At 38.2% G+C, this 71,514-nt stretch overlaps 1 protein-coding gene across 4 annotated transcripts; it reads left to right on the forward strand.

Annotated features, from left to right (window-relative positions):
• The first annotated feature begins 3,862 nt into the window (after positions 1–3,862).
• On the forward strand, positions 3,863–56,453 carry akap7 (A-kinase anchoring protein 7). Of its 4 annotated transcripts, XR_016086204.1 has the most exons (9): positions 3,863–4,661; positions 5,912–6,058; positions 6,958–7,100; positions 9,505–9,641; positions 10,211–10,371; positions 12,030–12,142; positions 14,756–14,903; positions 51,144–51,444; positions 52,172–52,301. XR_016086204.1 is itself a non-coding variant. In XM_088907992.1 (8 exons), the coding sequence occupies exons 1-8, from the start codon at positions 4,523–4,525 to the stop codon at positions 51,326–51,328; spliced, it is 1,173 nt and encodes a 390-aa protein (XP_088764118.1). In that variant the 5' UTR covers positions 3,863–4,522; the 3' UTR covers positions 51,329–56,453. The 4 variants fall into 4 exon arrangements, 3 of the variants coding, with proteins under 3 accessions (XP_088764118.1, XP_088764130.1, XP_088764138.1); XM_088907992.1 differs by having other exon boundaries at positions 51,144–56,453; XM_088908004.1 differs by lacking the exon at positions 51,144–51,444 and having other exon boundaries at positions 52,172–56,453.
• The last annotated feature ends 15,061 nt before the right edge of the window (positions 56,454–71,514 follow it).

Raw genomic sequence — 71,514 nt, forward strand, 5'->3', positions numbered from 1 at the left:
TGGAAGGAAATGCTCTAATGATAACTTGCAAAAGATGTCTTGCAATCATGACTCTTTTGAGTTCTTATTTACAGACTGGACCATTCTAACAGCATACTAGCTTCAGCAAACCCTGGCAAACTAACCTGGGCACCCCTCATTTACCATTACGTAAGCCTGCCCAATCTGGGGGTCAGCCTGTCAGCTCAAATTAAACCTGCCCTGAACTCTCCTCTCCTGTGTGATCACTCTCTAACCTGTAAAGCACCAAACGTTGATCTGTGGTTACCAGGTAAAGAAATCTGCACAGACAAATCTCTATACAATCACCCCAAGAGAAAAGTCAGGCCTCATGTACACCTTCTTTTATAGCCCTGTGGAGGTGATAGAACATTACAACGTACTAGCTTTCAAAACTTTAATTTGACATGCCATTAATTTCCCAGAATGTACAGGGATACTGTGAAAGGAGGCTGTTTGGTGGAATGTTTTGTAGAACAAACCAGAAGACACAAGTGGAATGGACATGGAAGTGCATTTAAAAACAAGAACAGGAGGCACTTCTTTTCTTTAAGGGTTGTGGGAGTCTGGAACAAGTTACTCTGTCGTGTTGGTGAAGCTCATACCCTGACCTCTCTCTAGAAACCTACAATGCCAGAGTGATTGAGTCTCTGAGCAACTCAAATCTGTTTAATTTGTATTAAAACATAAGAAATAAATGACACAGCAAACTGATTCAAGCACCCTGGCATGTTGGCTTTTGCTTCTACTTCACGGGTCTTGGGTCCTGGGTTTGATTCTGGCCTTGGGTGCTTTCAGGGTGGAGTCTGCGTGTTCTCCTGGAGGCTGTGTAGAGTGGCTTTCTGCCATGTGCTCTGATTTCCTCCTACAGTCCAAAGACATGGTATTTAGATTAATTTATAACCAGCCATGCTATTGGAAGCCGATACTACAGTATCTCCTATCTCAAGAAATGGCTGCTCATGAGCCAAATGACTTTGTTTATATCTCCCTTATGTTCTTATGTATTAACTGATCTGTCTGTGCATTTCAGTTACAGAAAAGAATGAGTTGCACATAATGTAGATGTGTTATGATAGGTGTGTTCATTTTCTACTTGAGTAAGGCTTTGTTTGCTAGATAGCAGATATTGTGGCCAATAATTTGCCTTTGTTTACCTTTAAACAAACATTAGCAACCTTTTGTTTTGACTGAGAGAAGACTGCTAGATTAGTTTGTAAGTCAGTGTCACAGGAGAAGATGAAAAGCTGTTGATTGTACGCAGGGAGGATGAAAGTATTTAAGCAGCTGCTGTGGGGAAACAGCACAACTAATACTAAGAGGGAGAACAAAGACGGAAAGAAAAATGCCAGGTGACAAGCATTTTGTATGTGAGTAAGAGTATATTTATGCACTGCAGTTTCTAATGTCCAAAATACATCTCCCTGCATTTAGTATACCATACATTTACTACTTCAAAAATAGTGTTTAAACCAGACATCTGCAGCTTGAGTGACATGTGGAGTATCCTGGAGGAACCCCAACAGCCAGTACTACTTGTGTGATAATTGCCACAATATCCAGTTGGAAAAATGTTAATACACTGCAGACGTAAGTAAATAAACTAAAAGGGATCTAAAAGATTGAATAACTGACTAAACTAACAGTCAGTTTTACCCTGGATTGATTCATTGGTTAATGACCCAGTAGTGTCTTTCCAATTGCACTTAAGGAAACAAGAGGCTGCTCAAGACAGGGTAGTAGTCACGCACTAAAGAATTGCTCATGCACTGCATAGCCACATGAAGTATGAGAAAACTGAACACAGTAATTACAGATCAATAGGTCTGACTTCTGTTATGTGCAAGGTTTGCAGATAATACCAAATAAGCAAATACTGTAGAAGCAGCTCATAAAATTCACAGGGATTTAGATAAAATTCAAGACTGGGCAAACACTTGGCAGATGGAGCTTAATGCAGACAAGTGCAGGGGTTTGCATAAACACAAACTATAAATACCAAGTGGGAAACACTGAGACAGAAGGGGCTATTGATGAAACAGACTTAGGTGTTATGTTGACAAATATTTGACATATTCTAGAAAATATGGGAAAGCAATTGTAAAGGCAGACAAAATATTAGAACACAAAACTAGTATTATTCTAATTAAGGAATGTTATGTTAAAATGGAAAACACAAAGTAAGACTAGTAAGACCTCATCTAGAATATTGAGTACTGCTCTAGAATGAGTCCAGGAGAAACCTGATACATTCCTGGAATTTAGTGAATTTTCTGCACTGACAGGCTGAAGAAACTGAACTTTTTTAGTCTTGAACAGAGACGATTATAACTATTCAAAATCCTAAAAAGCATTTGCAAAGCCAACCCAAAAGACTTAATCACAATGAACATTAAATTATTAACCATGGGACACAAGTGGAATCTATGTAAAAGTACATTTAACCCCAAGAACAGGAGGCTCTTCTTTACACAAAGGGTTGTAGGAGTATGGGACAATCAACCTAGACATGTTGCTAAAGCCAGTACCTTGTCTCCCTTCAAGTAATCACTGGATGAGATGTTTCAGTTAACTACTCATTACCAAACAGGCTAAATTGGCCAAATGGCTTCCTCTCGTTTGTAACTCACTTAAATTTGGCAACCTACTGAAGCTAAGCAGGTGGATGGGAGACCTCCTGGGAAAACTAAGGCTGCTGCTGAAAGAGGTATTAGAGGGGCCAGGAGGGGGCGCTCACCCTGCAGTCTGTGTGGGTTCTAGTGCCCCAGTATAGTGACGGGGACACTATACCGTAAAATCCTTCAGATGAGATGTAAAACCGAGGTCCTAACTCTCTGTGGTCATTAAAAATCCCAGGGCATTTCTCGAAAAGAGTAGGGGTGTTACCCCGGTCTCCTGGCCAAATTTCCCATTGGCCTTTACCAATCATGGTCGCCTAATAATCCTCATCTATGAACTGGCTTCATCACTCTGCTCTCCTTACCACTGATAGCTGGTGTGTGGGGAGCGTTCTGGTGCACTATGGCTGCTGCCGCATCATCCAGGTGGGGCTGCACACTGGTGGTGGTGGAGGAGAGTCCCCATTACCTGTAAAGCACTTTGAGTGGAGTGTCCAGAGAAGCACTATGTAATAGTAATTATTATTTATTATTTTATTTTATTATTTAATTTGTTTAGACCTCATTTGGTAGTTCTGTTGTGTAGCCTTGTAGGTCAAAGACCAGTGTACTCACTCCCGTAATGTGTACTCACTCCTGCTCTGGAGAAATTATAGTGCATACTAAACAAGGCATCTTTAACCTTAGTACTGAGATGCCCCAGTTTAGGAAGCTTAAAGTTTGCCTTAATTTACAAATGACTGAGAAACCTGAAAAAACTCAGTGCATCATATTATTTGTTCAACCAAGGAACCTGGTCCTCAATCACCAAAACTATCCAGATTTGTGTTTCAAGTAACCTCTGTATGTAATTTACTTTATCATCTGCTTAATTGTTCACAGTTGTTTCCTTAAAACTGATGGTTACCTTTCAGACCTACTGGAATGGAGATCCTCGGGAAGAGGGTTGGAGACCCCAGCATGAAACTGATAAAAAAAGTGCAATTTCTTGCTAGTCTTTGGACGTTACATCAATGTACTCATTGATGTGAGTAAATAGTTACTTTAATCAAGTACCAGTAAAGATATTTTCTAGAAACAGCTATTCGCGTAATGCATCTCCGTGAAGTAGTTGACAAAATTAGACCTTCTCAAACTAACGCGTTCGAGCCTTTTTGAGCCAGTGGAGTATCCGTACCTATGGGGCTACAAGCACCAGAGCAACGCGTCTCTTTGCCACCAGCAAAGTGTTGGTTAACTGAGTGTCGTTGTTTGTGTCAACTTTGCAGCTGACGTTTGCTTTTACTTTTTTTTTAACGCCAGCTGAAGTGTCCCATTTACAGAGCTCGCTTTATTGAATTACCGAGCTAGGAAAGAGAAGGCAAACACTAATGTGTCCGTCGCTGGATAAAGAAGTGTTTCTAAGGACCACTGAATATGTTATTTTCGCTTTGAGGCACGATATAGATAATAAATGCACCATTTGAGACTGGGGGTTGCTCACTTGCCTCGTTTCAGTTTCGTCCCGGTGCGTTGTAAGGTTGGTTTGTTTGGACATGCACGTTTGGTAGGACCGAATAAACAAACTATTCAAGTTGCAGACTCGCTGTATTGTGGCAGGTTGTTGCGCCACGATCAGAGACCTGTTCGCAACACAAATGGCCCTTTCTTTTCTTTCCGTGTTTTCGGTGGAACAGAAGAAACCCCAATAACGTGCGAGAGCAGTGCCGACGTGCCCCTCTTAAAAAAAAGTTTTACGGGAATGCGGCGCTTTCGCAAACTCTGAACTTCATGAACCAGCAGCTTCGCGAAATTCAACACGGCTTTTCCACTGGTTGCCTCAGACACAGGCAGCCCTCCATAACCTACAACCCTTGGCTGTCTCCCAGACTCGGGTTTTACATGCTGTCGACCTGGTGGCTGGCATGGAAGATGACAAAACGGACCTGGTGCTGTCTGCCATCCCAGGTGTGGTGTTGAACCTGCGCCCCGCAGAGGACCTGTTGCGGCCCGACGCGAAGATAACGGGAGCTCTGGAAACTGCAGAGAAAAGATGCTTTTCGGGTAAGTCAAGGTGGAAGGCGAGTTTTTTTAGACGTTTTTGACAACCCTAGTAGTCTGTTTTAATGTACTGTAGTACTTACTACTTTTTTTCTTGTAAAACTCCCCTGTCAAAAGTGTTTCCTATCACTACAGTATTTGCATGGACTAAGATCACAGATTTACAGTATACTAGCAAACATTTGGATTCTATAACGGACTTATCTGAATATATAAGATGTATATTCCCTTTTGCTTCGCTATCTGAATTTATCATCCCTGTTAAAAGAAAAAAAAACAGAAACAGAAGTACGTTTTAATGATCTGTACCCAAATGAATGTTGGCTGGTTTTTCTGATTATATGTGCGAAAATGTGGCTAACACATCAGTCAAACTGCATTTCCTTTCATTACTGTGATGCACAGCGATTTGCTTGTTTGCTCTGCTATAAGAGGCGGAATCTGAAGTTTGCTTTCAGAAGTCTCAGCAGTGAGGGATTGTAACGATCATATTGTTTTTTTGTGCAAGATGTCCACACCAGATATTACGATAATATAATAGATTATGGCACTTATAATGCAGATTTTATCAGATGCTTAAAAAAACTTTTATCTATTATACACTTGTACGGAAAGCCATTATAAACATAGACATTATTTCTTTGAAAGACTAGCTATGTAGCTTCTAAATAAACAAGTAAAATACATTTTTTATATATTTATAAAATAAATGTTTTTCTTGCCGTCCATCAAGTTATGAGAGAATTTGTTTTCAAGTTGCTCATGCTTCATTAGATGGATCAATGTCACAGTGTCTCAGCTGATGTATCACGAAAGGTGATATATAAAATAATGGAACAATAATAGGTTTATTCCCGGCTGAAAAGAGAAGAAGGAAAACAGAATGTTTCAGCTTGGAGCCTTCTTCAGGTGTGTGGCTCACCTGAGCATGGAGGCTACGCATGCTGGCGCAGCTACCCACCTGAACGATATAAAATAAAGGTTGTTGTTAAGGCTGTAATAAAATGGGTTTGTAATACAAATTTCATGCCATTTGAAAAGATGAATATTTTTGTAGCCTTTTTTAATTGACGGTCTTACTGGGGTAAAAGAGTACCAAGCATTTCACACCCTCCTATTGCATGTGGGGAAAAAAACACAAGATTGTATCCTCAGCCCAGGAGTCTGTTGGACTGAAGTGGACATTTCATTTTCAAACTAAAACTTTGCCGACCTGTCTCCTGTTTTCTAATGTCAATAACTTGGCTTTTCAGAAAATGAAAATGTGCAGAAGGAGAAAAAGAAGAGGAAAAGACCCAAAATAAAAGGCAGAAAGCAGAAAGCAAAGGCATCTGATTGCTCGAACACTCTGTTGGCTGAGCTTCCCTTTGCCAACACAGAAATAAGCAAGGAGTTTGGCAGTAAGTGAGCTATTTCATCTGCAGCATGGACCTCCCGGTATTCAGGGGTCTGGAATGTTAACTGAAGAAATAGAAACATGTATCCCAGAAGCTGGCAATGAAGGTCAAACCTTTTAACACATCGACTCCATTTAAGATGTTCCATCAGTTGTGTGTATTTAAACTTATTGTTTTGATTAGGGTCAATTCTAAGACCGATTTTACATTGACACTTTTTTTTTTAATTTCGATCTTACTTTAATTGAGAAGAGAGTGTTTTGAAAGCTGGCAAATCCTATTCAATCCGGGAGGAGGCGAGCATTTCATTGCGGTCTACTTGCGACTTGACAGTTCTCACAAACACACTCTTTATCGTGAAATCTGAAGGAGCGCTGTCAGCATGGCTGGTAATGGGGGATTATGTTCAGTTGCCCGGTGAAAGTGGCAAGGAACTTCCTAGCACCACAGCTGTTGTCAAGTTGAATTCCAGCTGCCCAGCGCAAGTGCATAATGCATGTGTTTGTGTGGTTTATTTGAAAGGGGGTGGAGCAGTATGTACTGTAAGTAAAAATGCCTCGGAGTGCACATCAGAGTAGACCTTTTAAAATACACACGTGCTCCAAAACGCTCTCAATGTTTTTCTTGTAATGGTACGTTTTTATGAACTTTCAGTGGTGCCTTTTTCTTTCTGAGGAAATTTGTGTGTTATTCCACTGATTCTCCCTGCAAAACACTGGGAGAAAATTGTCACTTTGCATTGTACTGTAGTTTTTCTTAAGTAGGTGGGGTTATTACTTTGGAGATTGATCCGGCATTAATAAATCAGAAATGGATAATGAGCATTACCTTTTAAGAATGTATTTTATAACTTAAAAGTCATATCATGTAATTTACACTTTTCATTTTTGTATTTGCCTTAGTCACCTCCTCAGAAAAGGGACCAAAGAAAAAACGAAAGAGAAAAATTGCACGGGAGAGTGAAGAGGATGCAGATGAAAAGAAGAAACAGAGAAAAGATCAACGCCCAAACTACTTTGTGTCTGTTCCTATTACAAGCCCTAAGGTATGATGCAGCAGTAAAGATGGTTAGGAGTTATGAAAGCCTCTATCTCTGCTGGTGTCACCCTCTTTGTTTCTATGAGCAAATTAGCCAAAGCTGTAATCCTGTCCCTCCTATGTGACCAAGCTCTGATATCAAGTGATTTAACAGCAGCTTCTGTAGGTTTTTAGTTTACCCCTTAGACTCTGAAAGTCTCACTGGACAGAAACATATCTTACATTTGGGGTTGTACAGGCTATTGAACTGGCACCACTGTAAAAGAAATAGATTACTGGTAAAGAACCATTTTTAGTTTTTGTAGTTGATGATGTGCACTGATGAATTGTACATAGAGAGCATGCTAAGAGATTTCCTGTGTATTTACTGTAGTAAACAGCAAGCTGTTGCTTTTCCCTATATGTCTCAAAAGAGCATGTGCTGGTGTTATTCAAAAAATAATAGAGCACAGCTCATTGTAAGTGATGTTCTGCAAAAATAAAAATTGAATGGAGGCAACACTTGTAAACTGGCCAGATAAAACATAACCCACAGCAATGCAACTGTAATTTCTCTGAGCATTAAAATTAGATTGTGAAGATCCCAGGACTGAAGACATTTTAAACAATTATTGTATTTGTAGCTCTGGATGATTAACTCTTTAAGCTGGATCTGCTTGACTAGATGTTGCTTAGAGGCAGGGTGTCTCTCTATGCTAAATGGAAAATGGCCATAATGTTTTCAATTAGGGAAGGTATAGCTAGGGCTACCAAAATTAATATGTATGGTAGTATAGTATACTACAAAATGTACTGTACCATAAAGCTTTCTTCTGTCTTGGTGTTCCTTTCTTACATGTGGTTTCAAAGCAACACAAAAGCTTTGTTAAGTGACAGTTTTGTTAGACTAAATTTTGCAAAAGCTACAGAACTTTATGGTTATTTTTTTGGTAGTGAAGTTAGTATTTATGCAGTTTCAACTATAACATGACAAAAGTTATACATGGAATTCATGTAATTATATGTAGGCATTTTATTTGGCCATTTCTAAAAGCACTCTGCATAAAATGTTATTGAACTTCTTTTTTATTCATTTCGTAAGGTAAAACACAGTACCCAAAATAAATATGCATTATTTTTTGTTATTGGTTTTGAGTAACCTGGATTAGGTCTTGGTAACATAGGTTTAAGGATTGGTATTTGTCAGTACAACTGGGTGATTGTAGGCTTTTAGCTTTGGTTACTTTGGATACTTAATTATTTGTGAAATTACACAGGAACAGGTCAATATGTCTGCATTTTGTTTTGTATATGACTTGAAAACCAAGGGAATGCACAGACAGCTGGTTTTGAAAGCTAGCAAAACTTTCTTAAAAGAAAAAAATGATGTCATGCTGACAATAGCTACAAAACACAATATAAAAAATTAAAAATATGAATATAGTGGAATTCTGATTTTTTCTCTGTGAGCTTTATGTTGGGTGTATCCCCTTGCTTTTGATTGATTGAACAGGGTTTGTTTTGTTTTTATATGTTCCTGGATTTGGTGAAAGGTCATTTACTGCAGAGACTTTCTGCTATGAATTTATCTGACTTACATGTACTTCATTCTTGAAGTTCAACTCTCTATCTTAACATTTTAAATCATATTAACTGACTATGGTTTATAATGTTTGATAATTTTTGTTTTGTTCTTAATGGCATGTTTTTTTGTAGTTGATGAGGGAAAATCAAAGTGAGTTCAGCATATTTTTACAGTCCTAGAGAAATAAATCACAAACAGTAAATATCTATTTGATAGCAAATAGCCTTCTTTGTTTTATAAATGCACCTGAGCTAGTGTTGCCAGTTTCGCATTGAATTTGTTCTTGTTTACGTTAAGATCTAACTAAATTGTCGCTGTGGTGGAGTTGCATTTCCTGTGTAACTTGCTGTTTGTCAAAGGAACAGTTTAAAACATGAATCAATTCCGCTGACAGGTGGATACGTTTCAAACACACAAGCAGCGCCTGCTAAAATTTCTGAGCTTGGTTTTGAAGCACCAGTTGTGGTTGTTTTTGTTTGCAGCATAGAAAGTGCATTAAGAGTAAAAGTTAATCTGTTCTATCTTGTGTCAGCAAGTCTTTCCTCCTTCTCTTGAGCTATTGAACATATCAATCAGTCTTTTTTTCGAGTACTTAAAGTGTATAAAATGATAAGGTATTTTTTCTTTTTGTTTCATTATCATTTTCAAGCAGTTTCAAAACTGCAAAGTGGCAGCTTTCATTTTGTAGGTGAAAATATTATAGTTGCATTTTTTTAATATTTCAGGGCACTTGACTTTTTTACAGTACATGTTTATTTTGCTACTGAGAAAATGTACTTGTATGAGAGATTATAAAATAATGTAGTATTCTTCAAGTGTCTGACCTTTGAAGTGTTGTGCGTTTCAGATAAAAGGGGGGATTGAAGCTGTTCAGGACATCATTGTCCAGAAGGATCACAGACTGTCTAAAGCAATGATTCCTGTTGGCAGTCTTCACATTACTCTGCTTGTGACCCACTTAGGCACTGAAGAAGAAGTAAACATGTAAGTATATGTGAGGCATCTTTAAAGTTTCAGACTAAGTGAAATAAGCATGCCAAATGAAACTTTAATTTTGCCTTGTTGTAGATGTGTGTCATAGCAGCAAATACAGTACAGTCATTTGCAGTCTCTTAATTGGTTTCATTACTCTGAATAAAGGATGTTATGTGAGAAAGTTACAATACTGTGCTAATCTCTAAATAAAGAAATAGTTTTCACCAGAAAGTTCTGTCAGTCAGCTCAAGCTTTTCTGTTAATGAGGAATCGGAAACAGAATTGGGCTGCAAGAAGGAGCTGGTACATTTTCATTTTCTATAGTTTATGCTGTGCAGTTTCCAGTTAACACGTCACCTATCAAAATTAAGCTATCGATTAAGCTAAATCTAATTCATATCCACAGCTGCACAGTGGTAGTCAATGTGAAAGGTTTTGAGTTTTTCTAAACTAACTTCATTTACACCCCAGTTTTCTTCAAAATATTTTAGAAGGCTCTTCTGTGATTATATATAGAGTTGTTTTCCATCTGTGACATATTTGGAAGAAGTGTAGATAACTGGTTCCTCTGCCAACAGGGCAGTTTGTGCGCTGACTGAGCTGAAGGATGTGCTCCGTGACCTGCTTCAGCGCAAGGAGCTGGTGCTGCCTTTCGCTGGGATCGGGCACTTCAGAAGTGAGGTTGCTTTTGTGCAGCTGGCAGAAGGAGACCATGTGACGACACTAAGAGATCTTGCAGGTGTGCCGAGATCAACTATTCCTTCTAGTGCCGTTTGAGAAGAAGTAATAAATTGGAACTAAAAAAAATGTTTCTAAGTCTGTGTTCCCTGAGTAGGTAAACCGCTGCATTTGATTAAATCACTTGTAGTTTTTTGGACATTTTATACCACAGATCATCTAAAATGTTCTGCCAGTGTGGTAGATTGTGAAAGGTTCCACTTCAGCCCAGATGTTCATATTACGCAATAAGAAATAAGATTGTGATGATATTATAATTCTAAGAACAATAAACAGTCTGCTTGTAAGCATTATTTTTGTTCAGACTCACTATATAATATGTATCATATAATTGTATATATGATACTTGGTCAAATGTGGTAACATAGTAAAACTGCTCAAGTATCATAACGTGTTAGGCTCCTAGCGTGTACAGTGAAGTATGATTTCATATTTAAAAAAGTTATGTGCAATACTACATGGCAGTCAACAGAAATGTGCTTTCTACAGATGAAAACAACAACTCCTCAAATCTCACAGCTGTCAGCCCAATATCATCCAAAGAGTTCCCAGGGAATGAATGTACCAGAGAACCCACGTATGCTTGAGATGGCACTTGTAAAGGAGATCACAAACTCCGAGAAAGAAATAACCCATTAAAAGGATGGAGATTCAGACATTCAAGATCATTGAGGGCTTTGACAAACCACAGATCACACTTGCCACATCTTTAGACACATCAGAACAGAACAGGACCAGGTTAGGAAAGCAGTGGCTTACAGGATGTTGAAAACTCACTGCATGTTACTTGCAAATGTCCCCTTATCGAAGAAAAAAGCCTTCATAGTTTATAGTCCTTTGCTTAGTTTTATCTTATTGCAAAACTGCACCACTGGAAAAACGTTTGTTGCAGTTGATTCCCATCATGAATTAAGGACAAGCTGTTTGCATTCCCATGACTTTGGAAGCCAAATGGAGGTTAAAAAGCAGATACAGTAGCTCTTTATCTGTTAGACTTAAGTCCAATCCTAATATTATAGTAAGAGTTGTGTTTTAAATGATGGAATTTTAAAGAACGATTTCCTCGTTTGATAATGTTTCAGGAGACTTCAGTTGTCTGGGATGTCTTCCTCATCCTTTCTCCCATACTCTGCATTTGGAGTCGTCGTTGTTCCACGGTGCATGGTTTTTCAAGTCGACCATCAGGCTTACTCTAAAACAATCCCACCGATTAAAACAGATGGGATATGTGGCCATTTTAAATGACTGTTTTTAAGTTAGCCAATTTAGTAAGATAACATTCCATTGTAATATGTGGCATAGTGTTTCTTAGATTTATTAGCTGAGGCAACGTACTCAATTTAGGTTTTAACACAATTTTTTATGTCATGTTGTAAATTTAGTAAAGGACCCACGACGGCCTCATGCCGGTGAATGTGAAATGAAGCATCCCTACTGTATATCCTGCCAGTGTGATGCTCTGTTTGCCTGTTAATGTTGTCAGATGGTACTCTGCCCTGCATTAGAGCCGCCTCTCCCTGCCTGCCTTTCCTCAGGCTATTGATTATCTTCTTCTTTTACATGGAGCAAATGGAGTTTCGTTGTTATTGCAGCGCAAAGCACAAAATGACGCTGGGTATCTGGTTATCATCCCCTGTCTCTGCATTCTTCTCGCCACAGAGGCAGTGAGGAAGGCGTTTGAAGAAAAGGGCATTTTGGCTGGAGACAGTAGGGCTTTCAAGCCACACCTGACCTTCATGAAGCTCTCAAGGTCTCCAAAGCTACGCCATCAGGTGAGATCATCTTTTCTATTGCACACAAACAGACAAGTTTATAAAGAGGTGCAGTGTGAAGCCATTCTGTATGTTTCTGATCCAGCCTCCTGATCATAATCCTTTTTTTCTTGAGGGACTGATTAAAAAAACAACAAACATTTTTTTCGGTAAGATGATTCTGTACTTGCTATGAAACCGAGGTGAACCAGTTTAGTTTTGTGCAGCTCATGGATTTTATAAAACAAAAAACAGGAGAGACGAGACCAGAGTTCTGAAATACTGGATAGCAGGATTTGGAAAAGTCACTGTGTGTGGTACTTGCAAATTAGCCCTTTTTTGTGTGCGGTGTTTGTGATTAGGTCTGGTTCAGGAAATATGGAGAGAATGGAAATCACAGTACCAAACGATATGAGTCAATCAAGTCACAAAATGCCTAATTATCATTGCTGAGAGAGCAAGAGTCTATGCATGGGGGCGAAGGGTTTCATCACTGTTTTTTGGATGAATTGCTTATACAGAACATGCTTGTAGTCCTGCCTTGTGCTGTGTGCTTCTGGGATAGGTTCTGGGTTGATGCAGCCCTTCGTAGGAATAATCAGCTTTCTGCTAACTGATGGGTGGAATGGGTGGAATTACTTTCAAAGCAGTGTCAGCTGCTTCTCCCGACTGCATCTAAGAGTGTGGCAAAGCAGAAAACAGTTGTCTGTTAAATCATTTAGGTTTGTAACTTCATTTTAGTAATGCTATAAATTAGTTTCAAGGCAGTAAGAATTTAAGAGGTCAACAGCTGTAAGGGATGCAGTAAAAAGGTGTGCATGAAGATACATGTTTAAAATGCTGACATTGCGAGGTTGCTGATTGTAGCTGTGAGTTGAAACCAAAAGCTCTGTGCAATTCATTTTCCTGCAGAAGTCAGAGGAGAGCTTCTGTAGGACTATATTGCCTTGTCAAGTCACATAAGCTGCTTTTGAGAGGGATTCATTGAGGCCTCAAACCATGGAGTATGCTCAGGCCAGCCAAGTAAAACAACTGAAGTGCTGTTGGGGCATCATCAGGGGAGGGATTTATATAGGTTTAAGAGCAAACACACAAAAGATCATTTAGAATATGACAGTTCTTTAATATCAAAACGAGTGTTTTGCAGTGCTGTCTTGATGGTGTGTTGGAGGTGCCTGCAGGCTGTCAGCATCAGGCTTCGCTGTTGTTAGAGGGTTTTTACAGCATCTCGTTCTTCTGATTCTTCCTCCCTTTCTTTGCCATTTCTGTTGCTTTTCATTTTTACTCTAATAAGTAGTTTCTGCGATCATAATCATGTTATACGGAAATAAATTTCACAACATGCGTATTTTTTAAAGTGTGACATTACCTCACGACAAAAGCGAAAGTCTTAATTTTGTATATATGTACGGTTACACTTTGACAGTTTTTGATGGTGTTCCAGGTAAGCACAATTCATTATGTTGCTGTAAATTGGGTTTACAACACCTGTGAAAAGTGTTGTGATGATCATTTACATTTTCCTCAGAGTTCTGATATAGTTGCCGAAAAAATAATATTGCAGAATTCTTTACACTTGGAGTTATTTGCCAGTATAATGACAAAATGTTTGCCATTTTCATCTTCATTCCATTGCATTTAATACTCGTATACAGTACTAGAAGTATTTAATAAGTATATATAAGCTCCTATTTAGCCGGGATGAATTAATTACTATGTTTTTGCATATGACTGTGTTGAGTTCACTAGTTTACGGTCAGTAGGTGGATCATTTTTGTTTGGTCTGTTTTGCTGGTTATACAGAATTTGCATGGGAGTTATGTACTTTCCACTACAGTTCTTCCTCTTTACATTTGGCACGAGTTGGGGTGCTGACGTGCTGAGGAGGTGAAACTGTTTTCCTGATCGCCACTGCAAAATGTCCTATTTCAGTGAATTCTTCATTTTTAATGTTGTCTACCCACTCTCTCATTCTTGTGTCATGATTTATTTTCCCCATTACACCAGCTACAATATTATCAAATGCAAACCTCAAACAGAACGTTTCAGTTCAGTGTATTTTTTCATATGCACAAGTGCAATGAATTGCTTATTGATGTGTATGCGCCGATAAAAAGACATTAGGGAGGTAACACAGACTTTCACACAGCTTCTCAGTCTGGACGCACATTTCACATGCTCATGTACCAGTAAAAATCTGTACCCTTTCAGGAATTTACGGAATATTCTGAAAAGACTCCTGAGACAATATCCACCAGGTCTGAGCTGGGCTGCATCACTCTTGCTGAACCCCAGGTGTGGTAGAGTGTATGTGGTGGCCCTATACCCTATTAAGAGAGATTTTCACCGGTGTCGCTATCAGTAAGGGGTTGTAGTGAAATCCACATTAGATTTTGAAAACTGGGGTAGAAAGTGGGAAAACCCAAATATACACTCAATATGTGGTTTTGTTTAATTGTAATTTTTTCAGAAGCTTGACTGCAATTCATTTAATTGTGGTTTTTAACCAAAATGGTTGAAATGGTTTGGATTTAAATTGATTTTCTGCTATGCACTAAATACTTTAAATTCTTAAGCTTTTTTATCCTAGATGGTATATGATGAAAATATAAATGACTCTTGCGTATTTTCCAGGGAGTAAAGAAGCTAGATGTGAAACTTTATGAGCACTTTGAACAGCACAAGTTCGGAGAGGAGACCTTATCACGACTAGATCTTTGCTCAATGCTGAAGAAAAAGACTACAGATGGATATTACCATTGTGAAGCTTCAGTGACATTAGGTGAGTGGGTGACTAAAGCTTTCTTACTTTCGAATTTCCCTGAGGATTTGAATTTGCAAAATATTTTCAAAGTTTCCTGAGTTGTTTCACATAATACGTTGTTCATTGTACTTCAGTTTTAGATTATAATAGTGTGCTTTTACCTATATTTTTAATAATTGAAAAGAACATGAAAAATATGAGAGGTCTTTTTTTGACAGTTGATCAAAATAAACTAATGTCTCAGTATTAGAAACTTTGACCTCACTGCTGAAAATAGAGCTGCAATGAAAAACGTGTTAAAAGTTTGTATTAAATCAACAGATATTAAATCAGTACATTTGTTCATCAGTTTCTGATTTTGCTATTTTATTTTTAAATGCAAAGTTAAAAATATTTTCTGGATTAAGTTACCATAATAGATACTACGATTCTTGATTTTGAATTCCCATGTTTATTTATGAAAGTATGACTTTTAACTCTCCTGGATTTTAGCAAAGTGCTAATCATGGAATAGAAAACTGCTAATTTTCTAAACATGAAATGTATCCAGTCATTCCTTTATTGTACAAATATACAGTTATCAGAAAAATATACAGTACAGCTCCACATCCTAACATCCAGGAGTCAGTTCTCTTGGATGGGAATTGAGTCCATCATGGAGTGACCTCCAGCAGTGCTTGCTCCCAGTCCATACATGTGGATCGCAATTGGTGAGAAGTATCTTGTTGTGCACAATAGCAGTTTCCACAGTGGATACTTGGAACCACAGCAAGTACAGAGTACAGAGCCCGGCCTCTGCTTAAATTGTGTTTCTTGACTCTCCCATGCCTGCAGGTGGTGGCATTTGGTAAAATATTTGTAGTGCGTATAAGACCACAGTAGCATTTCACTCTTGTGGATTCAGCCAGTTTGCAGGTGGAGATAAAACTTTCAGATGAAAGAGTAGTTGTTCTGATAGTGCACCGTTTTTTAAATAAATTTTATGTTTTTTCATAAAATTCATTAGAAACATTGACTGAAGCCGGCATTTCAACTTCTACAAAGTTCTGTGATAATGTTTGTATAGTTCACGTAATATTCTTAATTGAAATTTATTACTTTTGTTTTTATTAGTTGCTTAACAAGTTGTAGGTCTGGATTAGGTTTACATTTTTTTTTCAAAAGTTCAACGTTTTATCCTTTACTGCATTTAAGGCTATACAGTTTTTAGCTCACAAAATCGAGATTCTTCCGACACACTTTGTTGCTTTTCTTTAAATGCATGTTGCCTTGTGATTACCGTGCTTTTGACTGTTATTGTCTGGAGTCCCCCATCTGTCATGTATCAAACTCATTAGCAAGGGGAAAGATTTCTCTTTTACATGTCTGCGGAACAGAAGCATCCTTTTGGAAACAGGTCCCTTGTGGAAACACTTCAAAAACTCCTCAATAAAGATCCTGAATTTTAAACCTAGAAAAAAACAAGCATTCAACTGGTTTGCCAAAAGACATTTCTGTAGTGTTTTCAGTTGAGATATTAACATCAAATTCTTCATTTTCAATTCTTCAAAGTTGTAAATTGTCAGTGAAGACTCTTTTCATCTTGGTGTGTTTTCGAAGAAGAGGAGAATGTAGTGAAGAAATGACATCGGGGGATGGGAGGTTTTGAGTGTATCTGAGATGCATCCTGCTCTCTGTTTTTAAACTGTGAGAACTGTGCTCACATTTCTACCTGGAACTGAGTGCAGGGATTTTTTTTCAACCATGTCCTGAACAGAAAGCTGTGGCTCTAAAGAATGTGACCCAAGCTGGCTGGCTGAGGTTCGAAAGCAAAATAGCCCCCGATTGCTTCCCAGTGTCACCTTTTTACTGCTAGCTCAAGAGAAGCATGCACTATCTTCTGAAGGGAAACTTGTGTAGACAAACGTCACTCAGCACCACAACACTTTTATATGATATCGGAAAATATTTTGCTTAATTTCAATATTTGGTTTATAATATCTCTGTAAATTGTGATATTGGTTTAGCTAGCCAGATGAATGAATGACCGTTGATGAAAAGATAGTAAGCAGTCTGCAATGCATTTCCATCCAGTTCAATATTTGTATTGATACTTGATTTAGGCAGCGTGAACACTTGCTTGGATTTCATCTGAGATGTTTTGGCTCAATAATGATGATAATACTTGTAGGCTTTAAAAACATTCAGGGAATTGGATTACTCATTTAGTAAAATGTGCTTAGCATACAGTCGATTGTCTTTATTTGGTCTTATCAAAATCTCTTTGTGTTTACAAATCACATTCCAATAAACACTGATCTCAAAGGGTGGCATTACCTCCTCTTAGTGTTTTGCTTTAACTATAAAGAATAAGATTGTTTAAATATTTTGAAGCTTTGAAGATTATCCCAATGATTGATAACCAAAGCAATACTTCTTAAAGAAACCTGAAGGTTAAAACCTTAAGGCAATTAAAGGATCAGTAAAATTAAGTAGTATGAGATATACCTGTCAATTGAAGTGTAAAGTCTGTTGAAAGGACAGATGATATTTTGCTATTAAACCATTTGAAAATTCCTTAAATGCCCTTATCTCAATGTAATGTTCATCCTCCTTTTTGACAATTTGTTTGGCAGCTTCTTTTATTATTTACAGAACTGAAATAACATTTTTTATTGTTTGCCTTCTGATACATTTTCACCGTGTGAGATGGATATATAAGTAAGGTTACAGTAAAGGTTAAAAAAAACTTTTCTCCGAATGAATCTATTCTCTAAGAGAAAGCTTTTTTATTTTACGTGCAAGGTGATCTGTTGCAGAGTAGATTGATACACATTTGAAAATTGAGTGCAGTCTGTGATTTGAAGTTATGAAACATCTGTGATAGAATTTCTCAATTCGTTGACATTTTGTTTATGCCATTTTGGTCGTAACAAAATGAGTGCAACTTTTTATCTTCAGAGTATTTGGAAATGTTTGAATATGAAATGAATAACGGATGTCTCTGAATATTTCTGTCTTAGTATACATGAATGTTGGTTTTAAATTTGTAGGACATGAAAGACCAAGATTTGATCAAATTGCTGCATAATGTAACACCCATACTGTAAGTTAAATTAGTTTTCATATTCAGTCATTTTTTTTTAACTGACTAGATATGAGATGCTATTTTTAAAGAGGAATTCGATTTTTTGTAAATATACTGAATATTTCTCTGCAAGTTAAGCAACTAAGAATAAAAGTTAAGTAGTTTAAGGATAAACACTTATTGCAGATTTTAATAATTTGACAGAATGAAAGGTAATTATTATTTTGAATGTGTTAGATTTAATTATTTGCTGTCTTTCTAATGCATTTGGTGAATATTTAATAGCAAAGCTACAGACATTTAGCAGAACCTCATTTTTAAGCACTCTGCTGCAAAACATGAAAATATAATAATGCGTGCATATTTGTAAGGAAACGAATCATTCCCTGAAGTATGAATTTCAGAAATACAGTACATTCAAATACTCTTGCGGCCCCTACTCTTAAAAACACAACTAGAACACCTAAAATGGGCATTGAGAGACACTGAGTGAAGCTAGAGTATTGGTGCAAATGAAAGCTTTCTGATGTGTGACTTGGGATTTGTTTATGTGTCCTATTAAGATTGTTGTGTAGACATTTTTGGGTTTGTTTACAATGGATGTGTACTAGGTGAAAAATGTTTTTCTTATTGATTAGGATTCCTGTATTTAACACATACTGAGAGGCGCTAAAAGCGCAGTGAATTAGAGTCAGATTTTACTAAGCAAGATGGATTGGTTTATGCCATATGATTAAAAAGATGGTCAGCATGTGAATCTGGGGCACTCATGCCACATTGATCTGACACTGGGTTGAACACTTAAGGCAATTTAATACCAAAGGTCCATATTCTTTCAATGCATCAGTTCAATATCACGTGTCCTCTATTTGCTGTTAGCAGTGCTCACACCTGCCATGACATTGACATGATAAGTTTATTTCTCTATGAGGACTCAGCTGCTCCTTGGTGAGAAGTCCTGGCACAGCTCGGTCAGTGTACATTGGTGTGGGTCCCTGTGATGCCCTATTCCAGTCCAGTGCCAACCCAAGGCAGAGTGGGAGGCATCGCACAGTCACTGAGCCATGAACTGACACTGTGAACTGGATCCTTCCCATATTGGAGCTTATAATATCAAACTTCCACTTGTGCACCACAGTTTTGAAGAAACCTCTCTTTGCATCTGTGGTACTTTTCGGTTTAACCAGTTTCTGTTGCCAGTGCTAGTTATTCTGCACCAGGCCGATGTGTGTATTGCAGGCACTGATATTTGCATCCTGGAGCCTCTATTTTGTTTTACAGGATTCACTCTGAGTTCATCCAGTGACATAGATAGATAGATAATACTTTATTAATCCCGTAGGGAAATTGATGAAATTGATGACATCTGGGTTGCAGTGTGGCAGTTTGTGTTGCAGGACAATGTCAGTCCCAGAGATGCCATTGGATGTATCAGTCTCGCATAGGCCTTGTGATTTGTGGCTGCTCTTGATCATGAGTTGAACACGTCTGAATGTATCCTGGCTGTACACATGAGATTGTCAATTGTTTCATACCATAGTGTCTGTCAGACCTGGACATTGATGTACCTATCCTCAACGTCCCAACGGCTTCTTTTTTTGTTATAGATACCTAAGTGACCGAGGTGACTTTAACACTTATTTTATGCTGATAAAGTGAATAAACTGTATTGTTACAACCTGGGGGTTATAAAACTAGAAAATAATAATGAAAACCTGAGCAGGTTAATCAGTTAAAAGTTAAAAAAAATCATAACCCCAAACGTGTATGTATGCCAAGAAATTTACCCAAGCAGTTTATATAAGTAGAAGCACCTGTGTTCTTTCTCTAGCACAGCTTTGTCAAAGGAGTAATAAATCAGAGGCAAACTGTGATAAGCAAATGTTTAATAGTCACACACAATTAAATAACATACAACATATATAGTTATTCTATTTGCAACCAAGGTAAGCCAGGGGCCAACAAGAAAAAACTGGTATCAAGTATGCAAAATCTTATATAACACCTGCACAGGTCAGCAAGAGATAAACCTGGCTTCTTAAAAAAAAGAGAATAAACCTAAAGTTAAATCCCTCTCTATAAATCAGGATCCTACAAAGTGAATGGGACCCTTTCTCCCTATTCTAAAAAATGCATCCACTAACCAGGAGAGACTGTTTTTAAACTATGGATTCTTTATAGAGAAAATCAAAAATGCTTTTCCTGAAAGCAGCATGGCAAGCTCTCTGAACAAGGTTCAGATACTGAACTCCACTCAGTTTTTTATGGATGATCTGGACAAGAAGCTCTCGCCTCTGGTCTCCCTTTTCTTTCTCTCCCGTGTTCTTCCTCCTCTCTCCTTCTCTCTCTTTTCATCCGGTTTTCCTGGACTATTGATGACTCTTAATGATTGACCAAGAAATTAATTAACCAAGGTAAACCAGAGGATTCCTCTGATCAGTGTGTCTCAGACCCCCACACCTCAGTTCCTTTCTTGCTTGGAAGCCTTGAGAGCTGCCGATGTTGACAGTAGCTGATGTTGACCATCCCCCATCTAGCTGTAACAACATCGTTCCTGGAAAATATCCAAACCAAAATCATTTGTTGCTTTTTTCATGCCTGAAGTACAACACATCTAACAAAAAGGTTTTGTAAAAACCTTTAAAGCTAATTAAAGTAGAATGAGGGAGAGACTGTTAGTGGGCTTGTGTGGATTATTGTACTACATTGTAACAACTTAAACAGGTATGGAAAACAGAAGGGTGTTAAAGTTAAACTAACTACTGGCTAGTTAGTTGGATACCCTGTAAAGAGTAAAGTTTAAATCAGTTTCTCTTGCTGTACTTTAGCACTCTTGCCACATAATTATGGGTTGGGTCCACCCTTCAAATCAGTTGATGTTTACTTTTGTCACATTTGATTGTATTTTGTCTCATGGTATTTACAGTGGGTTTGTTTGCAGGTGTGGACTTGTGTGGTGATAATGAGTGAAGTTAGTTTTATTGTAAGAACACAGGTACCTGTGCCCTAAATAGTCAGGTGCCATATTAAGAGTAGAGTTGAGTCAGTGAGGATGACTTGAATTTGTGTAAAACATTTTTATGGTGTACCCTGTATTTTACAGGATCAAATATAATTAATACATACAATTGTATATGAGTGCAAAATATAAATGTAACATTGTATAAAGCTTATAGCTTGAAAAGAATATTTCTAACAACACAAATTAACCAGAACACATCTTTATGTTTTGAATATTACATTACGAGAAAGGTATTAAAATTTCCTTTTTTTCCTTTTTAGAAATGGTATATAATACAGATATGATGCATATCATGATGAGACATCCTACTGATCACCTACTGGTCGACATAGAAAAAATATAGACATGGAAAACTTTGAAAGAACAGAACCTGGTCCTACACAGTTAGAACTTAAATTCTTTTTACCAAGAAGCCATAAAAAGTAGATTCTGAAGACGTTCAGTGGGTCACTGGGTTTACTTTGTAGAAATCGGTCTCTGGCTTGAGGGGATTTTGAACAGACACCTGCTGTTGCACATGGCAATAGCTGAAAGGCAGGATAACATCTTCAGGAATAGTAACTGGACCACAAGTGGAATGTTCACCCTTAAATCCCTGTTCATGGCAATGACATGGCTGGACTTGGGCTGTAAAACCCTCTGTGACTGTAGTAATTTGGGGCACTATGGGAAATACACCTTGTGTCTCTGGAAGTGGCCATTTTTGTTATAATTAAAGTCATCTCAAACCTTCACTGCACGGTGACTCCTTGCATCACTACAACTTTGTCAGTCTATTATATATCAAGTGTATGTATTGGAGAATGTTTTCAGGGTTCAATTATTTTAGCCTTTCAGTGCCAAAAACCTAAAATAGTGAGCATTTGATCACAATATAGCTATATCACTATATAGCTGCTTTATCACTGTGCAATTTGCACCTGGCAGCCCACTGGAGCTCAGCAGGCGTTAGCCTGGCCAGTACCTGGATGGGAGACCTCCTGGGAAAGCTAAGGCTGCTACTGGAAGAGGTGTTAAGAGGGGCCAGTAGGAAGCGCTCACCCTGAGGTCTGTGTGGGTCCTAATGCCCCAGTATAGTGATGGGCACACTATACTGTAAAAAGGTGTCCTTCGGATGAGACATAAAACAGAGGTTCTGACTCTGTATGGTCCGGTCCTTTTGTTGTGTTCAGATCAGTGGCTGTTTTCAACACGTGAGGGATTAAAATGATTTAAGCATGGGATGGGTCCAATATATGAATAAATACAGGATAAATGTTGATGTGTGCTGAAAACTACAAGCAGAATAAGGTGATTGTGTTAAAAAGATATTTACCTCAATGTTTTGAAATGTAAGTAGGGCTATAACATTGAAAAGTAAGTATTACACAATGATCAGATGAAAAATAAAGCTGTCTCAATCTGCGAGTATTAAAATACATAAATGTTCCTTTAGTGATCTGCTTTGTACCACAGGAGAAGGATGTTTCTTTAAAACAAGCAGCTCCTTCCACTCTCCTAGCCTTGGTCATGTGGTCGATATTTGTTAAGAAAGCTGTTGCTAGCTTGTTGCCTCATGTGACCACATTTCTAGCACACACAGAAAACAGGCTGGTTGTTTGTTGTATATAAGGAGTGTTTTCTTATTTACTGTTAAAACTGAGCATCGTAGCCCTTGTTGTTCTTTTCAGAGTTAATCTGAGTTTTGGACTTGATTGGAATTGAATACAGTAGATGAAGTTCATTACATTTTTCTTGCATTGCAGTATCTCTTGGGAAAAAAATGTTGCATATTTACAGTACAAAATGTTAGATGCTGTGTGTATAGATAGATTGATAGAATGCAGTATAGAATTACACATCACAGAGGGTATTAATAATATGTATCTGAATTTATATGACCACTGAGAATTCTTATCACACAGTTCAGTACAGGCAAAGGATAGCTGTGAAGTATATTGATAAATTGTATCTGTAATATAACAGGCCAGATACACTAATCCTCAACTCTCCTTAAAGTGTGAGGTACTGTATGTTTAGGTTGAGATGTGTAAAAGTTGTCCAAATAATCAGATTTGAATGTTAAAAGGTGAATGTCCTGATCTAGGAGACCAGCTCACTATTTCAGAGGTATGACCTTCATAAGTATGTTTGCCTCTGTTGATTAAAGCAGCTTCATCTACTTTAATTTCCCTCATTTCCCTCATGGGATCAATAAAGTATCTATCTTGTGAGTGGGCACCATATTTTACAGGCCAGTCTTCCATCCCTTTGAAAGTTGTCAGCTAAAAAGGCCCTCTTTAAATTTAGAAAGGGGTGCTGTGTTAATTTTTTGTGGAATTAGTTTTTTACTTCTGGAGGTATCCATCATGTGAAGAAACTTCTTTTCTTGTATTATGATGCATTAACAGTATATGGTACATGGAGTAACCAGTTCAGCATTAGTTTAGAAACAAGTGTTAGAGTAGATAGGTTGGCCTTACCTTTCTTATACTGGTTATGTAATCTATTGAGGTATATTAATCACAAATAAACGCGTAGTTAAAATCTGATTTTAAAACTGTAATTTTCTTTATTAATTTATTATAGTTGGTGCTGAAAATCTGTTAAACTCAAGATGAGCCACCCTACTTGTAATAATATTTTAGGGACTTTAGTACCTGTCCATTTCAAAGAAAACCTTTCGATATATTTACCTGCAATTAAATGTTTATGAGACTTACATTTATCTTGAAAGCACAGATCTGTGCAAAGCTTGATTTCTGTAACTTTCTGAAAGAGGTGTTGGAGTAGAAGCTGCATTATCTTTAGTGACCATCACTGTGAATAAAGGAATAAATTCTTGTTTACAGCGATGACCTTGGGAGGGCCTGTTTATACAGTAGAAGTTTTAATGCAGCTGTTCAAGGGAAGTACCTTGGCCAAGGGTACAAAAACAGCATCTCCAGTGATATTTGACTGTGTCCAGAATGGGGCGTTGCGGTGGCACTGTGGCTCGTGATCTGCACTTGTTGCTAGAAAGTTGCCAGTTCGTATCTCCGGGCCGGCAGAGGAATCCTACTCCATTGGGCCCCTGAGCAAGGTCCTTAACCCCAACTGGTCCAGGGGCACCGTATAAATGACTGACCCTGCGCTCTGACCCCAAGCTTCTCTCCCTGTCTGTGTGTCTCATGGAGAGCAAGCTGGGGTATGCGAAAAGACAAATTCCTAATACATGAAACTGTATATGGCCAATAAAGTGATCATATCTCTTTTCACAAGGCCCCACAACATCACCATGTCATCTAATGTATTCATCTCTGGGTTTCAGGTGAAGTAGCTCTTCCACGAGACAGTCCTATGTTGTATAACTGGCGACACTCCTCTTGTTTTCAGTTACATAACATTTAACATTTAAAGTTTAATGAATTGTTTAAAGAGGTGGCTTCCGTCGCAGTTGAAATATTTAATGTAGATGTTTACAATAAGGATCTGAAAAGGTCACTTTACCTTAGATCAATTTACACCTGGAATTAGTTGGGAAAGGTATTTTTGTCCCTTGAATTACTTCATGCACTGTGTTTATCCTGCTCTCATTTGAATGAGATTTATTTCCTGTATTTAACTTCACAATTTTATTTATTAATGCATGCTTCAGAGGAAAGGATATATTATCCAGGATAAATACTTGATTTGTTTTTCCATTCAGGTGGTTGGAACATTATTCAGTAATAATACAAGGCATGTTTTTACTTCTAAAGCTGTTCTAGATTTTGCATGAAAAGATAATGAAAAGGTTGTTTTAGTAAAACCAGTTGAATTTATCACCTTGTATAATATTCTGAGTGTATGTGGGCTGGGAAATTACAATAATAATTACTGATAATGCCTGACCATATTTCAGCATTTGCTAACAAAATTTATAAAATAGTATCAAGGATCAAGAAAATTGTAGTGCTTGCTATCAATTAGGTGTTTAGTAAAATTATCCAACAAATAAGTAATCATTTATGTGCTACAGTATTTATTACACTACACCTGAGATGAAAATATAGACATATTTCTGATACAGTAATTTAACCTATTTTCCTTAACAATCTCATTATGGTGCCTCCGAATAGCATTTTGATTCCTCACGGCAACTAAACTGACTTGTGCTTTTCCTATCCAGTTGTAGTTTTGCTTGTGAAAGTGCTAAATTTGTTAAATGCAGGACAAAAAAAGGCCTTAAATAAAACAGGCATTAAAACAGGCATGTTTCAGACAATAGGAAATGGTCATGTTTAATCTCAAGAACCAGACAAAAAAGCTTAATGAAAGAGAATACTTATAAGGAGGTGCAATTGGAATAATAAATTGTTGATCAAGTGAAACGATTTACTGATCGTTGGAGACTGGTTTGGAGATTTCGGAGGGGGAAGTTCATACAGTGTAAATTGTAGGAATATAAGCTGATAGCTTTTTAGCAGCTGTAGAAAAATACCTGTGCTGTTTTTTATACACAATACAGAGTGATTTCTCTTGGGTTACAAAGGAATAAATCTTTGTCTAAACAAAATTCTTAAAAATTTAAGAATATGCATTCAACATCTTGAAAAGACTCCCAGTAGCTAAATTATGTATGCGAAAACTACCATTCCAATGCTTCAATAATTCAGTACCTCCTTTAAAAAGTCATTTGCTGGAGATGTACCGTAGCTGCAAGAACTAAAACGGCATTAGTTCTTTAGCATTGTGGAAAATTCATCAAGTTATTAATGCTAAATTGTCAGACCATTGTATATCACATTGAGAAGCTGACTGAGAGGAGCTGGTCCTAGATTGTCATAAGAAATAAAACACAGCATAAAATAGTTTTCTATCCTGACAAGCCCCCCAACATCATTACATTGCCAAACGAGTTAGCTTCACTTCAGAACCTGGAAACATCCCAGACATGAAAGCTCTAGGCAGCTGCTCCCAGTACACCACTAATTATGAACTCTAGAAACCAGACACGGTACCTTCAGTCAGTACACCTACCAGTGCCTCCATTTGTAAAAAACACAAGAAAAGCAAAGTGGTGGTTGCTGGAAACTGCATTCTTAGAAACGCTGCACATGAGATATCAAGCAAGGACCGTGTGTCAGCAACCATATGCTCTGATGTATCTGGAGCGAATCTGACTAACATCATCCAAAGGACAGACATACTCCCAGCAAAGGCAGCTGGAGACCCAGATGTTCAAAACTGGGGGAAAAAGCAGATTGGCATACACAGTGCATTGCCTTCTCTGTACCCAGCAAAGATGAATACAGGGAATTACTAATGCTTTAATACAGTACAAGTGTCTACAGAGAAATTCAGAACCATTTAAAATGAGACTGGAAAAATGGAGAAAAACTGCGAGAGAGTTGCATTAAAAACATAATTCAAGGTAAAAAATAGCCAAATTAACCAGGTAATCAAATGCTTTTACCTAATCACTATGCATTTTGGGAACAAAATAAAATAAATAGACCCTCCTGCATTAGCTACTGTTTTAGCAGTAGGTGATGAATCATTAGTGGATTGTGATGGAAACATAGCCTTTCACCTCTGATTCCACAGAAGCAAGGTTCGTCATCTTTACTGTCATGTATTATATCAGATAGTGATTAATTTACGTTTCCTACTATTGGTAATACCATTTCATGTCTTCTAATGTACTGTTATGAGATTGCCTCATCTTGGCCCTTGTCTTATTTAGTCACTGTCTTCTGTGAGGTTGCAGGCCAGGACTGCGCACGGGATGAAATGGTATCTTGCCTGTCCGTAAGCTAGGGTTCAGAGTCAACATGTCACAGTCTGCTTTTGATTCAAGTACGAGCTGCTGCCAACACCCAGAAGCTCCCTAAGCTTTTCTGCATAGCAGAGTTTTTTTGTATCTGTGTGTAGGGAGTGTAGTGAGCTGGGATTAGACCTTCGTTGAGATGATGATGTGTTGTTGCAGTAGTAATCCTGTTCAGTATGAGAGGACCCGCAGGTTCAGCCATTAGGTGTCTGTGCTTGGCTGAAGAGTCAATGGTGCGAAGCTGCTCTGTGGGACTATGACTGACCACCTCGGTCAGAGTCCCCCATAACAGGGTGGCCTGGGAGACTTTATTTTGTTAATTGTAAATATCATTTGAACACCTTTCCAATAAAACCTGACTTTATTGTTTGCAGTGCATTAATATTTGAATGGGAAATATTAATTTTCCTGAAATAGAGTGGAAAAACCATTAGGGGTGTCCGGAGCCAGAAGCTGACATGGCTAACGATTAGCTTCCTGACTCAGTTTGTCAGAACACCAGCTTGTGGTAATGCCTGTATTGATCTAGTGTTTTCAGGCAGCCCAGGTGCAGTGAAGAAAACAGCATAAAGAAGCCTGGGAACAGATGTTCTGAAGTACATTTTGAGACTTTACAGAGAACACCAAGGTTTACGATTTTTAGAGAGAAGACTGTGAAGGAGTGAGGCTGACACTAAAAGGAGACTTAAGATACACAAAATGGAATAAAATAAATATTTAAATCACTAGGAAATTTATAGCAACAATTCAAAGCATATAGAACGAATACACCACAGAAAGAAGTAAAGCTAAGCCTGGGAAGAAGTGGTTCAAATAGTTTAATAGGTTCCTGTTTCACATTCACAGAACTGGAACCGACAATGGTCAGATCAAGGAGGTGGAGCTGAATTGCTGAAGTTGACTCCAGTGCTGAAATCAGAGTCCCCTTGTCTTAGAGTCTCATATCTTTAGAGGCCTGAAGGCATTGCTACTGAAGGGTCCAGGAGATGTTGTTCTTGGGACAACATTCTTCTGACACCCACTCAGGACAAGGTTAATAGGTAGATCTTCCATGAAGTCAAAGAGGAGAACGACAGCACAAATGGATGCAAACAAAACGTGTGATTCGGAACATTCGTATTTTGAGAACAGGTTCTTCTAGCTTTCCCATACAATACTAGTTCTAGTGTTGCAGGCAGTGTGCCACCCATCCATTTTCTAACTCCGTGTCCCGAACAGGGTGGTGGGGGGGCTGGAGCCCGTCCCAGCAAGCGCAGGCCGTCTGCGTTCAGTGTCATGTCCATGTTCGGTTAAGAGCTGTTCAGTGTCTAGGGAAAAGAACAAGTGAGAAGTGAACGCTCAGATTGTGACAACTGTGTGTAGTAATTCAGAATTTGTGTGCACTTTTGTCCCAAGCAGTTTACATTTGTAATCGTGTGTAGGGGGGGTTTGACGGGAGTGATCTGAGTGCAGTACCTTGCTCAAGGGTATGTCAGCAGGGCCCTCTTCAGACCTTCCACTTTCTAGTCCCGAGATCTGCCCACTCACACAGTGCTACTGGGTATTACTTTATGTAAAGGTTTGCCTGTTTTTGCCCTCGAATATTAGTTCAGAGTGTAAGTTGTTAACATGAATGAATGAATAACAATAGTCTTAAAATAAATTGTAGCATCGAAGTTCCAGCTTATTACTTTTAGGTAATATACTGTTGCATTTTTTTACAATGCTAAAAGTGTAATGGTTCCAAAACAGCATGAAAAATAAATATTTGTAACATTTTCTTCCCCTAACCTAAAACAAAAAAAATAACTTTACCTTTGAATAAATACCATGGCTGTTCTACAGTATGTACAGTAGAACCCACTGACACTGATAAAGGGAAAATACTTTGGTTGATAAAGTGATGTTGTTATTATTATTATTATTGTATGTACATTACCAGTGTATATGCATAAATCACCATTATATTAGTATTGCACATAAATAAAAAGTGGATACTACATTTAAACTTTGTTAAATTTTGAAAGTATGTGAGATATTTATTACCATGTGCCTGTGTACTCTGTTTTTGCAAAACTGGGACTACAAACTCTCAGAAACAGTATTTTTATTCCCTTTAGTGCACTGACTTAATGTTTTTTTTGTATTGTTTAGGTGTAGTATTTTATTTCCGTTTATTTGATTATCAGACAATTTCTAATTCAAAAGATACTGTATATTTGAATACCATTATTTGAATATATAACTGCAAGAAAATTCTTTGACTACTACTTCTAAAAAGATATGATGTACTGTAGTGTGTAGTATTACGTACTGTGACATGGAATTTAACATTTGTGTCACCATACTATAATTTATAGATCTTGTTTTTTAAACCAGCTTGTAATTTTGGGGCTGTCATTGGAGTAAACATAAAGGGGTCAAGTGGTGTAGAATTGCCTCTATTATCAATATTCTCCTTATTGTTATTTATTTGGTTAGCAGATGCCCCTTTCCAGATGGCTTACTATATATCTGACATCTGAGACAAATTGACCTTTAATCATTGAAAAGCCAGTTGAAATACAGTTTAATGTCAAATGTTGACATTTTGGGAAGATTTAAACATGAATGCATGATGAATAGATTGATGTTAGTGTTGTTCCAGCTTTTTTCCAGCAGTCTGCCCTTGGCTTATTTGTCATCTCCATGGCCATTAGTATTGATATTAGCTGTGTAACTAACTGCTGCATGATTCATCTGGTCCTGTGGGTCTGAATTTTGTGGAAATATTTCACATCTATTATTTAACTGAATGCTTTTAGGAGGTGCATATCCTGTCACTGGGAACACTATCAAAACCTTTTAATTCCAGTGACAATATTAGAATTACACTGTATCAATAGCAATCTAATTAGTTATTTTAATTACTTTTCTTTCTTGATTTGTTTTTCTAGTTAGAACTTAGAACAGTTTATAGACATGTGAATTCTGCTGTATTTTATAACTCACTAAAATTTTGGAGTATTAACTTTGATTTTATTAACTGTGCATGGCACTTTTGATATTTTCTGCGGTCACAACATGCACGTTGACCTGAACAGCAGTCATTTATTTTATTTATGCCAAGAGAGCTTTTTTGGAAATATAAGTGGTTGCGTTACTGTGGGTTCTCAAGACAGAGTATAATAGTAGCTCCTTTTTTTTCACGGAGCAGGGCATTCCTGGACAATAACAGCACACCTGATGAGGGTGAACCAACAGAACAGTCTGGATGTTGGGCGCTGATTGGTGGTCTAACAGCTGTTTAGATGTTGTTTGTAATAGGGGCTGATAAACAGACACTCACAGATGGGTGCACCAGTGCCTGCCTCGTGGAAGATGTGCTAACACTAGCATGCTGCAGAAAGACGGTTTCGGCTCTAGCACTGTACCCACCTGGGCAGCAATATCTAATCACTTTGAAACACAGCCTGTTCTTGTGCGGGGCAGCATCACTGGCTACTGTGCATTAGGTAGATACTGAAGATACACTTGTGTGCGTTTCCTAGATATAAACCCCGGCAAGTACTTGTGGGGATTCATTTCGGAGAGGCTTGGCACAAGATGCCACAATCACATGACACGCACTAAATGTCAAAGAGTCATGAGGTGCAGCGACTGTATAGCATCTAGTGAGCAGCATGAGACGTCACCACACTGCTGACATCCCAGTTTATTGAATCATATGTATTTTTGGAGTGAAGACTTGCCTTGTCAAGTGCTGTGTACTTAATATATCAGTGTTGCACAATCTCTGTTTGTTGATTAAACTTAAGTGATCATGTTACTTTGACTTTCGAACACTTGCTAAGAGTCTCACTAAGTGATGTATAATCCCCCAGTTGTGGTGAGTGGTTATTTTCAAGTGTATACTTGAATTACAGTTAAAGTACTTAATAATTTATGCACACGTTTGCATTTTATATTTTGAAATACTGTACTTTATAGCCATGACCACTTGCTCCATATTTTAAAATCACTTTTTTTTTTTTACGATATACATGGTTTTCTTTTTCTTAGAACAGTAAGTAACATTTGGTTTAATGTGTGTGCTCTGCAAGACTGATAAGTTACAGCTGCAGGAAAGCTCTAACCCCACTTGTACCTTTCAGAAATTTGGGGCTTTTAGATTATAGAAAAGGGAATAAAGGAATATAGTTAAAATGTTCAAATCATTTTTATCATTAAAGCCTTAATGTTTGACATTGGATCTGTTATGTATTAAATGAAACTTGATCTTGAGATTCCACTTTCTAGTTAAAACAGTTTCTTAGAAGCATTTTAATCAAATCCTCATGTTTGCACACAACCCAAAAAACATACAGCTACTGGTAACTAACCAGATGTTTTTCCCTCTGCAGTGAATTGAGGTTGCAAAATTATAAGATCTTTAATCCCCGTGTATGTGGGGATTAGCTCTTTATCATTTTAGTTGTGTTTTAAAACCCAAATAGGGATTTTGAAAAAATAATTAAACTTGCAGTATAAAATCTTACTTAGTTTTCTTGAAATACAAAATGTATTTCATATTTGCTATTTCATAGCTGTACAGAGCAGTGTACCCATCATAGAAGTGACATTGTGTATCCATGAACGTGTCAACATCTAATGTATCAAGAATTAAAACTACTGAAAAAATCAATTACTTCTCTATATGCATAGCACTAAGAGTAATATTGCTGAGACCATTATGTAAGTTTCAGTGTTTATGTAATATGACTTAACCACTGGAGTAAGAGAGGCACTAGACAATCAAAAAATTAAATTGCAATTATATAGAAAGTCAAAACATAAAGCTTAAATAATAAAGATCTGTATGTTCCTCTGTTGTCAACATCTGTGCTGGTTATGTGAAATTATCTTCATTTTAAAAGATAATGGATGAAAACACAGCATTATAGTAAGAAGGATTAATGATGAATTGACTTAAGTGACATAACTATTCTAGGTGTTGTTGTATGATAGAGAATAGATATTAAATTAAATGTTTTTGATCAATATTCCTACTTATTGGTAAACTATTAGCACTAGGCACACATCTGTGTTTTACTTTGTAGCTTATATTTAAAAAAACACAACTTTCAGCAACTGGTTATGTTGTTCATGGATGTATCTATGGAAATATAAGCTTTTCTGAGCAGTAAGTGAGCCTTTGTCTTAATCTGGCAAATGTGCAATAATTAAGGTACAACATAGAAAGAATACAGTACATATGTTGTTACTGCATCAGACTATGCAGGTTTATGTGCATGAAAAATTGCTTTGTGTGCATATTTGTGCGTCGCATTATTCTTCATCATGCCCTGCAATGACCGCGCCCCAGTTCAGGGTGCACCCCACCTTGCGCTCGTTGCATGCTGGGATAGGCTCTGGCTCCTCCGCGGCCCTTTATTGGATAAGAGAATTAGAAAATAGATGACTGGATGTGCTTCACCTTTTTCTTACTAAAGGGCTCCTTGTTTATAGTATGTTTTTGTACAGTGGAAATGTGGGGTGTTTCATCTCAACAGCAGTTCTTGTGGTTTTTGCTCATATTAAACAAAAGTAATTTTGTGTAATGGTGTCTTAAGCTTTGTGTCTGTAAGAAGGCAGCACAGTTGATGGGACTCCTGTTTATGCAGCTGTGAACTTTCTTTGTCTGCATTATTTGTAGGCAGGTGAAAGTTACTGTACAGCTCCTATATAATATTTTAATAAGACAGACTTAAATTAATGCTGTTAAACATTTTTTAAAAATTCTCATACCAAAGGAAAACATGAATGTACTGAGATGGCCTGAAGGCATTTTTATAATTTTAGCCAGCAGCTATATCACCCTGCATCTCACATACAGCAGCCCATGAAGCTCAGCAGGCCTGAGCCTGGCCAGTACGAGGATGGGAGACCTCTTGGGAAAGTCGAGGGTGCTGCCGTTGATGGGGACACTATACTGTATAAAGGTGCTGTCCTTCGGATGAGGTGTAAAACCGAGGTCCTGACTCTCCATGGTCATTAAAAATCTCAGGGTGTTTCATGGGTGTAACCCCGTCGTCCTGGCCAGATTTCCTCCCCCAGTCTTCACCGGTCATGGCCTCCTAATAATCCCCATCTCTGAACTGGCTTCATCACTCTGTTCTTCTCCAAACTGAGAGCTGGCGTGAGGGGAGCGTACTGGTCCACTATGGCTGCTGTTGCATCATCCAGGGGGGGCTTACAACACTGTTTTTCAAATTCCTTCATGGGTAATTTTATTTTTACAATTTTCAAAATATAAAGAATATGAATGCTTGTCCCAGCTCAATAGATGAGTTTCAAAGGTACAGGAAACAACATGGCATGAGAGAGACCTTTCTTGGATGAAAAAAGTCACCCGACTTAGAGTATGTAGACGTGTTGTCTATAAGAAGGAAATGTGGCATAAGCTACACTTTTTTCTATTGCTGGGAAACCTCTCTCTTTTAGGTAAGGCAGACATATTTGTGTATTTGTTTTTGGAGAGTATGAACATCTTTCATTTATTTGTGTCTAAATGTTAAATAAAAAGTTATTTCTTTAGTTTCGAATGATCACCAAATCCTTTCTGTGCTTAAATTCCCTAGAGCAAATTGAGAAGTGGTTATAAGACAACCACTGGCCACAGTGCTGCCCATTGCAGTATAGAAGCCATTGTGCTGAAATGAAAAAAACATACCACTTCAAAAACATGCAGTTGGCCTCGGTATTTAAAAGACAGCTTGTAAGAATGTGTTTTCAAAAACGAAACACTCCCCTTTTGGTAAGTGTTTCAAAGTATTGGAAGATTGCTGAGCAGTGGTGTGGAGAGGTCTTAAGATGAGGTGCTCTATCCTCTCAAGAGTGTCAGGGTTTTCATTTTATTTCAAGTGGCATAGTTTAGTTTCATGGGACCCTGACATTTCTTTCCTCAGAATATTAACTATATATATTCTGTATGAAGGTGTATAATGACCACATTTAATACTAATAATAGTCTAATACTTAATGGTCTAATGGTCATTAAGTTAAGACTTAATGGTCTAATAATAGAATATTTGCCTAACTCTGGAACAGTAGAGACAACATTTTGTATATTTCATCAGTACTCTTTCATTGTTCTGTGTACTGTATGCTCTGACCTGTGTTTCATTCTGAGAAGCCTGTGCTTTTCAGAAATCCTGTTCTGTTATGCAGAGGAAGTGCTCATATCCAGCTCTATATTGATATGCTTTGCCACACTTGCTAAAGCATTGGAAACTGATTTGAATTAATGATATAAGCACAAAAACTGGCAAATCTAGAAAGATTGTAGAGAGCAGAGACAGTGCTACCTCATTATATCTAGTGTGTTTTTGAAATGTGGGATAATGTTTGTACTGCCCGGCACTTCTGAATGTGTAAAACATTGGAATTAAACAACTTTACAGAGCAAAAGGTAGAATATCCCAGTGCTTTTTTTAAAGCTTTGGCATGTTGAGGAGTTATGTGACAGCAGCTATGTTTGGGTGAAGGTTAAAGATTGCAAAATGCATGCTGTTCTTTTCAGTACTGTTGGGAAAAATATTTGATTTTTGCTGATAGTAGTTTTACCTGAACTAGGTCCTTGGATTGGAAGTCTTTATTTTCCTAAATCAGAGAGAACTGATTCCCTACTTCACAGCTAATAGACACACCATACACATAATCTTGCTTTACATATTATTAGTAATTCTATTGCTTTTTTTACTTTTAGAAATGTTATATTTTGCAGTCATGTGTATGTGATGGATAAAAATTAAAAAGTCACAATTAATGTATTCTGCACATTATTTATGAGGAGAGTCACGTGTCTTCTGTCTGGTGCCATGAGCAGCCATATCACTCTGCAACTCACAACTGGCAGCCCACTGAAGCTAAGCAGGTGTGAGCCTGGTCAGTACCTGGATGGAAGACCTCCTGGGAAAAACTAAGGTTGCTGCTGGAAGAGGTGTTAGTAGAGCCAGCAGGGGGCACTCACCCTGCGATCCATGTGGGTCCTAATGCCCCAGTATAGTGATGGGGACACTATACTGTAAACAGACGCCGTCCTTCGGATGAGACGTAAAACCGAGGTATCTGTGGTCATTAAAAATCCCAGGTGTTTCTCGAAAAGAGTAGGGGTGTAACCCTGGCGTCCTGGCCAAATTTCCCATTGGCCCTTACCAATCATGGCCTCCTAATAATCCCCATCTATGAACTGGCTTCATTACTCTGCTCTCCTCCCCACTGATAGCTGATGTGTGGTGAGCATTCTGGCGCACTATGGCTGCTGTTGCATCATCCAGGTGGATGCTGCACATTGGTGGTGGTGGAGGGGAGTCCCCATTACCTGTAAAGCGCTTTGAGTGTCCAGAAAAGCGCTATATAAGTGTAAGCAATTATTGTTATTATTATGAGCTCTGGGATTTCCCAGTTGTTTGGCTATTACAAATGTTATATTCAGTTTTCCTCATGCTGTTTTTTATTCATTCAGATTATTTTCTTTTCTTTTTTCCCCACTTCCTGTGTTTCTGTGCAAATTTAAGTATAATGCAAATATATTAAAAGAAATATAAGCTGTTTGCAGAGCCCGTCACCTAATGACTTCATTATTCAGCCAAGTTCCATTACCCATGCAATGCACTATTCAGCAAAAATAACTGTGAACTCACTTTCATAATAGTAAGCTAATGGAATCATCCATCAAATTATACATTTTTGCTAGTCTTCACATCACACATTATTTTCACTTTATAAATGATTGCCACAGACCAACATGCTTTCTTTAAATACATTTCATTCAAGAAAACAAGGAGGGAGTATACAAAAATCACTATCTGATCGTGAAACCTTGGGTGCTGCCCTGAGGTTATAAAGGATGATAAATGTGCCGTAGTCATTAGTGAAGTAATCAGTCAGTCGGTCTGTAGAGGCCCTGACCCGAACAGGCGCTCGGTCGAGAGCAGGCTGAGCTCCCCTGCCCTCCCTGAGTCCGAGCCGCAGTCCCGTCACGGCCGGCTGTGAGCGGCTGGGGCTGAGCGCCACCAAGGGCATTGAGCGATTTCCCGGCCCCCTGTGAGACGGGGAGCTCGCGGGGAGGCGGGGCTGTAGGTCGGGGGCGTGTATCCGCTCCTCCAGTTGGTTTTGACACTCTGGTCACAGGGCTCTGGAGCCTGTTAAAAAACCAAGCGGGTCTGCCTGCACTGAATCACTCTCCCCTGCATGTGTGCTCACTGGGTTAGAAAAACATTGAGAACATGACAATAATTTCACATAAATGATTCCAATTTTTTTAGAGAAAATCAGGAAACCCCACATAATAGAGGCTTAGGTCTCTGTGAGCACCAAGAATGGCTTGAACAGAATGTTCTGAAGTGTTTGCATTACACTTACATCCACACGTTTTGCAGAATCTCCTTCAGTTGTGTCTGTGATGAGGGTGTGCGCTATGATTGAATTTTAAATTCCCCCCGTTCCTGACTGTTGGAGAAGTTGAGACACGGGTGATTGTTGTGGCCAGTGGATATAACTGAGGTCTGTCTGCATGGGAGTCTATTCATTTGACAAGTGGAGGGGGTTCCTAATATTTTGGCTAGTGGGTGTAGGTGCCTGAGTGTAAGGCGTGAATAGGAGAAATCACATTCTATAGGTTACATATTTTGAAATATGTAAAATAGGTAAAAATGGGTTTTGGAATATACAGCCTTTGATCATCCAATATTTCCAATATGGAAAACAAACTCAAATTTCAACAAACGGTACAATAAAGATGGAATAGAAAACGTGTTTTGCATCAGCCTCATTCATGTGACACATACTGTAGTGGTCTCTCCTTCCACGCCGGACCCTGGAGACTGAAGCTCCTGTCTGTTCCAGGGCGGGACAGCTCGTTCCCCCGGTAACCTCAAGGCGTCGCCGGGAGGGTCTTAAACTGCGAGTTGGAGACCTGTGTCAGAATCCCTCTAGACTCTAAAAAGTTCATGTTATGTCTGTTCTCAGTTTGTTTGGGTTTAGCCCCCATGTAAATAGTTAATATTAAATAAAGTTAGTTCTCTGTGCATTATAAAATCTAATTTAACGTCAAGAGCAATAGTTTGTTGTTGGTTAATATAAATAAGATTTGTTTTAACAATTAGTCTCTTTTTCTAGCCTTTAAGCCAAACAGAAACACAGAACATAGTTATTAACACAACTTGTATCACACTGTTTCTTTTCTGTTTGGCTTTTTATAGATGTTTTTGTTTCACCTATTTGGCCAAGAGTCCATGCTGATTGTGTTTCTGCCTTTCAGGAGATAATCCCCTCACTCTAACACGTCGACAATGCTAAGGGATAATCAGTGAAATGTTAATCCCTTCTTAGTAGATTTTACCATTGATGCTCTTCTTATTGAGGGAGAATTTCTTCAAGGCACACGAACCACAGGCTTGGGTACGATCTTGTAAGAAATAAGTAAAATACATTGCAAGGGAAGAATCATAATGTTGAAAAGTCAGTCCTTTTCCCAGTTGTAGAGCACTAATTAGTGGCAAACACCGGTTCATTTCTAAGAAGATGATAAGCAAACTGACTGAGAAAGCACTTACCCCTGTGTCGCTGATACCAGGTCATTGTCAGACAAAGGAAAACAAGTTTAGTGAAAGTAGGTCAGGAATAGTTCATTTTAAAACAGTCGCTTGCACAAACTATCCCTTATTAATAATTTTCAGATTTGTTTGTGGATGAACTCTTACAATGAACATAAAAGAGCTGCATACAAGAGGAGTACAGTCAACTCATGTAGTGCTTTCGGCAGCTGATAGCTAATTGATCCAGCTAACTCGTCTCACTGTTTCGTGAAAGAAGCCAGGGTACCGCCCTCACCAACGTGGACGGACGGCTAGTTCCTCATTAACAAGGTGGCAGTACTTTAGGAGGCTCCCTTTCTGACATGTTCTGACAGCATCCAAACCTGAACGGAGCCTGACACTCGTTTGGAAATGTGTTATTTTAACAGAGCTACCTTCAAATGGAAAGGATTCCTGGCTTTTCCTTTACCTTTGTTTTCTTTTTTGTCAAGTATTTTTCTTTCGTTTACATCAGTGAAAAAAAATATTGTTTAACAACCTGAATAAAACAATTTAGTGTGTCAGTGTTGCTGCAGTTGGGATTCACTCTTCAGTTTTGCAGTGAGAGGGACTACGGTAGTATATGTTGTCCTTTGTTAATGAAGTACTTGGGGGGGGGGATATGTAATATGATGCAGTTAAGTAAAAGATAACAACGTCATGTGAGTTTTTCACTATGCTAATTGCATTTTCCAAATGTTGCTTATTTACTGTGGTAAATCAAATCATGGTTATTTCTGATGCACTATACGGAAACCTGATGCCCCCAAGAATATTGCAGTGTGCATTGACTCACTACATTTCAGGGTGTTCTGCCTTATTCAATTTGCTACAGTAAGTGGGTTAGAGACAAATTTATAGCTGCATTATTTCTTACTTTCTGCTCATTGCAAAGTCGACACTATAGCAACTGTTCTCTTAGGACGAAACATGTCAGAAAATAATTAATGTTGCTTTAAAATTGTATAACAAGGCTAGCATGTTAGAGATTTTAAATGCCAAATTGTTCCAAAACAATCTTGCATTTGTTAGATGTGGGCTCTGAATACTTAAAATAAGATATGAGTGGGTTGTACAGATCTACAAGTCTTCTGCATTACAAACTCCTGTGTTATCAATACTTTGGAGTATGTTCTGTTTGCTTTAGGGCAGTCAATTCCTGGGCTTTGTAAGGATTAATTGCAGAGGAGTAAATTAATAGGCTTTGGACTTGAGTAATTTTTTAAACTAGTCTTGGTATGGGCTGGGGAAGTATATTCGAGGACTTAAAGAAGGATGACCTTAAGATATGAGGAAATGTTTTTTTCTATATCTGTACCATTACTGCCTCTAGCTATTGAAGTCTTTGAATACACTCCTCTGTGCTTATGTTTGTTATCTTAAAATCAACTGTTTTCACTTCATGGTGTATTATAGAAAAAGGTCTTGCATGAAAGTGACCTTTCTTCAAGTAATTTACAATGCCTTCAAATAGGCAGGATTGGAAAAAAATCTAATTTCTTGCGCTTCCTATTAGATACTGCTAATTACATTGCGTTTCCCCCTTAGCTGTTTTATATTTTTACAAATTTTATATTTTTACTCAGAATTTTAGAGAATCTATGCTTCCTGAATTCATTGCTCGATTATTTCAGTTTTCATTCTACCAAGTATTTTGCTTTCCACAGCAGCACCATGCTTGTACTTTTGAGGTAGCAGTTTGATATTTGTACCCCCTAAACAATATATTCCTCTTTTTCACATAATTCAAATTTTAGATTTACCAGCAGTTAATCATACTAAATAGGAAGAAGTAATAGGTTTATTCCCTGCTGAAGAGGAAAGAAAGGAAATAACGTTTCAGCTGTGTAGCCTTCTTCGGGTGTGAGGGAAGAAGGCTTCACGAAGAAGGCTCCACAGCAGAAACAGGGAATAAACCTATTACTTGTTCCTTTGCAGCCTAAGCATTCTGAGGCAGCTACCCACCCGAACTACTGCATCATACTATATATACTATTGTTATACACTATTCTTGTTTAATAGCACTTAGCTATTAGCATGGTATTCATTATCCAGACCAAAACATGTACAATAAAAGTTTAATTACAGTAATTTTCCAGACCAAATCTTATACAATACAGAAATACTCAGTAAAATATTACTGATTAATAGTCAGCGTAGCAGTATTAGTACTGCTGTATTGGTCGTATTTCATTGTGTTACTTAAATGGTTAATTTGATCCATCAAAAAGGGATAAGGTATTTATTCAGAAAATAAAATGTTATTACATTAAGTTGGCCATTCTTTAACCTTTTTATTAGGACAATCCCATAGCTATTTAGATTAAAATTGCTGTACAGCAGGAAGAAGAAACGGAAACCAGAAAAAACATTGTCTTGCTTTTGTTCATTCACATTTCTTTTAATGAAATCCCTGAAATGTGCAAGTGGTTTTTCAAGATTTTTTTTAGAGTGGAGACATGTTTGGCTTTTTCACGTGTCATGAAATGCAGTGGTTCCTACTTGGATATAAACGGACAGTGGAATAAAAGCAACTTGCATTGCTTAATAGCTGAATCACAGCAGCTATTGACAGCCACAGAGGAATGAAGAATAACCCCTCATAAACAGCATGACTCAGAAGAAAGAGCAAGGACTCTGCAAAGGTTATCTCTCATCTGCACTTTATCTGTGCACGTACCTGCCTTACGTGGATCATCATAGTGTACAGAACTGCAGTGAGCTGACCTTCATGACGAAAATCAAAAATCGGCTGAAATCTGCAACAAACAACCTCCACACGCACACCATAAGTATCCCAGGTGTTGATGTTTTATCCTCCTTAGGACAAGAATTGTGCTTGTTTATTTCCCAACCATATTCAGTATATGATAAAAGGCAAATAATCATCTTTCTTGCACTGTAACTTGCAGGTGTGTCTTTATCCATTTCACTCTGTATCGGAAATCTGTAGTATACGATGTGTCGGCATTCCAGAAGTAAGATCAGGTCATCTGAAAAGTTAATCGCAGCTAACAAAATATTTTTAAAATTCTGCCAAGCTTATCGTCCGATGGATTATGTCCAGAACTCTATCTTTTGTTATTCCTGCTAAATACCTCTGCTCATCTATGTTATTAATGTAGATCATTAATAATCTTTATAGTAAAGCATAGCAGCTGTTAAAGCACTCCTGTCCTGAGTAAGTCTTAATATATTATTTCATAATGTGACTTTCACAACACCATCTGTCCAGTATTTAAGACATTTAATCTGAGTAACAGTATAGTACCATTCAGTGTTTTTTCATTTAAATGTCCGAAGAGGGCTCCACAGCCGAAACGTTTCTTTTCTTCTCATTTCAGCATGGAATAAACCTTTACTTGTTCCTATGCAGCCTACGCATGCTGACACAGCTACCCACCTGAACTAATAAATTTTGTTACAGTTGTCCGAGTGGTGTCAAAGGAGGACATTTTAATTTTTTCATTTCTGTCCTTAGAACACGTCTAAATCTCTTAGATCAAGTTGAAACTTAATCTTAATGATTTTTGAAAGTCTTCCAAGGTTTATTTTGCTTCCAACATGTGCCCTTTCAGCCCTCATTCTCCCTGTGAGACATGTCCCATATGCCTTCACAATCCTGGCAAATCTCACAACTTTTCATTTCATGGCTTGGATTTTATAGGCCTCTGAGAAATCAGATGGAAGAAGAAAATTCCACACAATCACAACAGGGTTCCGGCAACATTGTTGCTTGACGCTCTTAATAAAAATGAAAATAATTTGAACTGTACATTATAAGGCCATGTGTGGAGTAAATAGCGGTGCTATTTTTAATGATGTGACTGAAATTATTTGCTCTGTGAAACTGGGTTTTTGTCGGTGGACTCCCTGTGGTGGTCTTTCAGATCTGCCAGCGGTCAGTGGACTGTGGGTAGTGAACTGCAGTCTGTAATAACCTGTTTACTGATTCTGCTTTATGTGAAGTTCTTCATATTCAATACTGGGAAAACTAGGTCTCATCCTTCCATGTCTGTTTTAATTGTGTTTGGGCATTTTTTGGTATTTAACTCCTGTGAAATTCCAGAAATGGAGTATTTTTAAGATGTGGTAATCTTAGAGAGAGCTTGCCATTACCCAAGAGTGGAATTACGTCTGTAATTTGACTGACTCTAACTTTAGTAAACATCTCCCTGGAAAGAGAAGCTTTTTTTCCAGGGTCAAAATAGGACAAGATTTGGTGGCAGAGGAGATGTTGAAATGGGTTTGTGCTCAGGATCCACTGTTTTTACATGTGGTGTCAGACCCTCATAAAGTACTTCGTAAGCTTCAGCACATGAACTGCTTACTACCACTACAAGGTTTGATTAAACATCTTCACTTCTTACTTCTGAAGATGATTCATTTTAAAGGAGAAAATCATTTCAGTCCAAGGAACGTGTGTGGTCATCATATACTGTACCTAACTCCATTATTTTGTGCATTGTCTTAAAAGGCTAATCTAGATATCAATTTTTGACGAGTATTATTTTTATTATCAAATTCTTTACCGTTTTTGTAATTCTCTCCTTGAAAGCCTGCTACAAAGGTTTCTTACAGGAATATTTTCAGTTGTTTTACTCTTGTATGGTAGCTTTTGTGCAACTTAAACTATTTACATTTGTACGCATACAATTGGATTATTGGTTCCCTTATGCTTTTCATCTCATAGTTCGGGAATATCCAACAGAAAATTTGTTTGTTTTGCCACTATAGCTCTGGCACCAGCCCCTAAGAGCCTGAGACAGCACGTACAAATGTACTGTCCATTGCCAGTCCCTCCATGACGTCTTGCAGTGTGAGTCTGTCACACAGGGGAAGGGCAGGCATCTCTCACCACTGAGGTCTCACAGTCAAAGCCCCTGATGTGAATTATCCCTTCTGACTGCATTATACTTTTTGGGTGGACTGCGTGGAACTCGGCCATCTGGGAGACCTTGACTGTAGTTGTCTCATGGCTTAAACTAGACTTAAACCACACATTTCCACAGATGGTGAACTCCTAAATAAAGGCAGTGAGGTTCCCATAACTCATGGACAGTGGTTTGTTTCCTGGGACTCTTTACTGAAAAAAAAAACTTTGTAATACTAATATCTGAAAGTTGTAGATATCCGGAAATTAAAAACATAACTAGACATTGCAAAGTCTGGCACAACTCTTATCAGTGATCCATTTTCCTCCGTGTCCGTTATACGCACAAGTGTGTTCTATAATCTCACCCCGAGAAAGGAAATTAAACATGATACACTGCTGGTTTTGTTCTTGTTTTATGAATTCAGTAGAAAGCTGTTGGGTAACAGGGTTCTCTGTATTTGTCCAGAGGGACGGAGGACATTTTATTTAGTTTTTTAAAATGATTTCCTTGCCTGGTGCTTCTAATTAGAAGCAATTTCCAGTTGTACCCGTGTATACAGTTAGTCATGTTACCAAGAGTAAAAAAAAGAGAAGCACCTTGCCTGAGTGAAGGATACAGCCGCAGTGTCCCACCAGGAATTGAACCTTCAAAGCTTTAAGCTTTGAGTCCATAAGCTTAACAATGACCCACAGTGCTGCATTTGTTGTACTGCAGGTGAAATCCATTTCATTTTATCATCAAATGGATTGAGTTAATTGGTTTAGCAAGAGTAGGTTTTAGGGTTTGTATTTGTAGGCTTCGTCTTTCATAAGATGTTACCTGGGACCCAAAGGTGAAGATTAATGTTCTAGGCTATGAAGTAAACGTTTATGGTTCGTTGTTATTTTTTTTTGTAGTCCTGAAACTGTTTTTAATTTGGGGGACGGTAAACAACTACCTGAATGATTTTAATAATTAGATCATTTCTATTTTTTAATTTATTTAAGAAGTCATGGCGGTGTAAGTATCATCTCAGAAATGTACAGTATAAATAGCATAGGATGGATTGGTTTAGTAGTATAATTTTTTTAAAAGTGTATATGACAGGACATGCAGGATTCAGTATCTGATTTAAGAAATTAGGGGTGTGGTAATGGATTGGGGTTGTGGGGATCATCCCACAGGCAACACTTTTTTTCTGTTTTGCACATGTTCATGTAATGCAGTTTGGTTATTGTCTTATGTGTCTGTGCTTCATTATTATAGTATGGTATACTGTTCTATAGTTCAATCAGTTCTTGTGACATCATTTTTCTAGTTTCTAAGCCACTAGTATCATCACTTACATCCTGCATAGACCCTTTCCTCAAGAGTCCTGCAAAAACCAAGTCCAGTCTTATCTACAAGAAACAGAAGAAGACAGTATATTGTATAACATAGTTCAAGTTCAAGTTAATTGTCATTATACTCATATACAGGTATATGGTATAACGAAATGCTATTTAGCTAGCTCTCAGACGATACTTTGTACAAAAAAAACAACAACAATACGATTGTATAATAAAAGAAAGACAGAGACAGCAGGCAGTGTGCAAAACAACAAAAAGGTAACAAGTAATGTGCAAAAACAACATCAGATGTGCAAAAACATGCATCAACAGAATGAAAGGATAGAAATTATGGGGAGTGAGCTTTTTGACATGTAAGGTAGAGGTAGATTTAAATGTGTGAGTTTTTGGTAAGAAAGAAGGCACTGTGAGGTTCAGATCATAGGTGAGAGGTGAGGTGAGAGTAGGAAACCCCTCTCCTGAAGTGAAGAATCATAAATGGGATTCTAGGAATGAGTAATAAAACTCACAGCATTTTTGTGAAATTGAAATCAATTAATACTACTAATCGGTATTTAACACCAGTAATTATAGCGAGACATATCAGTCCTTGTTGTCAGAAAGAAACTTGGATGTCAGGACACCACATGCACAGCAACACCACGAAGAACTGCTCGGACTTCATTTGCATGCACATCAGTAGCCTGCTGCTAAATCAGATTAGTATGTAAATGTATTCATGCTCTTAACGGTACTCACCAGTAAGTGCCCATCAGCCAGATTTTGGGAGTTTTCCCTTTGTCTTCCATAATTGTATCTGCAGTAGTGTTGATTTAATTAAATGGGAAGAGATAACATCTTTATTGATTTTTGTAGCATGATTTTCTTCCTGTGTTACAGTTTGAAATATCTTGGCTGCCAGTGTAATACTTTATACTGCAGTGTGTTTTTTAGTTTTGCTACTTTCATTAGTTTTGCAGAAGTGATTAGAAGTTTTATTTTATTAGATATTTTATTTGTTTTTAGTTTTCTTGACAATATACAATATTGAATGCATGTGGTTAAATTAAATGTGTATGTAGTTGTATAATTGGCTACATAATCATTTCATCTAACTTGGAGTCCCAGTGGGAGGCTGGACAGACAACACAGACCATACTGGTAAATCCCCTGATACGTTCTTCTAGAAACACGTACAAGAGACTAAGTCAAGGGATTTCTGGGAAATTTAAACAGTGGGTTCATTCTCATAAATTTAATCTGTTTAGTTCGTTTTATTAATGTGATATAATTTCAGAATTGCAGGCCTAGATTTAATGGGCGATATATTTTTGGCATTAAAATTAAATGAAACAATTTTATGACTCCGTTTCCGGATCTGTAATATACAATTTTATGTTGTATCGGAACTTCATACAGCCTTTGTTATGGCCTTGCCATGACATTGGGTTCCAATTCTTAAAATCATGGTTAAATCCTGGGTAATCAGTAAAAAAAAAAAAGTATTTTAACTGAGTTCACATGCTTAAAGTAAGTAGAACTGTTCCTTGATGTAAAGGACAAATCTTCAAAACTAGCAAATACCCAAACTAAATGGATCGACCTTTTGTATAAGGAATCATATTTTTATTCAGCATTATTCTCTCTGGAAGTTCAGTCATTTTTGCATTATACTAAAAAGCACAATTAAGCTAATATCTCCTTCCTTGGCACATCATCCCTAATTACTGCTCACTGGGTTATTAGAGCTAAAGGTTTCGAAAGACTGCTCAGTGCAAATGTTTTGAAAGACTACACACACAACGAAGAACCACAGGAAACGTGCATTAATTAGCAGCTGACCTGAATTAATCCTTAATTTAGTTTTGCATTAAGATGTCACTGCAGGGAAAGTTAGAAATTCACACAAAAGACAAAGCAAATAAGTTGCCATATGGGGTATGTACTGTATGTATGTTTTGATTGTGCAGTGCTGTGGATTCTGCAATATGGCTTTTTAGGTGGAATTTATTCCTGTATCACAAGGGAAACAAGTTGGGCACATGGCATGGGGAGCTGATCTTCGCTGTCCATCCTAAAGCAATTATATGAGACAGCAAGACATGGAGGCGGAGCTCTAGTGCTCACTGGAGCCTCCAGCCTCTCTCCTCTCTCTGTGTCACAGTAAAAAGAAGCACATTCCCTCCAAAGCACTGCTGAGAGCTGACTGCTGCCGGATTTGTCTTTTTATTGAAGTGCTTGTGCAGGGGGGAAAAAAGACACAAAGGAGAGACTGGGGGGATTTATTCACAAGGTGTCATGGGACAGTTGTGCTGCTTTCCATTTTCAAGAGCTGAAGAGAAAATCAGTAAGTGATTTCATGCGCGTTGATGAGCTGCTGTGGTGCTTGTTCAGCACGGCTCGCTTGCAGCTGGGGGAAGAGTTTAGGGACAGAGACTGAGGCCAAATTCCTCCTCGATTCTGATGAATGTGTAGCCGTGCAAGTAGCAGGCTTTAAGGGGACAGCTCATGGGACTGATTTTTGAAATGCTGTTAGACGCCTTGATACTTACATTACTTGTGCGTGGGGTTTAACCTGAATATGTGCTGTAAACCATCTGGAATCTTAATTATCTAAATTCTTGTACAAGAGCAAAACAGTACTTAATTTTTCAAAGAATGGAAACTGAAATTTGAATTATGCTTTGATTGTTTTTGTTTTGTGGAAAATCTATTCTAGTAGTTAAAAACAATGATGCAGTATGTTCATCTGCTTGCTAAAAACTAGCTAAAATGTTGGTAGTTATCTTTAATATTTGTGCTGAAATCAAAATTGCTGGGCGAATTCAGGTTGTTATTCCTAGAGGTGCGAAGCATATTGTAATGTATTGACATTTTATACTTATCTATGGGGAGATATTTTCAGCAATATAGTAGGATTGGCATGCTTTCTGTTTCAAGAAAATGCTGATTATGTATCTTCTGTTCAGTGTACCCCTGTATTGATAGTGGTCTTTTTAAAGAGAAGTATCTCAACATACTGTATCTGCAGTAGCAGGAATCTGGATTAGGGCTGAAACCTGCACTGAATGTTCAAGTTAAAGGCTTGAAATGCACACTCTGTGGTGGTAGCGGCCATTCATGTGTGCTCCTGATGTGAGCTAGATGTGTGTGCTTTGCCACAGGCAACGATTCATTCTTTGTGGATCAGTGATGTTATTTTTTCAGTAAACTTGATTATCTGTTGTTCACTGTTGCTTCAGCACCATCAGTGTCTTGTCATCTTGTCACTGACAGACTTTTTTGTGCTACTATAATGGAACAGGGATCAGGAGAGCTCGTCTAAGCTGTGTGATCTGACTTTGTGCTGCAGTTAACCGTCGCTTAAAGATGAATAAATCTTTGGAAATTTTTTAATTGGGCGTGTTCTAAATCTAGAGAGGAGTGTTGCAATTTGCAAGATTTTGCTAAAGATGAAAAAATATCAGGAAATATTTCAACTTTATGGATTACCCAAATCATAACTGTGCCTTATATTTTCATTTAATTTTAGTGCTGCAGAAGGCGTGTGTGAGGCTAAAGGCTTACAAACAGAGGCGTAGTTTATTGTATCTTCTTACTTGTACTGTCGAAGAACAAAGTATTTTCAGTCCAACCAAATTAAGACTGCACAAAAAATGAATGTTTTTCAGTAAACATTTATCTTCAAGAGAAGACTTTATTTGCCTTATCCCAACCTTTAAGGGTCATTTTGATTTGTGGTTTATATAGGGTAAGGCTATTATATCTTTTTGCTTCTTTGCTTTCAAAAGCGGTGTGGTGTAGAAAAGGCATAGCTGTGGCATTACAGTCTCACCGTTCCGTACGCTGTGTGGACTGGTCATCATGGAGTCTCATGCAAGTTACCGACATGAGCTACCTGACTAGGTGGCAATGTATCAAGGTACCAGCCAGTCAAAAGACAGGCTTTTAATGATCCTTCTCCCTTTTTTACTTAGCTTCCTCAATTTTATTTTCAAACAATTTCTTTGTTATACTTGCTGAATACAGAACACATATACAGAGTTTGTTAGTCATAATGTTTTAGGTGTGTGTGTTTTCTACTTGTATTGAACAATATGGACTATGACACCCGGTGCCTTTGACAACCATTTCAACATTTCTCTGCTATGGTAACAATAATGCCAGTGTGCTATCAACATTTCTTTCCACTGTGCAGTCTAATGCTGAAGTTTAAAGGCTCTAAAGTGCCTACTTTTCAAGTGCATTTTGTAAGAAAATAAATTGTATTGTAGTCAGATTGTAAATGCGAAAATACAAATTCCTAATACAAGACATTGTATATGGCCAATAAAGTGATCTTATCTTAAGTCTCCAGTTCCTAGAGACATTTTGATGTGTGCATGATAGAGAGCCACAATTCTGTTGTATTACTTCTTGCATTCATTTAGGTATTTGCTCTTTACCACAGCAATTATGAGATTATAGGCAGAGCTCCTTTTCCATTGTTTCAGAGCAATTCTAAACTATGTAGTATTTTGGTATTTGAGCTTTTTTTCCTCCACCATGAATTTTGTTCAGTATAAAATAAGGAAAAGCAAGGTCATTTCTGTGAAGTTTATTAGGAAACTACACATTGCAATTTGTGAAACCTATCATTTCTAAACTGAGATACAAACAACAACTTCCTCCAGTGGGGAATTCAATATATTAGCTTTCCAGCACCAAAATATTTTTTCTTTCTTAATACAATTTCCATTTCAAAACAACGGTTAATTTTCTTTACTTTAAAATACAATCAGAAATACATAGATTGGTATGATAGGACAGCTATATATAGCATAGCTTAATATCGTGTTTGGATTTGTATGGTTTATAAGGTGATTATTTTAAATTTGGTATCATTGTCAAAGAACATAAAATACTTGCATGAAGATTAGGACTGCATAAAAAATACAATACATGCATTTATTTCAGGAAACGTTTTTTTCAGGACAAGACTTTATTTGCCTTAGCCCGACCTTTAAGGGTCATTTTGATTGGTGGTTGTGTTTGATTGGGAAAGGCTATTATATCTTTATGCTTCTTTGCTTCCTGTGAAATAACATTTGGCACTGCGGTTATTAGTTTACTTTAATTAGTTTGTTTTGTTGCAGATTTTTTAGGTTCACAAGATGGAAATAGCACCAGTGTTAAAAAAAAGTGTTTTGTGTGTGCGTGTTATTCACACTGTTACACTGTAGATTTAAGGCTGCCAGTCTTCTGCAGACTCGCAAGTAGCATCGGGAAGGGCATCAGGCTTCATTGCTACCAATTACACACAGAACATATGAAAGGATAGTCATTTTTTTATATTATTCAATTGTTATGCAAAGCCAGGTTCTTTTAAAAAAATATTTGTAGTCTACTAACGAATACAAAAGACAAAAAAATCAGAAAAAAAAACATGACCGTGAAAAAATTAGTCTTTTTCTGTTTTGACTAAATTGTTTTATAGAAAGAAGAGAAAGGGAAAACCCAAAAAAATACTGTAATGTTAATTCTGCTTATTTCTTTGTCCTGTCCTGACAAATTCTGTACCATAGGAAGATGAAAACATTTTCATGTGCCATGTCCACCTTTGCAAGAAACTACCAGTTATACCTTACAAAGATATTTGATATACAAAAGAAAGTATGAACGTTTTAAATTTAAATATCTGTATTTAAGTGATTTTCTCCATTTATGATTCATCATTTCTCATCATGAAGTTTAATTTATTTTCTTTAATAGCTGAAGAGGAGACATTTTTGTAAAATAAAGGTTGAGAATCATGCGGCAGACTCACTGTGGTTCTGTGTAGGATTTGATTCATTCTGGGGCAGTTAGGATCAACAATAAGTCAAAATTAACCCCTGTTTGGAGTGCTTAAAAGAAATTATGATTCTATGTTGAAATGATTCAGTGGCAATCAGCTTTATTGTTTGGCTTTGTTCAGCTTGTGTTCAGGAGGTTAATGCATGTGCCACTGTTCTAAATTTAACAAAAAGACTGAGTCCATTTTTTGTTGCAATGATTTAAAAACATCAGACCATAATGAAGTTTGATATTGTGGCGTCATTGGTAGCTTGAAACCCTTTGGCACATTATCTTTTTATCACAGAACTGAAATAATGTCACTTAGGGTGGTTTAAAAAAAGCAGTTTTACCTAAAAAATTAAATCTCTGATAGACTTTTTTTTCCAGATTTTTGCCTCTAAGGTTAATTTATTTAAGAAAAAGTGGTATTGGCCAAATCAGTACCTTGAGTGTAGAAACAAGCAGCTCATTGTCAGCCAGCTATCTTTTAAATCTTTCTAACTCAATGTGATTTGTGTTTCTGCACTTTGCATAACTGAATTCATTAAATATTTTGCAACCCAAGTGAAATGAGTACATTAAATGTAAGCTAATACAATATTAGCAAGGAACAAAACCGGGCTTCTTTGTAGTAAATATGCTCTGACGGAGGACAACTAAGTAACAAGAATTTGTAGTTAAGACTTACAGAAAGATTAGAAAGAAGAAAGACATTGAGCTAGTGTCCAATCTCGGATGAGTCCCATACTCTTACTTAAAACTACAGGAACAAGAATGACTTGTGGTATTATCTAATTAATAGATTATTATATTAACAATTATCTCATTGTTAGCAGTAAGTTGTCTGAGTTCATTATACAATGGAATCTCCTTTACATCCCTAACGTCTGCTTAGGTCATCTATGTTGATTTCCAGATTCCTTGTTGTGATGAGTTGAAATGTGATTTTAAATATTAGTTGTTTTTTCCCCCTGAGGCGTATACTTACATGCTAATTGACTGATAAAATGTCTATGAAAATGTCATCTCAGTTTAGAAACACAGACATGGCAGCTTCAGCACAGTGAACAGACAAGACAGTCTTCCCATGGCAAATCAAAATCCACATTTTCCTGTTGGTCATAGCATTGGTTTTAGTGAATGTATCACGTTAGAGCTGGGAATTTTCATTTCATTATACTGCAGTAAATAGCAGAGCCTGCACGGGTCATCACTGTTTTGCTGTACGAGATGAATCTAGCCGTGCAATGGTAGCACTGTTCTATACTTATATAGTACAAAATATGAACTTTCAGCTTAATTGAAAACTTGATTTTTTTTTTATCTTCCACTTTAACTTTACAGTTACATTCAAGACAATATGCATGTGCAGGTAAAATCATTCACAAATGATTCATACTGGGAGAACAATTAGGTGTTTATGGATTTGTTTTTTTTTATTTTGCAGATAGTGAAAAATAATACTGCTCAACATAGTAGGCCATTTTCTCAATGTGTTTGTGAATGCTGTAGTTATGCAGCAGGCTTAGAAGACGTAGTACAAATAATGATTTCCATTTAACCTAAATGCTGTGGCTATATTCTTTAGTGTGATAAGTTAATCTTGAGATTATCCCTACAAATTGAGTAACATCTCATGTGATTGGTCATGGACCTCGTTACCCGTAATCCCGTGTTTTGGTGCTGCGTGATGAAGTGTCTGCCGAGTTCTCCCACGTGTAGGGGTCATGAAAGCGGAGTGCTCCTGGTGCAGGACGCCTGGCTGGCGGTTGCCATGGAGAGCTCTCTGAGTGACCCCCTGTTGTCTGTCGTGATGTGTAGGTGAAAGGGCCGCGGCAGAACCGAACGACGCGGAGCTCGTGAGCCTCAGTAAGAGGCTGGTGGAGAATGCAGTCCTTAAGGCAGTGCAGCAGTACCTGGAAGAGACTCAGCAGAACAGAAACAGGCAGGCGGAAAGCAGCCCGCCACAGACTGAAGGAAACCTGCGCTCAAGTGACAAGAAATGAGCTCTGTCTTGCCCTTATCCTGGACCCCCACCACCCAGGGGAAACCCTCTGAGGACACACGACAGCACAAAGCCCTGGAGTTCTAGGGAGACCTAAAGAAACTGTATTCATTATATGTAAGCGTTATCCATTGTGAGAAATTGTGAAATCAGTCCTTCTAATGAGGAATCAGTCCCTATGCATTTCTTTTATCAGCATTCTAAAGAATTGTCCACTTCTCACCTTCCTTATTCAGTATTTATCCAACTCCCCCCCCCCCCCTTCTGACCCTTGAAAATGTCACAGTTTTCAGTTACAACATTATTTTTTAAATGTGTTTTACTGTTATGTGGGGAAAAAATGAAGTCACATCATGAAGAGAAGCTTCTCTCTAGTTAGAGTAAGAAGATCTCGGATGTTCCTCTGAAGAGAAATTGAGTTGTTTTTTTAGCCCTTTTGGAATGGAAATGAAGGGGAGCTAAAGGTTCATACACTACCTGAAACAGAGTTTCTTTCAACCTCATGTCTTTGATTTGTCTGTCACATGGAGCTGCCACTTCTGTTGGCAGTGAGCAATGCAATGCAAAAATCATCTTGACTAAGCTAAATATCAGTACAGATATTCACTATATTTATATGCTGTCAGCAAACATACAAATTGCTGTAAGCAGATTATGCATCCAAAATTATGCTGTGAAAATTTTTTTGGTTCATTCAGTGAAGTGTGAGACTGGTCATTGAAAGAAACAGCAACCGATGCCAATTTCTATGTGAGCTGCAGGTTGGCTGTTCGAAGGGGGTAGCCAAATAGAGCTGCCTTACGTTTTATTTTAAATAAAAGCACGTTGTGTCTTCTTTTTTTAGGGATAAAACGTGATGTAAGCTTCATTAGGAAGGCTTTGCAAAGAGAAAGGGGGTCTCTGTTGAAGAAACTCGTTTGGATAAAAGACCTTTTGTGTCATCCGGCAACACTAGCACGAATCCGCTGTGAGATGGCAGAAACAGGAGTCCCGTCAGCAGGTGCTCTTGCCTGCAGGTGATCTCTCTCCTCACATCTGTCTGTTGGAAGAGCGATGGGATTGTTAAACACGCGGGGATAACGAGACTACAGCCACGCCACACGTCTGTAGGCCTTCCGGGTGGTATGCTCTTGTTTTTTGTTATTTACCATTAGGAATTTTTTTTTTCCTTAACTCAAACAAACAAAGCTTTTTATGCTTTGCACAAACGTGTCGTCTGCACTGTCATTGTTGGTTGATTCTCTTTTTTAACTTTTATGCCTGTGATAGAGATAATGAGATTCTAGATTTACCACTTCAACGGTAGCCTTATGTTTAGACACAGTTCTCTTTCTTATTTTAGTACCTTGCATGTGAACTTTTTTTTCTCTTCAGCTTTGTGTATATATACACCTGTACCTTAAAAAAAAACAATGGTTTTGTCCAGGCATGCAGTATTGCTGGTTAGTGTTCTGTTTGTAACCTTGTTGATTATCTGCAAGAACACTCCATCACAGTACTTATATTGAGTATTTTTATTTTCGTTTGTTTTTAATCAAATTGAACAATGACAAAATGGAACTTGATTTAAATAACCAACATTAATAATGTTTTAAATAGCTGTGTACATTTTGGTAACATACATAACAAACATCCCAACACTTTACTGTAAATGTCAAACATAGTTATAGTGCAAGCTGACTTTAAGTATTGTTAGAAGAAAAGAACAAGAACTTAAAAAAAATGAACTATTTTGGTCTTGGGTTTTGAGAATTAAGAGGGTGATGTTTAAGAAAGGTACTAAATACATTGATGTTTAGTGTTAATTAAGAACTTAATCGTTGTTTTGTCTTTGCTAAATGGAAAGACATGTAACCACAAACAGCAGTGCCTTTTTAATACTTGATCAAAGAGCTCACTTTTCATTTAGGTGAGGAATCACTTTTCTCAGTTGTGTGACAAGGAACAGGAGAATAGACACGTTCAAGCTATGCAAGTGCTTTGAAACTTGGTGATGAGTGATGGAAACTAAGACGAAAGATGAAAAGTGCTAAATGAAGAATCTCTTGTCCTGTGTGGAAAAATGGCAGTATCTGGAATTTGTTCAGTCTTCTTGGGCAGGAAAATGAACGGAAGACAAGAGGGTACTGGGACAGGTAGTGTCTATTGAAATGCATCTGCAGTTGATTTGTACCATTCTGCTAAATATGGCCTGCTGCTTCTGAACTAGGATTTGATAGTCCCAGAAGTACAGATCGGTAGAGCCTTGCTTGTGGCTACGTAAGTGGTATTTCGATCAAGCTCTCAGATCCTTTTTTTTTAAATCCAAACAAAGGCTTATGTGATTTAAATTTTAGTTTCACCCCAAAAAGTACATATTACACACAGTTCACATCCTGCTAAAAAAAGAAATGTGAGAAGAACAGGAATAGGCTCCAACAGGGAGCAAGTTAAGAAGGAGAGCATATGTTAAGAATCCCATAACGTTGTAGTAAGTGAAATAAACCTCTTTTTCCTGATGGAAAGGGACGGTTCTCCCACTGCAGAGCTCAGTTGAACTAGGCTACTGCAAAGCACATACAGCAGGTAAAAAATCATTTAATCTGAAACAAACCTAAATTTATCCCTTTATAGGAGTTCATTAGCAATTTACACATTTGTGTGCTAAAAAAAGATCTTCCCCAGTTTAATTGTATGGTCATTTTGAACTGTTTTACAACTGAAGTTTCTCTCCATTTATAGGACTAAGGCAGTTAATTATTGGAAATTTAGTACTTGAAGGGCATAATTCACGCTATAACTGACCATTTTCCTTAACTTTCCTTGTCATTGTTTTGTTTTGCAGCAGTCAGGTCTAAAGCCATATGGAAGGTTTGTTTTGTTTTTGTCATTTACAGCCTGTGAAAGACATCCATGTTTTAACACTTCTCTTTAAGAGCCCCTGCCCTGGGTTCTTTATATAGCTGCACTGAAGAGCCGTGGTAACTCGCCTGCAGAAGTTTTGTAAATATTAGGGGACTCTTAAGTATTGTGTCATTTTATTGTGCAAATGCATAATTTAACCAACGTTACTCAGAAATGGATGTTTTGAGACAGACAATCAGACCACGACTATTGGTAAAGCTGTTTAACACCTTATTTTACAACTTATTTTAAATTATGAGTCTCTGTTATGTTATTAGCACTCGACATGAGGACTGGAACCCTATATGGCATTTATTATATGGCTGGTGAATTATATACAGTATATGATGTTTGCAGAAAGAAATTAGTATCTTAACAAACAAGTAGCCTCTTTTCTACTTGCAAATTGTATTAAAACAATTCCTTGTTTCAGTTGTTTGATTCAGTGAGAAGTAAACCATCTGAGGAGATGTTCATTTTGTGAATTCAGTGTATAAACAAAACAGTGTATAATTATGTCCAAGTAGTTTAAATAAAAAATAACTATTTTAGTACGTTAGTAGTTTGTCATTCCATTATATGTAGATGTAAAAATCACTTTTGGTGAACACTAACCTTTAAAAATGAGACAGACAGCATTGATGTAAATGGAAATTAGATTTAGCTGAAATGAATGATGATTAAAAACAGATTATTAGCTTTTGTTAGAACAGTTTAGTGAAAGGACACGAAGCTTTTTGGATTTAGAGCAAAATGTTATCCACTTTCTCTTTTCACAGATGAACACTAGCTTATTTTTCCAACCATTTTTAAATGGAAAAATTGTTAACTACCACTTTCCAAAGCTGCATTTTTATTTCAAACGCATGTCATATTTCATGTCTTCGGTCTTCCTTTTTATTGAGGGGAGTCTGGAGGACTGGCTGGATTAGATGATCTAAGCTGTTGTATTGGGCTTCCTCACAGGTGCATATTCTTTACAGGTAACACCTGGCCCACAGTGTTCCTGAATGCACAGCTCACACTGAAGCCCATGTTATCTTCCATAATAACTGCGAACGCATGTGAAATACCGGTGGCGTTGCTGCCTCACCCTGCTGGGGTCCTGGGTTCAATCCTGGACCTGGGGTGCTGACTGTGTGGAGTGTGTATGTTCTCTCCATGATCGTGTGGGTTTACTCTCCCACAGTTCAAAGACTTGCTGGTATGTTAATTGGCTTCTGTGAAAATTGTCCTTGGTGTTTAGTGTGTGCGTGTTTGTGTTTGTACCTACACTGCGATGGACTGGCGTCCCGCCCAGGGCGTACCCTGCCTCGCGCCCGTGGCTTGCCGGGATAGGCTCCGGTTCTGGCTCCTCCGTGAACCTGAATTGGAATAAGCAGTTGGAAAAAGGATAGATGTATTTAAAATATGATTTCTTTATGAAAATTTATAACAGCCTTATTCTTAAATTGAAAGCAGGCAGTCATGGGTTGTTAAAGGACTCACTCCCATTTACTTGATGAGTTGCTAAAAATGTTCCATTCAGTGAGCCATTAACTCAAGTCAGTCCTGTCCCAGTATTTAAATAGTACATTCTCCAATGCCATTTGTTAAAATTCTGTTACTTGCCTCTGGTAGCAATATTTTAGTCAGCAGATAGTGTAAATTGTGCCAATCTACAGTTTTCAAAATTGGTTATTTTGGTAAGAACTGTTAAAATACTGATAACCATTCAGGTTTCGTAAATTTAATGTTCTTATCCTTCTGGAACTGTTTTGTCGTTGTACACTGATGCTCAACCTTCACACACATTTTTCCCAGTTATCAGTAAAGGTAATAAAATGTATTTTCCCTTTAAAATATACTGGTAAGAAGTGATACATTAATGTAAACATACCTTGTTTGTTTTTTTTTTGTGTTTTGGGCTGTGTAAGTAAATGCTTCATAATATTAGGAGAGAAAAGATAATCTCTAGAAGTAAAGGAAGACATATTAGGTTTGTCTTGTGTGTGATTTTGTATCCCCTACAGTATATCTCCAGTAAGGTGTTTGTTGTTTTTTTTAGAAGTAAAACACCCTCAGGTCTTAAGAATGTCACATGATGACCATGTGCCAAACATACGGTTTCAATGAATTTTTTTTTTTATTTTAAATAATTGGAATTTTTGTAGAAAGACCTGGATTGTGCTTTGGTTTTTAGTACTGGAAGGATTTTTTTAAATAATAAAGATGATTTGCTCTAATAAACTGTTCTACTTTGAGAAGGCTCGAGATTTAATTGTGTACTGTCTTATTTGTTCATGTGAAAAAGTATTGATCTGCACCTTACCTAATATATACGAAATATCACTACATTGTGAAGAATTTCAATTGCGTAGTGAAGTGTCAGTTATGTCTCAGAAACTAAGCCATTGTTCCAGCAACAAAGCTTGAGTAACATCTACAGAACAAATGAAGCAACTCATTTTTTCACATTTCAGATGAACCATTGTAAAGTATTTCTGACACGAGATCTTGGAAACTTGATTGGTGAAGTAGTTTAAATTCTAACAACTTTGAATCAACAGCTTCGAGTTCATTTGAATTCTGACTGAATACCACAGATGCATCCTTTGAGTAATACAGTTTAAACAGCTTTATCTTATTCATTTACAATATAGTAGACTGCAAGCTGGCAACAGACATTTAAGATATTAATGATGCAACTACCGATAAATTTAACTCAACTTCATGGGTTTTGATCTTTACCTTTGGCAAGATGTAGGCTTCACTTATGTTTTGAAAAGCAGCCACTTTATTCACAATCTAAAAAATTTGGTTCCTAAAGCAATCTTGGCATCTTGGCTGGCAAACACTTCATTTGTCGATAATTGGCACAAGCTGTCAATATTTATACACCAGCTCCATGTTTGTTATCCACACATGTACTGTAGATGTTTACTTAATGTCTGCGTTTCTCAAGTGTCTACTTTTAGCTAGCAGGTACTATACAGTCTATATGAAGACAAAACACGAATACAAATGTTTACGCATTCCTATAAATAAAGTGAATTCATCTGTGTTAAATTGGAAAAAATAACCACGTGATAATCTTGAGAAACAAAATATGATAGTTTTTTCTACATGCAGATTTTTAAACTAAAAGCATTCAGTATGTGTTATGGTGCTACATAACATTTCAGTGACAGTAGCTTTGTGTGCTGTCTAGTCAACAAAAAGTACTTCTTAATCCAGAAAAATTCTTGGCTGATTGTTGTGCGTTAAATTTTTTTGGCAGCATGAATTTGGTTTCCATCAGCTTGTTTATTTTTTGAATCCAGTGGCAGTGTTTTTTTTTACCATTTTAAATCTCAGAATTAAAGCTTCAATTCACCCCTCCAAACAAATTTGACCAAACAAGACCTATAGTTTTCCCTTTTCCCCATAAACCCCTGCACTAGGTTATGCACTGTGTAGTGCACAGTAGAAAAGTCAACATAGTCCTGTTTTTCCTGTAATATCTTTGGTAAAATCAGCTTTCTTTTGTTCACCATCTAATTGAATAAAATACTGACCCTGTCTCAGCAATGTGTCTCTTCATCCTTCATTGAGATTACTTGAAGGAATATTCATACAGGGCTGAGATCAATTTTGTAAACCTTCTAGGTTGGTTTTCTTGTGTATTTTAGACTTAAAATGTAAATAGAGCTTAATGAAAGCCTCGATAAAAGATGCAGATGATTTTGAAGTTAAATATCTGTGTGTGAATACTTCATGAACATTTACTGTAGGTTCAGTAACTGATAGCATTTCCTTTAACGGCAATGACTTCAACTAGATACAAAACACTTTTCACTGTGGTTAAAAGGTTCACCTTTTGACTCTTCTGTCCAGGAAACATTCCACATATTGGGTATGTGAAGAGTCCGGGTGGTCTTTGCCAAACCATAGTCAGGAAGCAAGTTTCTTTGTGGAGAACAGGGGTTACTTTCTGGCTTTTTGTCCATAAAATTCATTCCTATTCAGGGTTCTCCTGATAGTTGAGGCAAGAAGTTGTTTGTCAACGCAACAGAGTCCTGCAGATCCTCAGATGTTACACTGGATTTCTCTGACATCCTGGGTGATTTTTCTGATTATTTTTCGGTCAAAACAAGGAACAACCTGATCTCCAGACTTGCTGGTACAACATGGGGCTCTGTCACTACTTCTGTAGCCTCTGGATATCAGCCTTTGCACTGCCTTTCTCAGCAGCTCAATACTGCTTTCCTGTCTGGTCAAGATCATCACTTAATCACAGAGTAGACACCCAGCTGGATGTCACCAAGCACATCATCACTGGAACCCTAATCTCCACCCCACTCCCCTGGCTCCCTGTCTGCGCAAACACCACTCCTCCACACATCCCACAACATGCTCAAAAAGGTCCGAAGCGCTCCTCACCTGCCACTACATGAGGACATACTGTATATAATCTACCAAAGACAAGTTTTCCTTCAAGAAAGCCAAACTGGAAAACCCCTCCCTAGCATGACTTCAATGCAGACTCCACCAGGGCTGAAGAATGTGAATAACTGGGCTTAAGAAACGCACCTCATCACAACCCCCAGCTCTCACCTGCCAGGAAAAGACAGGTGCCTCTAAACTGCTTCAGGTCTGGTCAGGGTCCCTGTCCTGCCAGCCTTGGTAGACTGGGAACCAGTGCAGGCCTCTTTGTACCTGGGGAAAGAGCGGACAGTCCAGCACATCCTAGTGGACTGCCCAATCTACACACTCAGTGGGGGACTAAACACCCCCAACACACCTGCACCAGACGCTATCGTCTTGGCCCAGGGACTTTACACTTGCTAAATAAATCATTTCAGGGTCTACAAACAGGTAAGAATTCAATTCAATTCAAGCTTTATTGTCCCCTAGTGGAAATTTGTTTTACGGCACAGTCACACACAACACAATGACAATACACATTATCAAAAAGGAAGAGAATACAGCAGTGTTACAGGCGAAAGAAGCAAGAGACAAGAGACAAGGTTGTTACTTTGCATTGTTTAAGAGTGTGATTGTAGTGGGGATGAAAGATTTCCTGAGTCTGTTGGTTTTACACCTGGGGGCACAGAGGCGTCTCCCAGATGGGAGAAGTGTGAATTCACAATGGAGGGGGTGAGACACACACTCCCTGATGCTTTTGGCTTTCTTAGTCACCCTCTATTTGTAAAGGTTACTGAAGTTGATTTGATTATTCCCAATTATTTTGCCACTTATATTCACTAATTTACCCAGCCTATTACAATTACCGGTACTTATGTTGCCAAACCAACAAGTGAAGCAGTATGTTTAGACACTTTCAATGAATGACTTGTAGAAAAGTGTAAGAATAGTTTTATCCACCTTAAAGTACCTGAGTTTTCTAAGAAAGAAGAGTGTTGGCCTTTTTATAGATCGTGTCACAACATTTGTCCCATTTTAGGTTATTGTCAATGACCAGTCCCAAGTACTTATAGTCATTGACAATTTCAACAGGCTGACCATTAATTATAGTGGGTTGAATAATGGTTCCCTTTTACTAGCTTTGTTTGTATCCAGGAGCACAAAATATACTTAAGTACAATATGTGCTCTCGTTTGAATTTCTCCATGCAGATTCCATTTCCATAAAATCAACACAAATTGTTAAATTGTGGTTTGATGCTCTTTAGGGTTCAAGGCCTTTATTTCTTGAGCTGGCAAACTCAAAGAATATTGTATTTCTCATAAAAGAACTGTGGGCAGAGTGTTTGTGTGTTTTAATTGTGCCGATGGCATATAGCCCAAATCATGTTATGTTATGGTGATACACAAAAAAACTTAGCAAATATTTCATTTCTGGTGGTTGAAAAAATGAATTGTGCTTTTCAGAATTCTTTTCAAATGCTGGTAGAATGCTGCATGGTGGGAAGTGAACACAATTTCTGTGAACTGATTTAATGATCCTTTGGATTAAATATCTCATATCAATTTAACCCAGAGATTTAGAATGTAACTTCCTAGCACAGTTATTGCAATGGCTAAAAACTGGGGGTAACTAGAAGACATTGGAAACCCCATTATAACAATTCCCTGTGTGAGGATGAGCATTAGCCTAACATGTCAACTTGTGTTTATTTTTAGGAACGTTGGTGGCAACAACAGGGAAATGAACAAGCATGGTGTGATTTTATTTTTCTGTTTATATTTACAGACTGAATATTTATTAATTGAATTAACATAAACTAAATACTGCAGTGTGGTAGGCAAATTATCTCAATTCCAGCATTATTGAACTAACTACTTAGCTGTTTTATCAGTGTTCGTCATGCACATTATTAGGATTAATTCTTTTGCTTTTTTAATTGAATGCAAAATCATAAGGTGCAGACACATTATAGCTACTGGTCCTAGTCTGTTTTCTTTCAGAATTTCTGAGGTTGACTCGATCAAATCTATCATAAACAATGAGGTCTGCTCCTGCTAACAGAGCATTCACTGGCCGGAGCACAATCTTGATGCAAAGCGTTGTATACAGTACATACAGTATTACGTAGAAACTGAGAGGCTTACAGCTTAGACAAAATAACACCATACAAACCAACATACTACACAAGCTGTAGGTTGCAAACAATTCTTCAGAGCATCTACTCAGTTTTGAACCACGTGTTAATTGTTTTATAATAGAATTATGTAAGTATAGTTATTGATAAAATAAATGTGTTATATGAAAATTGTAGAGAGGGATTACTTCATGTGCTGCCCTGCATCAAGGTGAGGCTGTTAATCGCACCTCAAGAGGATAAACCTATGTCTGCTTTTACAAAGCCATTTAGTAAATTAGCTTAGTTGTCACAATGGGTACAGAGTTATCAAGGCCAGGCTTAATATGTTGTTGTGAACATCTGAGGGTCTATAAACAGGATAACGCATTTTTGTTTGCTGCGGATGAAAACAATATTTATCACCCTTGTTGTGCTGTCTCTCCATTAATCACGTAATAAAAGATCTTGGGAGTCACACAGGGAATTAAATTCATTTAAATTAAATGTTATGGAACCAGACAATGCTTGTATATGGTTTCATTTAAAAAGGCTTTGGCTATCTGCGACAACAAGTATAATAAAATGAATGTGGTGGTAAACCATGTGGCGTCCAACAGAACCTGCCTCTCGGGTAGCTTTAGGCTCTTCGTGTAGCTTTATCTTCGTTACTTGTACTAGCGGCCTGGTTTACCTTCCTAGTGCCAAGCCTGGCCCACCTTCTGAGATGGGGAAAGAGGTTGGTGATGCAGCTACAGTACAGTAAAAATGCAGGAAGTATTCCAATGTTTAGGACTGCACAGTTCCGGCAGGAAATGCTACTTTGGTGCCGATTCAGTTGTACAGAAATGAAACTATCATATTTGAGAGTTCACTTGTCACACTGCACTTTTAATAGATATAATTATTATTGGAATATAAATTATTGGATTTTTTTAATATAAGAGAGCTTTTGTCCCTTCAGTGGAATGCACATTCACTGAGTATCGAAAGAAAACTTGCTAAAAAAACCCAACGCAATCACAAAGCATTTATCAGGAAAGTAACATTTTTGTAGCAGGAGCACTGATTATGTGTAGATATCCATCCATTCGAGCCACTTTATCCAGTTCAGGATCCTGAATCAAAGCCTGTCGCAGCAAGCCAGGCACACACACACACTCACACAGACACACAGACACACTCACACACACTCACACAGACACACACACTCACACACACACTCACAGACACACACACTCACACAGACACACACACTCACACACACTCACAGACACACTCACTCACACACACTCACACAGACACAGACACACACTCACTTTCACACAGACACACACACTCACTCACACACACACACAGACACTCACACAGACACACACAGACACACACTCACACACACACTCACACAGACACACACACACGCTCACTCATACACACACACTCACACAGACACACACACTCACACACAAAGACACACACATTCACACACACACACACACACCAGGGCCAATTCCCTCAGAAGTCAGGTAAACTCCCAGCATGCCCTTTGCATTGTGGCAGAAAAACAGCACCTGTACATCATCATATTTAAGATCCTGTTCTTCTTTCTAATTTAAAACTGTTTTTAAAACATTCAGGTTTATTTTGGCTGTCTGAGTATTATCGTATTGAAAAACAAATCCCGACTAATAGTTCACCTTCCAGGGGGTATTGCTTGGTCGTTAAGTTAAAGAAATCAATCAGTAACTGGCAAATTAAACACAATATTGGACTTTCACAGTCTTTCTGGAATGTTGCATTATTTTTTCCATCTTAGGGTTATTATTAGTTAGACTTTGACTGTAACAACTTCACTCACATGGCTAAACATCTGCAAGTAAAGATTAGTGAAGATACTGAAGAGCCACATTACACATCTGAAAAGATACTTCCGTAATATTCCCTGCTGTGCCATGAATGAGGATCCTGAGGTTCAGAATGTACAGTACTAAACATGATGTTACCTGACAGCTTCCATCTAGACCACTTGGTAGTTACTAGTTAATTGATCTGATGACCTTATCCAGCTACTTCTAGCAGGAGCTCAGAGCATCAGCTTCCACAAGACTCCTGAGTAGTTTGTTCTACTACAAACTTTTTGCTAAGAAGAAGAACTTTCTGTTTTTAGTTTTAAAAGCACTTTGAATTACACTACTGTAACAGGAAGGGTTTTTTGCCTCTTGACTGAGCCACACCGACTACTTCTGAATAACATTGATCTGCTTTTTCTCTTCGATGTCTTTCTTCACTTTTTTAAATAAGTCTGTACTGGGTTTATCTACAGGATAAGACCCTGCAACAGATCATCTTTTTGACAGCATGTGGCGTGTACTGTAAACGTTATGAATCCTCCATCATCATCATCTTCACTTTGCAGTCTAGGGCTGGATGCACATTTCTTTGTTTTGGTGTCATCAGAGCTCCCTGTTTTGTGTTATTTAGAATAATGTGTTCTATTCATATAACTTAAATTCACTTATGGAGTATGCAAAATGAGAGGAGAGAAAACAACTTTTTGAAACAAAATACTTTCTTGTTAGGAGCTGTGTCAAAATGTTTTTAATGTAAATTCAAGCTTGTTTATTCATGACCAAGCCAAATTAATATTTCATAGTAGAACAATTTCCATTGTTTGGTGTTATATTTTATTAAAACTTTCAATAAAATAGTTGTGCCCCTGTGTTTCTGCTCATAGTTTAAATTCTGATGCCACAGAAAATAAGGATTTTACTTTCTGTATTCCTTGTAAGTGTATTGTAACGCAACGGGGGCTCCGGCGGGCGCCCTTGCCGCATCTGGTCGGCCCCATCCCGACTGAGGCTCGAACCCGGGACTTCCGCGTCTCTCTGCAGCGACCCAGCACCGTGAGCTAAAGAGAGATCTCTATCCAGCCCAGTAGCTGTAGTCCTGCTATCATAGGGAAGGGCGGTGACGTCACCTGCTCTGGTACGCCGGCTCTTACACAGTACCTGACGGCCGTAAGCGTTACACTCTCCCCCGCTTAAATCGCCGTCCCCGGCGAAGGGCTATCCCATCCCACTTCTGACACCAATGTAACGCAACGGGGGCTCAGGCGGGCGCCCTTGCCGCATCTGGTCGGCCCCATCCCGACTGGAGGCTCGAACCCGGGACTTCCGCGTCTCTCTGCAGCGACCCAACCCCGTGAGCTAAAGAGAGATCTCTATCCAGCCCAGTAGCTGTAGTCCTGCTATCATAGGGAAGGGCGGTGACGTCACCTGCTCTGGTACGCCGGCTCTTACACAGTACCTGACGGCCGTAAGCGTTACACTCTCCCCCGCTTAAATCGCCGTCCCCGGCGAAGGGCTATCCCACCCCGCTTCTGACACCAATGTAACGCAACGGGGGCTCCGGCGGGCGCCCTTGCCGCATCTGGTCGGCCCCATCCCGACTGAGGCTCGAACCCGGGACTTCCGCGTCTCTCTGCAGCGACCCAGCACCGTGAGCTAAAGAGAGATCTCTATCCAGCCCAGTAGCTGTAGTCCTGCTATCATAGGGAAGGGCGGTGACGTCACCTGCTCTGGTACGCCGGCTCTTACACAGTACCTGACGGCCGTAAGCGTTACAGTATATATGGTACTTACATGAACTACAAACTGACCTAATTGAACTGTTCATGTGGGAGTTCATCTGAAGTCAGACCTTCTGCTCTTGTCATCTTTCACTAAACAAGCCACCTCTGTGTTTCATCAGAGCATGTGTCCCGATTGAACAGAGCAAATAGTACAGGGAAAGATTATTGGACACACAACATGGTTTTTGTATAGTGGTAAATAAACACTGTATCTACCCAGACATCTACTGTGGTTTTATTTTTAAATCTTTCATAACGGCATGTTGTTATACGTACTGTTATGTATAGTTCAGTTTGAAATAAAGTCCTCATTATTTTTAGTGAGGCACTTCTTTAGGGCCTTATTATACTGTAATTATGTAATCCTGCTGTCTTCTCTCTTATTCTGTGTTTTTTTCTTGCAGGGTGCTTTGTGAAGCCACTTTCAAAAGTGCTATATACAGTAAACAACAACGAGAATAATAAGAATTATTATTATTATTATTATTATTATTATTATCATTCACGCTATAGGCTTCACTCACAATGACTTTATCAATACACTTGGTTACAAACTGTAACATATGATCTCTATTTAATACATGAAAAATAATTTAAAAGATAAAAATGTTATCTGCTCCATGTTCACAAATATCCTCTCTCAGAAAAAACTGTCAAGAATGTCCTTCATTTGATTGGTATACAGCAGAAAACAAATCACTTGTTTTTCTTTGCAAGCGTGCAAGAGTCATTAAAACTCAATGTAATTAATATTTACAGTATTGGTGTTTTAGTTTTTAATGATTCATCATCCTGAACATTCACTTTCTGGTTCCATTCAGTGCGACTATAGCAGCATCCCATCTGGGCAGATTCATGCCTGAAGAGATTTATTTCTGAAGACACACAATTAAAATAATGTCAAATGAATTATGTGTATCGTTATTTAATTTGTCCTGTGGATAAAAATGTGAGAAAAGAGTAGCTTGTGAGGAGAAGGCTTTTTCACTGAGCAAAACAATAATTATTGCCTACCATCTGTATTCTGCTTACTTCCTTTTTTCTTCTCGTTGTGTCTGTTCTGGCTCATTCCCATTGTTTTCAGTGTGAACACATTTGGTCCCTGAAGATTTAATAACAGTCTGAGTTATTTTTAAAAAAATGTATTTTTTTGTTTTCATATAAGCTATATATTTATAAGTACCTTGAGAGACATCTCACTGACATACAGCATGGTTGAACATTTTTATGTCTCAGAAGGGATTTAAATTATTTTTTATTCCTTGTAATGAGAAGCGCAATAGTAGCCTTTTCCAATTCCATTTAAACAGTTGATGGATTGGCTTGCTAAAGGTGAACAACATTGTGGCACAGTGGCTAGCATTGCTGCCTCTCAGTGCTGGGGCTCTGGGTTGAATTCCTGGGGTGCTGTCTGTGTGGAGTTTGTATGTTCTCCATGTGTTCACTTGGGTTTCCTCCAGGTGCTCTAGTTTCCTCCCAAAAAACCATACTGGACGGTTCATCAACTTCTGGGAAAATTGGCCCTGGGGTGACGTGTCTGTGTCTGCTCTGCGGTGGATTGGCGTCCTGTCCACGGTGTATCCTGCCTTGCACCCATTACTTGCTGGGATAGGCTCCATTTCCCCCATGATTTTGAACTGGAAGAAGCAGTTAAAAATGGATGGATGTATTACTAAAGTCTTGAGGTACATTATATTTTATGAGTTGCAACTGGCCGTTAGCAATTTTTTTTTTGACAGGTACAAGGATTTCATATTTTTAAAAATGTCACTTAACGTTTTTTTTGTGTCTGTCTTTAGCTATTATAAACTTGCCTTCATCACAGCTGCAGAAAAACCTATATATACACTGATGGAAAAAAGAAACACAACATTTTCTGGAATGAGAATGCTATAGTTATAGATTATGTACTTTCACAAAAAGTTGTCAATTTGTTTTAAGCCCTCTGACCAGCAATACAGCTTGTGCAGTGAGGCATTGCAACTTGCCAATCACACGAAAGCTCGTTAGGTGCACTTTTACCCAACGAGGTCCAGGTGGAACAATGTCTGATCAGGTCACCTTTAAAAAGGCCTTAATTCAAAGCTTAGGTCACTGCAAGAAAAATGTCACACTTAGTTTTCTGTGCATTCCGTAATGCCTGGAATGTCACCAGAAGCAAGGGAGAGGGCCATTGGCATGTTGCAGGCAGGCATGTCATGTGCCAGCACTGCCAGACACTATGGAGTAAGCCGCTCCACTGTGTCTTGACTGCAGAGAAGGTTTCAGCAGACCGGCAGGACAGATGACCGTCCAAGATCCGGTCGTCCTCAAGTGACCACACAAGAGCAGGACCTACACATCAGACTTATCCATCTGAGAGATCTTTTCAGATCTGCCACCCGTACTGCTGCTGAAACTGCCGGCAGACACAATGCCCGCATCAGTGACAGGACAGTGAGGCTCCATGCTGCTGGCCTTAGAGCAAGATGACCTGTTTGGGGCAGACAGAGGCTGTGATGGACTCGTCAGCAGTGGCATCAGGTCCTCTTCACAGGTGAGTCTCTCTTCAGCCTGTTCCACGCAGACGGGAGGGCCAGAGTGTGGAGGAGGAGGTGTTGTGTTTCTTTTTTCCATCAGTATATTTAGGATCTGATAGCACTCTTGAAAATAACTGTGATAAGAATATGAAAATTGTTAAAAACATTGTGTTCTTTTGCATATTTGTCACAGATCGTCTGCTATTACATTTTCTTCTGAAATTAAGTGGTATTTGTTCTTAAACTTAAATTTTGTGATTTGAGCCTAAATGTTATACCCAGTGATCATGTGATGTTTATTTTGTGACCAGTGTTCTGGTTACATTTTGGAAAATTTGGTTCCAGGAAGGTTAATTGCATGTAACACATGTTTGCGATCATAAACAAGATAAAAGTTGTTATTTTTACATTACAGTCACCTTGGAACATTTTAAAAAGACTATCCTGTATAAGAAGGTCACCTTTTAGTAGATTTTCTTATTGTATTTATTGTAGAAGTGAATGTATTAAAAATGCTTTATGATAAGGCCTTTAGAGATAGTTTTTTTTAATATACGTATCAAAACTATTAACTGATTATATAATAATAGTTCTTGGTGTGCAAAAATGTGTTTTTGCAGTGGTGCTTCTGTTTGCAGGTGGCACAGTGGCTCAGTGGTCAGCATTTTATGTCTTGCAGTGCTGAGGCCCTGGGTTCAATTCCAGACTGGGGGTGCTATCTGTTCATAGCATGGATATATTTGTAAGTTCTCTCTGTGTTGGCATGTGGGTGTCCAGTAGGGGTGTCCATACTGACTTCTGGGAAAACTGGCCTTGGCATAAGAGCATGTGAGCTTGTCTGTGTCTGTGTGTCTGCCCTGTCATGGACTGGCATCCCAGCCAGGATGTGTCCATCTTTGTGCCCATTGCTTGCTGAGACAGGCTCTGGTTCCTCAGAGACCCTGACTTGGAAGCACAGGTTAGAAAACAGATGGATGCTTCAGTTTGTTGGAATCACTTTGAAATAACACACTGGGTTAATTTTCATTATAAAAGCTGATTTGCTCTCTTTTGAATTATAAAAGTTGCTTTAATTTTGTCATCATAAATTGTGCTTTTGACCCTGGCAATGAGACTCTGAACTTGCTCTAAGCCAATTTTATTTTTGTATTCGAGATGTAGTTTAACTAGGGCATTGCGCAGCTTCAGAAGCTCACCTAATTTGTATTCTGTGCTCTTTGCTATATGCCTGATTCTCCCATTTGGCTTTTGTGTTTTGCATTGCACTGCCTGGATGCTGACAGCAATGAATCTTCTACAACACCTAAAGCTTTTCCATCTCTGTGCTCTTTCTATGTCTATGCCAAAGGTTTAACAGATTAAGAATTGAAGGCTTGTGCTTTGTGACCAAGGTCCTTTGTACCCTGAGTTAATATTTAGTACATAGCTGTTTATTATTTTATTAACTGCTGTGCTGGTTTAACATATGTTGGCTTCTCTCTCTTCATGCTGTGATATGAAAGGTTGCTCTCGTCTGTAGTTAATCATTTTCTCTCAACTAAGTGCACCCTCTAAATGTACAGTATGTGCCAAAGGTTGGTCTCTTTTACAACCAGAAATGTATAAAATAAGGGAAGTAAGAGCCATGTGTAAGATTTATAAACACAATAAACAAGGTGCACTGTGAGGACGGGATGCTGGACAGGGATTACAGTAACGTCCTCGTTTCAGGAAAAGGGTCAGCGGCTTCAGACTGAGGAGAGGACTGCATGGCACTATACAGGGGCTGATAATAGGGGCACACTGCAGCCAACAGCAGGACTGTGGCTAAAACAGCCCCTGCTGGCAAGAGCCACTGTGCAGCGCATGTGTGATTACAGTCCTTAGAGAATACTTAACGTCCGGTAGAGTACAGGAAGAAACTAACAGAATGAGCAGCCAAATCCATGTCAAGCTCCCAGCTATTACGTACAGCTGTGTGGTTTGAGTGGGAACACAGTCCAAACCTTTGCCTGCGTGCTGAAGTCTAGGAAACATCACGTTCCCATCACTGTCATCAAACCATCCAGAAATATGTCTGTTGCAGACATTTTTTCCAGCACTGGATACAAGTCAAGGGATCACAGACTGCAACAAAATACTCTCCGCCAAACAACCCTTGCCCACTTGGAACCCCTGTCATAGTATTCTAATTACCCATGCCTTATTTTTCTATTTTTTTTCCAGTTTGTAATGATAATAGCTCGCTGGCCAGTGATTCACTTGGAAGATGTACATGGTACAGAAACAACAGCTTCTGGGCAAACAGGACCTGCTGGTCTTGGCTCAGTGCCATTGTTCATCCTTTCAAGACGATTAAATTCAGTCTGTCCCTGATGGATTTGGTACAATCCCACACTGCAATTTTGTTCCCATTAAAGCATCCATGATTTACTGAAGTTGTAACCCTCACTAAAAAAATCAGGAGAAAATATGCCTGGTAGGTTTCTATGCAGGGGAGGTCTGCAGTGATTGTAATGGTTTACTCCCTTCCTTCCCATGGCTGAAACCAGTAGACTGAGCATCCAAGCAACTGTATAATGGGCAGGAATACTGGAACAGATAAACCTTTAAAATCATGATAACCATTCTGTGGCAAGAGCCTCCTATTTGAAAACTATTTCAAGATCTCATGGACTGCTGAACCTATTGTTTTAAAACCTGGTGCATATCATCAACAGCCAAAGCTTTTTGAGGATTTCATACTTCTTGTACCACTACCAGATCATGAACTGTTCAATAAATATGGCCTGTAAAACAGACTGCATCTGCAAACAAGCTGTTTGGCTAAAGAACAGCAAACTTCATGGAAAGTGGAATTTATACAATCCATAGAGAGTAGAATTCCTCAGTAAACTGAGTTGACTGCCTGACCACCATTTTTTTCATATGTCAATATGTGTCCTTTAACACTAACTTCTGCTGTTTATAAACCATTTGACAAATTGACCGCTAAGTAAAATTAAAGTAAGCATACCACTGACAACTGACACACTGTTGTTCCTGTATATAACAACTTGGCCTCAAGATAGTCCACATAGCACAAACTGTCTGTATCTTTTGTCCTGGGAGCTCCTGCACAGAATGTTGAAATGAAAGATTTCATTATCAACCCAAATCTTCTTCTGATTTACACCTTACAAGTTGCAGCAATACCTATCCTGGAATATCAGGACATCTACTGTTTGCTAAATAGTGCTTTTTAATCAAACTGCTCTTGTTCAAGGTAAGCTGGTCCAGTTGCAGTAACTCCTAACTTTACACCATCCTAGTGAGAATATGGCTCACACTGTGACTATGGTTTGATGGGGATTGTGTATAAACCTGACCAAAACTCAAACTCTCGTCGCCTTGAAAACTGCCGCACTGACTTGTCTTTCAGGTCATCACACACAGGCTGGCTTCAGGATTGCACCTCACAGGTCATGGTGATTTTTTTGTACGCCCATACTGGGCATCAGAAGCTTCAAGCTGCTCTTCTTCAAAACAGTTTTAGTCCATTAACTCCAAGCATGATACTTCATTCTCATTAAAACAGAATTATCAAAAGCACAAATGGGTTTACTAAATGGTCTTCATTGTAGTAAAGTGATATATATATATATAAATAAATAAATAAATCTATAAGTATTATTTGGAATTACAAGTAATAGTCCATCAAATGGGTCTACCCCATTTCCCGAAGTTGTAGGAGTCGCCCGGCTGTGATAGTTTCGGCGCCAGACGGTGAGGGAGAAAACTGGGAAGAACTGGGGAGCTGGAGGTCAGTTGAGGAGAGCTGGCGTGAGATCGAGCTGTCGGAGTCGGATCGGTAGGGTAATGTTCTGCACAACCCAACTTAACTTGAATATATAGTTAATTGTTCCACACCCTCCTCCGTGTCATTCTTTGCTTCATGTGAAGATACAACATTCATCTTAATAATATCTGTCTCACTATTATTGTGTTCTTGGACAGCTACCACTGTATTTGGAATCACTCGAAACACGCCGGGTTTCATAACACTAAACCCTGATTCAGAATTGCACCTCTCTTGTGGCAGCCACACTTTTAATGACCACAGCAGGTAAGCACCTTCTGAAACACACACTGCTTACTGCAGACCGGTTTTCTTAACTGTTCAGCCAGCAATCTTTATTTGCAGTTCACTCACACTGGTAAAGTAACTATGGGTTTCTCTGAAAGCCTTTAAAACAATTTGCAGTTTTCTAATTTCTGTTTGTATGTGAGATTGGAAAAAATAAAATAGCTTCAATACAAAGAAAAGAGCTTTTCTTAGTATATACCAGGCCTGACACCAGGCAACTAGCAGGTAGACAAAGATTTTCACTGATGCTCTCTGTAACCATAGAAACACAGTATCTAAATAGAAAAGAAAAGCAGGGATTATGTGAGAATAGGACTTTTTATTCCAATATTGAACTGCTTAAAGCAATACTGTCTGAAAAATATGGCTTGGAAACAGAAAAGATACAAATCCTATCTACATTACTGTGATATTTTTAGCTCAAGAAACAACCTTACTTCATTAATATGTGCAATATATGTTTTATATAATGTGATTTGCACCAAAAAAAATATTTCCACTGCTTTAAAAACACTAGATAAACCTGGAAACATTAAATTTTGTCAAT

This window comes from Atractosteus spatula, chromosome 2 (genome assembly GCF_055471065.1).
Source record: "Atractosteus spatula isolate fAtrSpa1 chromosome 2, fAtrSpa1.hap1, whole genome shotgun sequence".
Classification (NCBI taxonomy): domain Eukaryota; kingdom Metazoa; phylum Chordata; class Actinopteri; order Semionotiformes; family Lepisosteidae; genus Atractosteus; species Atractosteus spatula.

Bases quoted from the DNA above. Each gene is read 5' to 3' on its own strand.
- akap7 (XM_088907992.1), top strand. From the start codon at position 4,523: ATGGAAGATGACAAAACGGACCTGGTGCTGTCTGCCATCCCAGGTGTG. The intron at 4,662-5,911 runs GTAAGTCAAGGT...TTGGCTTTTCAG, and splicing joins AGAGAAAAGATGCTTTTCGG to AAAATGAAAATGTGCAGAAG. The intron at 14,904-51,143 runs GTGAGTGGGTGA...CGTGATGTGTAG, and splicing joins TGAAGCTTCAGTGACATTAG to GTGAAAGGGCCGCGGCAGAA.